Source organism: Phyllobates terribilis, unplaced genomic scaffold (assembly GCF_046119375.1).
Source record: "Phyllobates terribilis strain yellow unplaced genomic scaffold, ASM4611937v1 Scaffold_1__5_contigs__length_1240528914, whole genome shotgun sequence".
Classification (NCBI taxonomy): domain Eukaryota; kingdom Metazoa; phylum Chordata; class Amphibia; order Anura; family Dendrobatidae; genus Phyllobates; species Phyllobates terribilis.
This window is the reverse complement of record NW_027362761.1, coordinates 300,312,480-300,384,568: the sequence shown is the minus strand read 5'-3', so window position 1 is coordinate 300,384,568 and position 72,089 is coordinate 300,312,480.

Genomic DNA, 72,089 nt, shown 5'->3' with positions numbered 1-72,089 from the left:
TAGTTTAGTAATACTACTCTTCACAGAGACCTAGTGTGAATAGCTTGACCGACACACTGCAACAAAATGGAAAAGGAGGCCAATATTTTTTACGTTCAGTTCAAATTTCTGGATTTTTATCGCTGTAATATGGAAAAGATCTGGCTGTATTCTGCAGTGCTAACAAGCAAATGGAGCAGAAAAATTGTGTACTCTGGATTGCTTTTTAAGCAAATAACCAGGATTAAGATGAAAAAAATGTTCCCTGGCCCCTGATACCTGGGGCTATGTCTACAAATATCTGTAAGAACAGCAGCAGCAGACAGAACATTCAATGGACCCTCTTGTGCTGTATCATGCACTGCAGTCTGCCCCATACACTGCTTGCCTGCCTAACTCCTGCTATCCCCACTGAATATATGCAGCTGGATTAGTCCTCAGAAGGACTGTTATTCTAGATGGATAGAAATATAGATAGAGATATAGATATGTATATATATATGGTTTGGACACACCTTCTCATTTAAAGATTTTTCTTTATTTTCATAACTATGAAAATTGTACATTCACACTGAAGGCATCAAAACTATGAATTAACACATGTGGAATTATATACTTAACAAAAAAGTGTGAAACAACTGAAAATATGTCTTATATTCTAGGTTCTTCAAAGTAGCCACCTTTTGCTTTGATGACTGCCTTGCACACTCTTGGCATTCTCTTAATGAGCTTCAAGAGGTAGTCACCGGAAATGGTCTTTCAACAATCTTGAAGGAGTTCCCAGAGATGCTTAGCACTTGTTGGCCCTTTTGCCTTCACTGTAAATGAGTCTTCAGTAAAATGGCGCCGAATAGCGCTATGCGCATGCGCCAATCCGACGCCTCACTCCTGCTCCGGTCTCCGGCGAAGAGAGAGGTGCCATGGCAACGTTCCTCCCGGTCAGGTAAGTAGGTAAGTATGGCGCGGGAGATCGCGGTATGCGTTCAGTGGCTACGCATACCGCGATCTCTGGCGCCATACACTCCTCTTATCTGTAACAGTTGGATGCGGTCTTCTGTCTGGAGCCAGACTACGCATCATGCATGTGCAGTCTATAAAGGTGTCAGACAGAGACACGCTTAGCCTATTACTCCTCCCCCGGCCTCCGGCAGAACAGGACAAAGAAGCGCTGGAGCTCAGAGAAGAAAGGTGAGTATAACTGTTTATTTTTTTGTATGTGTGTACAGCGTGAAAGGGATGAGGGGTGAGGGGACCATGCATACCAGGATTGAGGGGTGAGGGGGCCACACATACCAGGATTGTGGAGTGAGGGGACCATGCATACCAGTATTGGGGGGTGAGGGGACCACATATACCAGGATTGGGGGGTGAGGGGACCACATATACCAGGATTGGGGGGTAAGGGGACCACGCATACCAGGATTGGGGGGTGAGGGGACCACGCATACCAGGATTGTGGGGTGAGGGGACCACGCATGCCAGGATTTTGGGGTGAGGGGACCATGCATACCAGGATTGGGGGGTGAGCGGACAATGCATACCAGGATTGGGGGGTGAGGGAACCATGCATGCCAGGATTGGGAGATGAGGGGACCATGCATACCAGGTTTGGGGGGTGAGGGGACCATGCATACCAGGATTGGGGGGGTGAGGGGACCATGCATACCAGGATTGGGGGGTGAGGGGACCACACATACCAGGATTGTGGGATGAGGGGATCATGCATACCAGGATTGGGGGGTGAGTGGTCCATGCATACCAGGATTTTGGGGTGAGGGGACCATGCATACCAGGATTGTGGGGTGAGGGGACCATGCATACCAGGATTGGGGATGAGGGAGCCATGCATACCAGGATTGGGGATGAGGGGTGCCATGCATGCCAGGATTGGGGATGTGGGGTGCCATGCATGCCAGGATTGGGGATGTGGGGAGACATGCATACTAGGATTGGGGATGAGGGGCGCCATGCATACTGGGATTGGGGATGAGGGGTGCCATGCATACCAGGATGGGGGTGAGGGGTGGCATGCATACCAGGATGTGGGTGAGGGGCCCATGCATACCAGGATGAGGGATGCCATGTATACCAGAATTGGGGATGAGGAGTGCCACACATACCAGGATTGGGGTGAGGGGTGCCATGCATACCAGGATTGGGGATGAGGGGTGCCATGCCTTCCAGAATTGGGGGTGAGGGGTGCCATGCCTTCCAGGATTGGGGTTGATGGGTGCCATGCATACCAGGATTGGGGGTGAGGGGTGCCATGCATACCAGGATGGGGAAGAGGGGTGCCATGCATACCAGGATAGTATGGTTGGGACAGGAGGGGGACAGCGCAAATACCAGAATGGGGGCAGCACATACCAGCATGGTAGACCATATATCAATAAAAATGCTCGCCACCCGGACGGGTTCAATAGCTGGTATCTATAATATAATCGTAGAAGCGTGTCTCTGTCCGAAGCCTCGATAGACTGCGCATGCGTGACGCACAGTCTGGCTCCAGACAGAAGCAGGCATCCAGCTGTTACAGGTAAGAGGAGGTGTATGACGCCGGAGATCGCGCGGTATGCGTAGAAACTGAACGCTTACCGCGGATCTCCGGCGCCATACTTACATACTTACCTGACCGGTAGGAGCGTTGCCGCAGCGCCTCTCTTCGCTGGAGACCGGGAGGCGGAGTGAGGGTGTCGGACCGGCGCGTGCGCATTGCGCTATCCGGCGCCATTTTACTGAAGACACATTTACAGTGCACCGCACTCCTCCCCCGGCCTCCGGCAGAAGAGGACGCAGCAGCACTGGAGTAAAGAGAAGAAAGGTGAGTTTAAATGTTTATTTTTTTTGTATGTGTGTACAGTGTGAAAGGGATGAGGGGGCCACACATACCAGGATTGGGGTGAGGGGTACCACACATAACAGGATTGTGGGGTGAGGGGTGCCACACATACCAGGATTGGGGGTGGGGGGTACCACGCATACCGGGATTGGGGGTGAGGGGTGCCACACATACCGGGATTGGGGATGAGGGGTGCCACGCATACCGGGATTGGGGATGAGGAGTGCCACACATACCGGGATTGGGGATGAGGGGTGCCACGCATACCGGGATTGGGGATGAGGGCGTGCCATGCATACCAGGATTGGGGGTGAAGGGTGCCACGCATACCGGGATTGGGGATGAGGGGTGCCACGCATACCGGGATTGGGGATGAGGGGTGCCACGCAAACCGGGATTGGGGATGAGGGGTGCCACGCATAAAAGGATTGGGGATGAGGGGTGCCACACATGTCGGGATTGGGGATGAGGGGTGCCACGCATACCGGGATTGGGGATGGAGTGCAATGCACACTGGGATGAGGGATGGGGTACCATGCATACCAGGATGAGGGATACCATACACATCAGGATAGGGATGAGGGGGCCACACATAACAGGATTGTGAGGTGAGGGGTACCACACATACCAGGATTGGGGGTGAGGGGTACCACACATACCAGGATTAGGAGTGAGGGGTACCACACATACCAGGATTGGGGGTGAGGGGTACCACGCATACCTGAATTGGGGGGTGAGGGGTGCCACACATACCAGGAAAAGGATGAGGGGTGCCACGCATACCGGGATTGGGGGTGAGGGGTGCCACGCATAATGGGATTGGGGGTGAGGGGTGCCACGCATACCGGAATTGGGGGTGAGGGGTGCCACGCTTACCGGGATTGGGGCTGAGGGGTGCCACGTTTACCGGGAATGGGGGGGAGGGGTGCCACGCCTACAAGGATTGGGGATGAGGGGTGCCACGCATACCGGGATTGGGGGGGTGAGGGGTGCCACGCATACCGGGATTGGGGGGATGAGAGGTGCCATGCATACCGGTATTGGGGGGATGAGTGTTGCCACGCATATCGGGATTGGGGGGGGGTGAGGGCTGGCATGCATACCGGGATTGGGGGGATAAGGGGTGCCATGCATACCGGGATTGGGGGGATGAGGGGTGCCATGCATACCGGGATTGGGCGGATGAGGGGTGCCACGCACACCGGGATTCAGATGAGGGGGGCCATGCACACCAGGATGAGGAATACCATGCATACCAGGATAGGGATGAGGTATGGGGTACCACACATACCAGGATTGGGGTGAGGGGTACCACGCATACCAGGATTGGGGTGAGGGGTACCACGCATACCAGGATTTGGGTGAGGGTTACCACACATACCAGGATTGGGGTGAGGGGTACCACACATACCAGGATTGGGGTGAGGGGTACCACACATACCAGGATTGGGGTGAGGGGTATCACACATACCAGGATTGGGGTGAGGGGTACCACACATACCAGGATTGGGGTGAGGGGTACCACGCATACCAGTATAGGATGGTGGGGACAGGATGGGGGCAGCACAAATACCAGGAGGGGGGCAGCACATACCAGCATGAGAGACCATATGCCAATAAAAATGCTCGCCACCCGGGCGTAGAAGGGGTGGTTCAATAGCTAGTATACATATATATATATATATGTATATATATATATATATATATATACAGTGCTGTGCAAATTAATTGGGACAAAGCAAAAAAAACACATATTTTTGAATATTTAATAATAAAATGTTATAATGCACTGTTACTTACTAATTTTAGTAAGAAATATGTCCTCCTTTAGCAGATATGAGATTTTAAATGCGTTTTGGCATTGATTCTACCAAGTTTTTGTATAAATTCTTCAATTCTTCATCATGGAACCACACTTGTATGGCACTGTTTATCATACGTTCTTTGGTTGTACAGTCCATTTTGCCAAGACGTCTCTTCACAATGCTCCACCAATTTTCTATAGGATTTAAGTCTGGTGAATTGCCAGGCCAGTCCAGCACTTTTACTTTATTTTCTTCCAGGAATTTCTTCACACACTTGGAATTGTGGCATAGAGCCAAATCTTGTTGGAATGTCCCTTCAAATTTGCGCATGAATGGCACAATAAAATGTTTAAAACGACTAAGTATTTGGATGAATTCATCATACCATCAACAGGAAATAAGCTCCCTGTACCATCAGTAGTAAAAAAGCCCTAAAACATCTGTTTTTGAGGGTGTTTTACAGTTTGTTGAATATGATCAGCTTGCAATAGTTCATTTTTGCATCTTCTAACAACACTTGCTCTGTACCCTTGAACAAAAAGATGGGTTTCATCACTGAAAATTACCTTTTTCCATTGGTTAGTTGTCCAAGATTTATATTTTTTTGCCCATGCGAGCTGTTTTGCCTTCATTGGAGATGTCAGAAGTTGTTTCTTTACTGGCTTTGTTGCCCTCCGACCAACTTCCAGAAGCCTGCGCCGTACAGTCGAATCGCTAATATCAATACCTGCAGTGAACAAGTCTCTTTGGAGGTCTTTACTTGTTTTTCTTGCATTCATTTTACTATTTCTGATAAGTGTTTTATCAGTTCTGGGTGTCATTTTCCTTTTTCTTCCACATTTCACTTTTCATTTTGGAGAAAACGATCCAGTTTCATTGTGTCTGTGAATTATTCTTGAAACGGTAGATTTTCCAATACCAACGGTGGAAGCGATTTCTCTTACAATCAGACTTGTATGTTCATTAAGAGTAATAATTCTAGACCTCTTCCGTGGAGTAACATCCATTTTTACAGGCACGAATCACACTGAGAGAAAGAGTACACTAAACCACTCCTCACAGAAACAAGCTCTCAACTGAAGCTAAGGGGTCAGCTAGCTGTTATTTCCTGACTAAAATCAATCAAACCACATTTTGTTACTCAAGGTTGTACACTCACACCTGTTCAAAGCAGTTAAAAATGGTTTTAATCACTAACTGGTAACCAACTTACGATTTTACGCTTTGTCCCAATTAATTTGCACAGCTCTGTATATATATGTTGTGGAATACCTATACTAACTATAAATAAGCAAATCTATCCCTGACTCAGCAGCAGCTTTCCCTACTCTGCCTGATTCCGGGGTAGACTGTGACGAGCACAGCGCCGCCTAGTCTTATATAGACCTGATGACGCTGTGCGGGCAGCCAATCACTGTAATGCCCACAACCAACATGGCTACAGCATTAAAGTGCATGGCAACCAATCCCTGCATGTTCATTGGCTCTCTAAAGAGCGCCAAACATGCAGGGTGGGGACCCGAGTTCCTGCTTTAGCAACCCGGAAATACTTGCCGAACGCCGCGCTTGTTGAGCACCGTGATGCTTGGGTGAGTACCGAGCAGTGGCGAGCATGTTCGCTCATCACTACAGGAGAGGTGTTGAACCAATGGATTGTGCTTTTATTGTAATAGCACGGTAGTCCTTATTCATTCTTGTCCCAAGAGGTCGGAAAACTCACAAGCCTTGGGTCTGTAGGAGAGGCTACCTTGGGCGCGAGTAATCCCTCTCCTCCTTTGACCTTGACCATATCGGTAACATGTGGAGTATCCTGGTTTGTTGAGATGGCTTACCTGGATTCCGATGCAGCAGGGAACTTCATGCAGCAAGCAGTGGTAGATCAGTACCATATGCTCGTTCGATATCTCTAGAGTCCTTTGATGGTGTCATCTGTAGAGATGAGCGTTGTTCTACTCGAACTGTTCGCCAATCTCAAATTCGAGCTGTTTTGGGCGGTGTTCCAGCCGTTCGGCGAACACGAACAATTTGAGAAAAATTCGGCTGTTCGAGGATATGTTCGATAACTGTTCGTGCACCAAAATCATAACTGGATTTTTTCTCAGTAATGATGAAAATTAATGTTAATACGCAGTTTGAGTGTACAGCGGGGTGGGGGGAGGGGCAGGGGATGGATCTCTGCAGGAACAATGAAGATCTCCATTTTTTTTTCTCTTTCCCGCATTTACAGTGGGGAGGTGCAATCTGTCAGCCTATCAGCAGCGCACACACGGAGCGAAGTGCTTTTTTTCACACAAGCAAGGGCATGTGTCATTGGCAGTGTATGTCACATGTCCTTGCCCTATAAGACCAAGCCATTTTCCCCGTCGCCACCATTTTCTCACTGCTGCAGCTGCGTGTTAGACGGCACCGCTGTTGCTGTGTGCGCTATACCTTGTTAATTTCAAGCCAATTTTCGCACAAATATACAGATAGCTTGGGAGTAGGGAATAGTTGTGATTGCAGTCCTTTTAAGGACTAGGTTACAGCATTTCCTACGACTTTTATCAGGCAGGTCTGTGCTCTTAAATAGATAGGTTGTGCGAGTGAAGACTAATTGTAATTGGAGTCCTTTTCAGGACTAGGTTACATCAGTTCCTATCAGTTTTTGCCAGGCAGGTCTGTGCCAGTGCTGTGCAAGTTTTTTTCACAGCATTTGGCTGAATCTAGCAAAGCTAATCCTTTTTGGCCTATTGCAGAGTGTGATAGTCAGTGGAGTAGCCTATCTGTGTTGCAAGATATACCACCTGTGTATAGAATACCAATTTTTTTACTGCACTTAGTGAAGTAAAATCTTTTGGGCATAGCATCATTCTATTAGTCCATCTATACTGACCTCCATCAGGTTGCAAACTGAATCTAATTTTTTTCTGCATCTTGCTCTGAAAAAATATTTGGCCTTCTAGCAGTGTGTCGGACTTTCTCTATTAGTCCATCTATACTGACCTCCATGAGGTTGCAAATTCAAAATAATTTTTATCTGCATCTACAGTACCTCTGAAAAAATATTTGGGCTTCTAGCTGTGTGTGGGACTTGTTGTATTAGTCCATCTATACTGACCTCCATCAGGTTGCAAACTGAATATATTTTTTTCTGCATCTACCTCTGAAAAAATATTGGGCTTCTAGCTGTGTGTGGGACTTGTTGTATTAGTCCATCTATACTGAACTCCATCAGGTTGCAAACTGAATATATTTTTTTCTGCATCTACCTCTGAAAAAATATTGGGCTTCTAGCTGTGTGTGGGACTTGTTGTATTAGTCCATCTATACTGACCTCCATCAGGTTGCAAACTGAATATAATTTTTTTCTGCATCTAGCTCTGAAAAAATATTTGGCCTTCTAGTAGTGTGTCGGACTTTCTCTATTAGTCCATCTATACTGACCTCCATCAGGTTGCAAATTAAAAATAATTTTTATCTGCATCTACAGTACCTCTGAAAAAATATTTGGCCTTCTAGCAGTGTGTCGGACTTTCTCTATTAGTCCATCTATACTGACCTCCATCAGGTTGCAAATTCAAAATAATTTTTATCTGCATCTACAGTACCTCTGAAAAAATATTTGGGCTTCTAGCTGTGTGTGGGACTTGTTGTATTAGTCCATCTATACTGACCTCCATCAGGTTGCAAACTGAATATATTTTTTTCTGCATCTACCTCTGAAAAAATATTGGGCTTCTAGCTGTGTGTGGGTCTTGTTCTATTAATCCATCTATACAGACCTCCATCAGGTTGCAAACTGAATATAATTTTTTTCTGCATCTAGCTCTGAAAAAATATTTGGACTTCTAGCAGTGTGTCGGACTTTCTCTATTAGTCCATCTATACTGACCTCCATCAGGTTGCAAATTCAAAATAATTTTTATCTGCATCTACAGTACCTCTGAAAAAATATTTGGGCTTCTAGCTGTGTGTGGGACTTGTTGTATTAGTCCATCTATACTGACCTCCATCAGGTTGCAAACTGAATATATTTTTTTCTGCATCTACCTCTGAAAAAATATTGGGCTTCTAGCTGTGTGTGGGACTTGTTGTATTAGTCCATCTATACTGACCTCCATCAGGTTGCAAACTGAATATATTTTTTTCTGCATCTACCTCTGAAAAAATATTGGGCTTCTAGCTGTGTGTGGGACTTGTTGTATTAGTCCATCTATACTGACCTCCATCAGGTTGCAAACTGAATATAATTTTTTTCTGCATCTAGCTCTGAAAAAATATTTGGCCTTCTAGTAGTGTGTCGGACTTTCTCTATTAGTCCATCTATACTGACCTCCATCACGTTGCAAATTCAAAATAATTTTTATCTGCATCTACAGTACCTCTGAAAAAATATTTGGGCTTCTAGCTGTGTGTGGGACTTGTTGTATTAGTCCATCTATACTGACCTCCATCAGGTTGCAAAACTGAATATATTTTTTTCTGCATCTACCTCTGAAAAAATATTGGGCTTTTAGCTGTGTGTGGGACTTGTTGTATTAGTCCATCTATACTGACCTCCATCAGGTTGCAAACTGAATATATTTTTTTCTGCATCTACCTCTGAAAAAATATTGGGCTTCTAGCTGTGTGTGGGACTTGTTGTAATAGTCCATCTATACTGACCTCCATCAGGTTGCAAACTGAATATAATTTTTTTCTGCATCTAGCTCTGAAAAAATATTTGGCCTTCTAGTAGTGTGTCGGACTTTCTCTATTAGTCCATCTATACTGACCTCCATCAGGTTGCAAATTCAAAATAATTTTTATCTGCATCTACAGTACCTCTGAAAAAATATTTGGGCTTCTAGCTGTGTGTGGGACTTGTTGTATTAGTCCATCTATACTGACCTCCATCAGGTTGCAAACTGAATATATTTTTTTCTGCATCTACCTCTGAAAAAATATTGGGCTTCTAGCTGTGTGTGGGACTTGTTGTATTAGTCCACCTATACTGACCTTCATCAGGTTGCAAACTGAATATATTTTTTTCTGCATCTACCTCTGAAAAAATATTGGGCTTCTAGCTGTGTGTGGGACTTGTTGTATTAGTCCATCTATACTGACCTCCATCAGGTTGCAAACTGAATATAATTTTTTTCTGCATCTAGCTCTGAAAAAATATTTGGCCTTCTAGTAGTGTGTCGGACTTTCTCTATTAGTCCATCTATACTGACCTCCATCAGGTTGCAAATTCAAAATAATTTTTATCTGCATCTACAGTACCTCTGAAAAAATATTTGGCCTTCTAGCAGTGTGTCGGACTTTCTCTATTAGTCCATCTATACTGACCTCCATCAGGTTGCAAATTCAAAATAATTTTTATCTGCATCTACAGTACCTCTGAAAAAATATTTGGGCTTCTAGCTGTGTGTGGGACTTGTTGTATTAGTCCATCTATACTGACCTCCATCAGGTTGCAAACTGAATATATTTTTTTCTGCATCTACCTCTGAAAAAATATTGGGCTTCTAGCTGTGTGTGGGTCTTGTTCTATTAATCCATCTATACAGACCTCCATCAGGTTGCAAACTGAATATAATTTTTTTCTGCATCTAGCTCTGAAAAAATATTTGGCCTTCTAGCAGTGTGTCGGACTTTCTCTATTAGTCCATCTATACTGACCTCCATCAGGTTGCAAATTCAAAATAATTTTTATCTGCATCTACAGTACCTCTGAAAAAATATTTGGGCTTCTAGCTGTGTGTGGGACTTGTTGTATTAGTCCATCTATACTGACCTCCATCAGGTTGCAAACTGAATATATTTTTTTCTGCATCTACCTCTGAAAAAATATTGGGCTTCTAGCTGTGTGTGGGACTTGTTGTATTAGTCCATCTATACTGACCTCCATCAGGTTGCAAACTGAATATATTTTTTTCTGCATCTACCTCTGAAAAAATATTGGGCTTCTAGCTGTGTGTGGGTCTTGTTCTATTAATCCATCTATACAGACCTCCATCAGGTTGCAAACTGAATATATTTTTTTCTGCATCTAGCTCTGAAAAAATATTTGGCCTTCTAGCAGTGTGTCGGACTTTCTCTATTAGTCCATCTATACTGACCTCCATCAGGTTGCAAATTAAAAATAATTTTTATCTGCATCTACAGTACCTCTGAAAAAATATTTGGGCTTCTAGCTGTGTGTGGGACTTGTTGTATTAGTCCATCTATACTGACCTCCATCAGGTTGCAAACTGAATATATTTTTTTCTGCATCTACCTCTGAAAAAATATTGGGCTTCTAGCTGTGTGTGGGACTTGTTGTATTAGTCCATCTATACTGACCTCCATCAGGTTGCAAATTGAATATAATTTTTTTCTGCATCTAACCCAGCCAATAGTTTTGGCCTAATACCACAGTTTGGCCACTCAGCTCTGCTCGGTTACCATCCATTGTGTTTTTGTGCAAACAACTCCAGAGTTGTGAATTAGTTAACCACCAAAATGAGTGGAAAAAGGCCTGCTGCTGGTGGAAAGGGGAATAGGCGTGTTGGGAAGGGGAAAAAAGGTTGTGTCCGTGGGGTAGGTGTTAAAGCAACAGTAACATCTGCAGAAGAAAGACCATCTTCCAGCCAAACTAAAATGTCTACTTCTTTTAGCGGACAATGTGATAAGATCCCTTTCTTACGGCCACGCCAATCGCTACAAATTCCAGATGAGGCACAAAAACAGCAGGTGCTTCAACGGATATCAAGTGCTCCTTTAAGTGGGCTCTCCTCCACATCAACTTCAACATCACAAATACTCCAGTCCTCAAAGGTGTCACCCAAATCGCACTTGCTTCCTCACAGCTCCCAAATCTCCAGCTGCCCGTCTGAGTATGAGGTAGAACAGATGGTTGAGTCTGCAGAGCTGTTTACTCATACTATAGCCTGGGAATCAGAGGTCGACTCCATCGCTTCTGTGAATCCAGAGTCGGATCCAGGACCAGACGCAGAAGGTTCTGACCATAATGTAGACCCTCATTCCCAAACTGTAACTCCTGTTGGTGGAGACAATGAGGAAGACGATGATAAGACTCAAATACCTGATTGGAGCGACAACTTTAGTTTTTTGTCAGGGCAGGAACAGGTTGGCTCTGAGGACGACGGGTGTGATAACGCACAGGGTGATGATGATGAGGTCGGAGATCCCACTTACTGTCAACCCACAGTCAGCCAAGAGATGAGGTCAGCAGAGGAGGTGGAGGAAGATGCTAGTGACGACGAGGTCAGGTTGCGCCTTCCTGGACAGAGACGTAGTACTGGAAGCACGTCAACAACTGCATCCTTAAACACAACTCTGCCTCTCACCACAAGTCGTGGTGGCTCTTCAGGTCGCATGGGTGCTAAGCCTTGCATAGCCTGGGCATTTTTTCAGATCGATAAAGATGACCCAACTCGTGTTATCTGTAACATTTGTCAGCAAAAGCTAAGTAGAGGCCAAAAAATACATAGTTTGAGTACTTCATGCATGAACCGGCACATGGACATGAAGCATAAGTTGCAGTGGGAAGCTCAGTGTGCTACAATGCGGCCTAGCCGGCCGGGCCAACCACCGTCTGCCATATATTGTGCATCCGCGGCCTCTTCATCCTCTGTGACTGGGGGGACAGCAGTCACACCTGTTTTGGGGCGCAGACCTGCCACCTCTTTACCCGCAACAGCCAGCGTGATTGGCAGGTCATCATTTTCTTTGGAGGTGGTAACACCAGCTGGTGTTGAGCGCTGTCCGACATCGATAGCACCACCTTTGGATCAAGGCAACCTAACATGTCCGCCTGCATCTACCTCACAGACCGGCAGTTTGCCGGGGACACCCTTATCAACCCCGTCTAAGCACAATAGCCAGCCCTCGGTCCCTCAGATGTGGACAAGTAAAAGACCATTTCCTCCTAGCCATGAGAAAGCTAAGAGGTTGAATTTCACCATCTGCAAGCTCTTGGCTACAGAAATGCTGCCTTTCCGCCTGGTGGACACAGAGGATTTTCGAGACCTTATGTCCGTCGCAGTGCCCCAGTACCAGATGCCCAGTCGGCACTACTTCTCAAAGAAAGGTGTGCCTGCGCTCCACCAGCATGTCGCACACAACATCACCGCTTCTTTGAGAAACTCTGTGTGTGACAGGGTGCATTTCACCACAGACACTTGGACGAGTAGGCATGGACAGGGGCGTTACATGTCGCTGACTGGGCACTGGGTAACTATGGTGACAGCAGGACAAGGGGCTGCTGTCCAAGTCTTGCCGTCCCCACGAGTTGTGCGTCAATCCTCTTTATGTCAAAGTTCCTCCACTGCTTCTGCCTCCTCAACCTCCTCTCGGTCTTCCACCTGCACCCAAAGCCTGTCTGGTCATGCCACAAGCTTTCTAACTGCGCAGAAGGGATCCTGCACACCTCCTTACTATGCTGGCAGTAGGGCTCAACGTCATCAGGCGGTTTTTACTTTGAAATGTCTGGGAAATGTGAGTCACACAGCTGAGGAGTTGTGGTCAGCTCTGGAGAACCAATTTCATGAATGGTTGTCTCCACTGGACCTGAAACCAGGGAAGGCCGTGTGCGACAATGCTGCAAACCTGGGTGCGGCCCTTCGCCGGGGCAATGTCACACACGTGCCTTGTATGGCTCACGTGTTGAACCTGGTTGTCCAGCAATTTTTAGCCCACTATCCCAGACTAGATGGCCTTCTGCAGAGGGCACGGTCGCTGTGTGCTCACTTCCGCCGTTCGCATCCCGCAGCTCAGCGACTTACATCTCTACAGAAGTCGTTGGGCCTGCCACTTCACCGGCTAAAATGCGATGTGCCTACCCGGTGGAATTCAACTCTGCACATGTTGCAGCGACTGTGGCAGCACCGACAAGCCCTGGTGCAATACGTTCTGACGTATAGCCTGGGCCAACGAGATTCAGAGGTGGGGCAAATCACGCTGGAGGAGTGGTCTCAGATCAGGGACCTATGCACCCTTCTGCACAGTTTTGAAATGGCGACGAAGATGTTTAGTGCTGACGATGCCATTATCAGCATGACTATTCCGGTGATTTACATGCTGGAGCACATGTTAAACAGAATTCGGAGTCAGGTGGTGGCACAAGAGGAGGTGGAGGAAGTAGAGGAGGAGGAGTTGTATGCGGAAGGGCTAACATCTGCAAGGTCCAGACGGTCGGCAGCACCAAGGCGGCAGGCATGTGAGGGTGGGGGAGATGGTTTTACCAGGGCGCATGGTAGCAGCCAAACTAGTGAGGAAGGTGCAGGAGCCCAGGAAGAAGTGGAGGACGAACTGATGGAAGACTCATCAGATGAGGGAGACCTTGATCACATTTCTGTTGTGCGAGGTTGGGGGGAGAGGACAGAGGAAGGAAGCATGATTGTTACCTCGCCACCAACACAACAGGGACTTGGTGCTCCTGGATGCACAACACACATGAGTGCCTTCTTGCTGCACTACCTGCAACATGACCCTCGAATTGTGAGAATTAGAAATAATCCTGACTACTAGGTTGCCACACTGTTAGATCCCCGGTACAAAAGTAAATTTGCCGAAATTATTCCTGCCATAGAAAGGGATGCACGCATGCAGGAGTATCAGCAGAGACTGTTGCAGAATCTTACATGTGCTTTTCCACAAAATACCAGTGGTGCACGTAGTGAATCTCACAGTTCCAACTTGCCAACCGTGGGACCGTCAAGTGTTCAGCACTCAAACCGTAACAGAACCACAGTATCTGCTGGTAACATCAATTTTGCGGAATCATTTCACCACTTTTTTAGCCCATCCTTTGCAAGGCCACAGGAGACAAGAAGTCTGACACATAGTCAACGCCTAGAGACGATGGTACAGGAGTATCTCCAAGTAAACATTGAAGCCACGACTGTGTCACTGGACCCTTGCTCTTTTTGGGCTTCCAATCTGGATAAATGGCCGGAGCTAGCCACTTACGCCTTGGAGATCTTGTCATGCCCCGCAGCCAGCGTTCTGTCTGAACGTGTGTTCAGCGCTCCTGGTGGTGTGCTGACAGATAAGCGCACGCGGCTCTCCACTGATAATGTAGACAGACTCACGTTCATAAAGATGAACAAATCATGGATCCGAAACGACTTTTCTACCCCTGTGTCATCCTGAGGAGAGTAAAAGCTTGATGATTGGTTAAAATCACCCTACCAACCGTTTTAAGCTTTCAAATTACTAATCATGTTTATCTGTATCTTGACTGGAAAATAATTTGGGCTTTGTAGCAGTGTGCAGCACTGATCCTATTAGGCCATCTATAATAAGCTCCACCAGATTTAAAATTAAAAATAATTTTTAGCTGCATCTAGCCCGGAAAATAATTTTGGGGCTCCGAGATGCGCAAGACACATAAGTGCCTTCTTGCTGCACTACCTGCAGCATGACCCTCATATTGTCAGAATTCGAAGTAATCATGACTACTGGGTTGCCACACTCTTAGATCCCCCAAACTTTTCGATCAACCTTTTCATTTTAATAAAGACCAAAAAAATGGTCATTTTTGAAATTATAAGCATTAGCAGGTTGTTAGAAACTGAAATCAAACAGTTTTCAACTCAAAACTTTATTGTAGGTGATGTTACATTTTCACATAGGACCCCTTGTTCGAAAGGAGCTTCTGAACTCTCTCGTCCATTGAATTTGTCAGGTTTTGGATGGTTTCTGCTTCAATTGTTTTGCATGAGGACAGAATACCCTCCCAGAGCTGTTGCTTTGATGTGAACTGCCTCCCGCCATCATAGACAGTCCTTTTAATGATGCTCCAAAGGTTCTGAATGGGGTAGAGGTCAGGGGAGCATGGGGGTCACACCATAAGTTTGTCCCCTTTTATGCCCATATCAGCCAGAGATGCAGATGTTTTATGTGCAGCATGAGATTGTGCATTATCATGCAGAAAAATGATCTTGCTGTGAAATACACGTTTCTTCTTCTTGAACCATGGCAGGAAGTGCTGTTTGAGAAAATCCACATACATTATGGAGTTCATCTTTAGCGCCTTCAGGGATCCTAAAGGGGCCGACAATCTCTCTCCCCATGATTCCAGCCCAAAACATTACTCCACCTCCTCCTTGTTGGCGCTGTAGCCGTGTTTGCGTGGGGTGTCCATCAACCAGCCATCCTCCACTCCATCCATCTGGACCATCGAGCGCTGCACGGCACTCATCCGTGAACAAAACAGTTTTGAAATCAGTCTTCATGTAATGTTTGGCCCACTGGAGCCGTTTCTGCTTGTGTGAAGTGGATAGAGGAGGTCGACAGGATGGGGTATGCACAGATGCAAACCTCTGAAGGACCCTGCATCTTGTTGTTCGGGGGACGTTGGAGGCACCAGCAGCTTCAAAAACTTGTCTGCTGTTATGACAAGGCTTTCTTGCCGCTGCTCTTTTAACCTGACGTAATTGCCTGTAGGAAAGAGTCCTCAATTTGCCCTTATCAGCACGCACACGTGTGTACTGTGAATCAGCTACATACTTCTTGATTGCCAAGACACTTCATCCTGATCATCGCACAATGTTGATTGTAGTCATGCCTTGACCTAAACACTCCACAATTTGTTGCTTCTCAGCAGCCGACACATCCTTTTTCTTTCCCATTTTGGCAGAAAATGTAGGCTGCTTAATAATGTGAGAGAGCCTTCTTAAGTAGTCTTGCCTTTCATTGGACACACCTGCCAAACTAATTAGCACAGGTGTCTGCAATTGCTTACAGTGATATAAAGAGCCCTGACACACATCACCATCAATGAGTTTAACTGACAAACAAACAAATTCTTCCCTTATCACTCCTAAACACTTTTTGCATAATAATTTGGAACGCAGTGTACATGTGCTTTTCCACAAAACACCAGTGGTTCACGTAGTGAATCTTACAGTTCTAACTTGCCAACCGTGGTCTGTATGGAATTGTTCAATAAAGGGCCCAAAATTAAGATAACATAGATGGGAGAGGTCTCTATGAATAGGAATTCCTAAGTATTTAATACCCTGTGAGGGCCAGGCAAAGGGAAAGTTGGACTGCATGGAATCCTATATGGATTTGGGGAGGGAGACATCGAGGGCCTCAGACTTCGCTGCATTGATTTTAAAATTTTACCATGTAACAAAGTGATCTATTTCAGCCATAACAGCAGGGATGGATATATGTGATTGAGTGATATATACTAGGACATCATCAGCAATTAGAGAGCACTTGTACTCGGTGCCTCCCACCTCAATCCACCTAATATTGGGGTTATGGCGAATTGATGAGATCAGGTGCTCCGTCACTAGGATGTATAAGAGAGGGGACAGAGGACATCCCTGCCTTGTCCCATTGGTGATTGTGAAAGGTGATGAAAATGTTCTGACGCACCTCCTGGGCCTTGGGACACCCGGAGCCGGACCCTTTTTGGTGGATGCTGGTGGTTGTAGTCTTCGTGGCGGCGACCCGGTTCCGTGGCTCAGGGCGGTCAAACCAGTGGCGGAACTATTTATGTGGTTTTGATGTTTAAATGTCCGACTACGCCACCCGTGGATTGCGGTCAGAGTGAACCGCCGCTACAGGGCAGACCGCTGAGGCTGGTGTTGTGGGTGCAGCAGAGCGTAGCATAACTCCCCACGGGAGGAGAATAGCCTCAGGGCAGTGTATGCGGAGGATGGGGGTGATGGTGCAGGGCAGCAGCAGTAACGACACGGAGTCAGTGATGCAGTCCAGGGCCTTTACTCACAGTTCTTATTATCCAGACCACGTCTGCAGGTAACGGCTGCCCACGTCGTACTGTGCTCACCAGGTGAGGGGCTCAGACAACTCCCAGATAACTTTGGAGCACTTCACAGGACCCCCTTTGTGTGTCCTTTGTCTGGCCTTTCTTACCAACACTTCTGTCCGGCTGCCTCGGGCCTCCTCTTGGTAAACTTGGCGCCAGTTTCCCTGACCCTATGTGGTGCCTTCCTAGCGGGTGTAGCGAGGGGCTGCGCCACATAAAATGTCAGAGCCTCCGGTTTCTAGCTGAGGGTCATTTCCTGCCTCCACTAGTTCGGGGACCGGTCTCCCCCTTTGGCCTGACCCCTCCACGCAGGTGGATTCGGGCGTGCGGTGGCGACTCGCCCGTCCGCACCCCTGGGATCCCTTCATTCCTCGTTCCTGGAGTCTTCTCCGCTCCTCTTCCTTCCTTCTCCCTCTTCCAGGCCTGGGCCTCTGTTACTAGGCCCGCCTCCGGAGCAGAGCTCATGCAGAGCCCCTGCTCCCTGCCACTTCTGCTCAGACTTCTCTGCACTGAACTAAGATGGTGCCCACCTTTTATACTCCCTTCTCAATGCACCCAGGAACTGCTTCCTCCCTGCTCCTGCACTACAGGGTTCCCCTTCCTCAGTGTTCCCTCCCCCCACTCCAGCCAGGGACAGGGACTGTCGTGCCCATCTCAGGGGCATATTTGTCGCCCTGCCCCACGGCAATGTGGTGTAATGCATGCAGGTGTCGGGTCCTGATCCACACTCCATCCTTACCTGAGAGTGAGATATCACACCTCTGGGTGAGGTGCAATACGTCTGTAGCAACCGAGCCCTCAGGGTGCTACAGTTCCATTTATCTTCAGCCTAGGTGACGTATTGCGATACAGGGCTGTGATTTTGGCTATAAAAGGGTCCCCTAGACCCCTACCCCAAGCTTTTTAAGAGAATCATATATGGCGTGCCAGTAGACTCTATGGAATGCTTTCTCAGCATCCAACGAGAGTATCTAATTACAAATTTTTAACTGCATCTAGCCCAGGAAATACTTTGTGCCTAGTAGCAGTGTCTGCTAGTCAGCGGATTATCCCGGCTGTTAAGCAAGCTACACCACCTGTAGTTTAGACACTTAATTTTTTCAAAGGAAATGCTTCGGGACCATGGGATACTCAGTGAAGAGCATCAGGAGGCACCCCAAGGCATAGGGGCTGGGACTGGCAGTAGGATGCCTTGCGGTGGACAGCCGAGCTCGATCCTTATAAAAGCTTTTTAACTGCAGCAGCTTTAGTGGACGCTACTGGAGCTGGAATTACCGCGGCTGCTGGCATGAGACTTGCCCTCCAATAGATCCTTGTAAATGGATTTAAAGTGTATTCATTCAAATTAGAGAGACAATTTAAATTAAAAAGCTTAGAGCTGCCTCCACCACAGGGGGGCTCGCTCGACCCACCAGCGGACAGGCACCAGTATTGGGAGAGGGGGGCTGGCCGTCAGGGTTCACCGCGGCTCTGGCACAAACCCGGCGACACGGAGGTGGCACGGGCAGGAGCGGACTGGCCGTGTCGGCTTCTCACTTTTTGGATTTTAGAAGAGCATGACATGCCTATATCTGTGTCTCCCCCTCCTTTTACTCCTCCACCTCTTTTATTTTCGCATGACTATATGTACTTGTCACTTTTCCATGTGTTAGTTATGTCTTCTGAGCAGTTTGTCAGCTTTTGGACACCTTTGAAGGTGTTTTCTATGTGTTTCTATGTGTTTTTGTTTGCCTGCCATTGGTTTTAACGGTGTTCGAAGGTGTTCGACGAACAGTTCGACGAACAGTTCGGCGAACACACGGGTGTTCGACGAACCGAACCGAACTCGAACACTACGGGGGTGGCTCAACACTAGTCATCTGTTGATGGAAGGGCCCTATCCGAAGCCGTTCATGTTGTCACGGGAGAACATTCATGCTCCCCTTCTTCTGAAAAAATTTCTTGCGGGCTTGAAGAAGAGGGGTTGTAAAGGGGGGGTTTTGTAGCGTCGACGTCTCTACCTCCAGCACGGCAGAGACGCCTTGTCCATCATCTTCCGCTCCTCCCTCCTGCTCCCACGCCACGACTGCCTGAGGTGCACGCATCGCACGCAAATTCCCCGGCACTATTCTTAGGGCACGCGCGGGCTCCTTGTTTCTTAAAGGGGCCGTGCGCACCGTCCTAAAATATCCCCGGCCAATGGCCGTAGGACATCTGCTATATAAGGCACCTCCTCCATAATGGAGGTGCCTGTGCAATGTTGTAGTTTGTTGTTCTAACACTCTCTCCAGCCCTCAGGTCCCAGTGCTTGCCCACCTGCCTGTCTTTCAGCCGTGCCCGCCAGCCTGTCTATCAGCCGTGCCCGCCTGCCTGTCTATCAGCCGAGCCTGTCCGTCTTCCTGCAATACCTGCCTGCCTACAAGCCATGCTCATCTGCCGGACTATCTGCTGTGCCTGTCCGCTTCGGCTGCCAAACCCGTGGGGGTCGACTACTCTCTCAAGGTCGGTCCCAGAGTGGCACCTGGTCCACCTTCCCGGTCCCTCCTTTGCTCACGGAGTCAACTAAGCCGCCGTGTAGCCAGGGTCGGTCTGAGTAGGCTCTAAGTTACGCCCCTCTGGTCCCTCCTTGAACCACGGCACAGTGGTTCTACCATCCAGATCCGTAACAATAGGAATGGTGTGAACAGAGAAGATCTCCTGTTACATCCACTTCTCCTGGGTCTTCCATAGCTATATGTTCATGAACCCATCCTTGACTGGAGATCCAGAGAGGTGCTACGTTGGAGACAGTCTTGTCATGAAATGTGTCTTGAACCTGTGAATCCAGTTAGACTGCTGGTAGCGCCATCTATAGTGATGAGCGAGTACCGTAATATTCATAATCACTTTACTCATAATGAGTACTTTGTAATAATCGCGTATTCGTTCCGAATAGCGTATACAATGTAAGTCAATGAGAAATGCGACTAATTTTCTGCTGGACCCTACAAAGGGGTCAGGGGGCCTGAGGAAAACGCTGAAATGGATGGGAAAGTGATGAAACAGAATGGGAAGAGCCTGAAGAATATGCCTGCCTGCACTTCTGAATCACATATGGTTTCTGGGAATAAGTTTGTCGCAGTATTACGCCACTTTTACAGACACACAAGAACAACTACCAAACCTAGCCTAAATTGCATTTAACAGACCAAAAAGGTTAAGAAACAGTTTTTCCTTCATAATCACTGGTATATAAGGCTAAATAAACCAGAGAAACCAAAAAAATATCCCCTTTAGCGTTTATTCACACATACTGTTGTGGCTTTTTTTTTTCGCCTTTTACAATTGGAAGGAACCTGACTCATACATTTTGTAGGTCCCTTTGTCATACATCATTTTTAGTTCGCTATTCCCCAGCACTTTACAAGCACAGCTAGAACGCACCAGTAGGTATGTTGATCTTTGACCTGAGAGGCCTCAGGTGGCTCTGTAACATACGTTTTGGAGGGACAGCTGTTATTTAGACATTTGGGCTGTCCCTCCATTTTTGACACTCAGATCCATATTCCATAACAGTTTACAATGTGCCCATTATAGCGTTGGGCTGGACCCTCCTCCTCCTCCTTCACCACCATGTGATACTGCGGCCCTAAATTGAAATGTTCAGAGGGCCTGCAGTAGGCAGGAAAGCTGAGTTTTGTGAGAGCCCACGTGTGGCCCTGTAACATACATTTTGAAGGGCCCACCTCTAGAAATTTTGGAGGTCCCTCTTGTGTAAATTTGAGAGTGCCCTCACTTATTCATATTGTAGGGCCCCCACTCTATTATTTATCTCATTTCAGGGCAGAGAATACAGAGAAAAAGGCCAAGAGACATGGAGTACTAGAAGGTAGCAGTGTGTGCGGCCTGCGATCCTCAGATAGGGCTGAACTCTATGAGCCGGAAAAATAAAGCTGCACTAGTCAACTGGATGATGAGCTCAAATATATCACTTGTGCTAGTCAATGGACAAAGGATATATGGTGCCCCCCTCCAGGATGGGTTGGAGAAGCTTCTCCAAATGGCTCATAGATTTTGATTATCAATATTCCCCAGATTATATAGAAAGAGAAGACTTCTTGATATTGTACTACTTGGTTCAGTGCAGAATGTGCATCGTATTTCCAAAAATGTGCATAGGGTTTGTAAAAATTAGCCCTATGGGCTGAATCATGGTTGATACAGGTAGCCACCATCCCAAGGGCCTCCAATCACAAATAGTAGTTAGGGTGGAGTAGGAATACTGTCCTGGTTTGTCCACTGCACAATGTGCATAGGGTTTGTAAAAATTATCCCTGTTGATAAGGGACGTGGACATGGTGTGGTCAGTGGTGCTCGAGAAGGCACTCAGTCTGTGTCAGGTCAGAAGAAGCTTGAGGCATGCACTATGTTCCTGGAAAAATTTCCCGGTCTGGAACATAATCGTGTGTGGAAGCCAGAAGAGCGAGAGCATATTCTGTTTTGGATAGCAGACAAGGCCTCTATGCATAATCTCAAAGAGGAAGCTTTGAGTGCCCAGCATGTGGGTATGGAGACAGATTTCGCAATGGGTGATACTACCCAGCCCAGCCAATATTCTGAGGCAACATTGGGTGATGAGAAGGGAGAGGACTTGTTTTTCTGTGCTACCGAGGGGACTCGTAATGCTACAGAGGGGACACCCAACCCAAGCTTCATGTCTGTCCAGTCTGGATGGGCTGGAGAGGAGGAGGTGGAGGAGTAGGAGGAGGCGGAGGAGGAGGTGAGTCAATGTGAGGAGAGGATGGGTACTGTTTCTACTGTTGGGGACACAGAAATTTTGCCTTTTTGCAGCTTGGCCCACATGACACAGTTTTTGTGTAAGTGGCAAGACCCTCACGTGATACACATTTTATCCAACAATAATAATAATAATTTTTATTTATATAGCGCCAACATATTCCGCAGCACTTTACAATTAAGCGGGGACATTTACATACAATAAATTCAATACAAGGTAAGACAGTTTAAACAGTTACATTAGGAGTGAGGTCCCTGCTTGCAAGCTTACATTCTACAAGGAAATGGGTGGACACAATAGGTGAAAAGTGCTTGTTATTTCAGGTGTGGCAATTATAATAAGTAGGGATTTTCATATAAAGCTGCATGATCCGGTCATCAGCCAGTATGCTTAAGTGCAATAATCAAGTATTGAGTGCTGATATCGTGTGCATGGAGGGTGTATAGACAGATGAATAGTAGGGTGCAGATTCTGAATAATATTTAGAAAGAGGGAACAGGGGAAAGTTAGCTTACTGAGTAGTTGAGGTGGTAGGTGTTATGTTCTGCTACCAGAGCTAAGGAAAGAGAGGAGATCTGTCCCTACAATAGAACTCAGCTTAATCCCTACGAAGTAACAGGGAACCTGATCCTGCGATCAGACCTGCTAAAGTCCTAAGCTAGTCTGTACGGAGACCTATAGATATGGGGAAGGAATCCCTACAAGTACTAAGGACTGGGAGGAAAATGGGACACCTCCTAACAGAAATAGTAGCAGACAGACGAATAAACAAAATATATAGAACATAGAGGTCCGTAGACCAAGCAAACTAACAGAGTTAGATACAGAGCACAGGCTAGCTAGAAAGTAGTTATACAATGAAGTCCAGCAAAGCCAGAAGGGCGGAGCAGGATTAAATAGGCCAACAAGGTCATGTGACCAGCAAAGGAAAAAACCTAAGAGCAAGGTTCTAACAGTACCCCCCCTTCTAAGAGGATCCTCCGGATCCCCTAGGACCAGGCTTATCAGGAAATCTCCTGTGAAACGCTCTGATAAGTCTGGACGCGGAAACATCATCCGACCTCACCCAAGAGTTATCCTCGGGTCCGAAACCTTTCCAGGCCACAAGATACTGCAAACTACCTCTATACCGTCTAGAGTTAAGGATGCGAGAAATTTCATATTCCCCGTCCTCCACCACCGGAGGAACAGAGGCAGAGGCGTCACAATCCGATACAACAGCTTTTTTCAACAGAGAGACATGAAATACCGGATTAATTCTCCAGGAGGTAGGAACCTCCAACCTAACAGCAGATTGGTTGACAACCTGAAGCACCTTAAAGGGCCCTACAAACTTGGGACCCAATTTCTTAGAAGGAATCCTCAACCGCAGATTCCTAGAGGACAACCAAACCATGTCAGCAACAGCGAACAAAACCTCCTGTCGTTTTCTATCAAAGTAGTCTTTAGATTTTCTGTTGGCTTCCTGAAGATTATCACGCACATCCGTCCAAACTCTCTCCAAATCACCGGAAAAATTCTCCTCCTCAGGCACGGCAGATCCCAACTTGGAGAACGACCCAAACGACGGATGTCTCCCAGAACAACAAAAAAAAGGCGAACAACCAGCAGAAGACGATGTATGATTGTTCAGAGCAAATTCAGCAAGTGGCAGAAACTCAGACCACCCCTCTTGATTGTCTGCCACAAAACAACGCAAGAACTGCTCAACATCCTGGTTTTTCCTTTCTGTCTGACCATTAGATTCAGGATGATATCCGGACGAGAACGACAAATGAACTCCCAACCTGTCACAAAAGGCTCTCCAAAAACGAGCCACGAACTGAGGACCCCTATCAGAAACAATGTCAGTAGGAACGCCATGAAGTCTGACAATTTCCTTGACAAAGGCCTTAGCGAGAGTTTTAGCGCAGGGCAGTTTGATGAAGGGAACCAAGTGACACATCTTGCTAAAACGGTCCACGACCACCCAGATGACAGTAAAACCCTCAGAGGGGGGAAGGTCAGTTATAAAGTCCATAGCCAAATGTGTCCAAGGAGCACTAGGAACCTCCAAAGGACAAAGCAACCCCGCAGCAGGAGTATGTGAGGACTTAGATCTAGCACATATAGTACATTGACGCACCCACTTAATGACTTCCTTCTGCCATCCAGGCCACCAAAAACTGCGACCCACCAGTCTCTTGGTCTCAGAGATTCCGGGATGACCTGCCAACCGAGATTCGTGACACTCAACAAACAAATCTCTCCTAAAGGTCCCAGGCACAAACAACCTCCCATGAGGAGTGTTAGATGGGGCATTCTCCTGTGCTTTAAGAATCTCATCTTCCAAAACGGAGTCCAAAGCAGCTATCACAACACCTTCTTGTAAAATGTTCTCCTCTTTCTCAGCACCGACTATGGGAGAAAAACTGCGAGACAAGGCATCCGCCTTAACATTCTTAGTACCAGGGATGTAAGTAACGGAGAAATTAAACCGCGAGAAAAACAGTGCCCACCTAGCCTGACGGGCATTCAGGCGCTTGGCAGCATCAAGATATATCAGATTTTTATGATCCGTAAGAACCTGAACGGGAAATTCCGCACCTTCCAAGAAGTGGCGCCAGTGTTCAAATGCGAGTTTAATAGCCAATAATTCCCGATTACCAATATCGTAATTCAGTTCAGTCTCCGAAAATTTTTTTTGAAAAAAAGGCACAGGGATGTAATCCATCCCCGTTATCCTGAGACAATACTGCGCCAACCCCCACAGAGGAAGCATCAACCTCAACCAAAAACGGCTTAGTCACATCAGGCTGCATAAGGATGGGAGCAGAGGTGAACCTCTCCTTGAGATACACAAAAGCTTCAATGGCCTCAGAAGACCACTGAACCGCATCAGCACCTTTCCTGGTGAGATCGGTCAGAGGTTTGACAATACTAGAAAATTTTTTTATGAATTTTCTGTAATAATTGGCGAAACCTAAAAATCTCTGTATCGATTTCAAACCAATAGGCCTAGGCCATTCCTGTACAGCTTGAACTTTAACCGGGTCCATCTCAAAACCTTCGCTGGAGATAATGTAACCCAAAAAACTAATTCTCTGTACAGCGAACTCACATTTCTCCAGCTTAGCAAAAAGCGAATTGTCCATTAATAACTGTAATACCTCACGTACTCTCCGCCAATGAGACTCCAGATCCGGCGAATAAATCAAAATGTCATCCAAATACACAACCACATTTTTGCCGATCAAAGGTCTAAGGATGTCATTAATAAGATTCTGAAAAAATGCAGGAGCATTGGTAAGACCAAAAGGCATAACCAGATTCTCAAAATGACCCACAGGAGTGTTAAAAGCAGTCTTCCATTCGTCACCCTCCTTCATGCGCAACAGATTGTATGCCCCCTTAAGGTCAATTTTAGAGAACCACTTGGCCCCCATTAACTGGTTAAACAGATCAGGAATCAATGGCGGTGGGTAAGGATTGCGTACAGTAATTTTGTTAATCTCACGAAAATCCAGACAAGGACGTAAACCGCCGTCCTTTTTTTTTACAAAAAAAAATCCAACCGCCACAGGAGACTTAGAGGGCCTAATGTGACCGGCGGCCAAACTTGTCTGTATGTATTCCTCCAAAGCCTTCCTCTCAGGAATAGTAAGGTTAAATAAACGACTTTTAGGAAGAGTCGCTCCAGGGACAAATTCAATAGAACAATCATAGTCTCTATGGGGAGGCAAAACCTGCGATTCCTTCTCAGAAAAAAATCTCCAAAAATCCTGAATAGGAACAGGCAATTCTCCCCTATCCAAAGCTGCAATACGCCCGTTACAACACTTGTCATAACATTTATGGCTCCAGGATTTAATTTCACTGGTAGACCAATCCAGTACAGGATTGTGAAATTTTAACCAGGGCAATCCCAATATTACTGGAGAAGGCAAGTTATTCAAAACTACCAAATCCAATTTCTCATGGTGAACACCATTAATAGTGAGAGGAAATTCACAGACCTTGAGAGTAATATTCTTCAAAGGGGAACCATCCACAGAAACCACAGCAATGGGGGATGATAAAGGTTCGGGTTTTAATTTGAGTCTTTCCAAGAATCCCCCATCAATTACATTCAGAGTAGACCCACAATCAACAAACACCCGAAATTCCATTAATTTTTCCTGAGCAATCGTGGAAGCAGCTAAAAATACACCCTTGGAATTTAAACAGGCAATACGGGCATGACTGACCATTTTTTTTTCTTTCTTGATACGAAGCTCACAGTCTTTAATTAAATGACCAGATTTTCCGCAATAGAAACACAAGCCTTCAGAAAATCTACAGTCTTTTTCTTGAGAGCGAGGTGCCACCGATCCAATCTCCATCGGTTCACCACTGTTAGTACACACATTCTCATAACCAGAAACTGACATAGCAGAGGATTTGCTCTCATTAACCCTTGCACGCAGTCTCCTATCCACCCGTATAGCTAATTGCATAGCCTGTTGCAAATCTTCAGGTGTAGGATAAGCAATTAGCAGGTCTTTAACCCTTTCATTGAGCCCAGCAAGAAGTAGACTTTTCAGAGCAGAATCGTTCCACCCTGTTTGAGTAGACCAACTACGGAAATGAGTACAATATTTTTCCACATTACCTGATCCCTGTTTCAAACGTCTCAACTCAGTCTCAGCAGATGAGACACGGTCAGGATCATCATATAATAGTCCCAAAGCAGAAAAAAAACTATCCACTGATCTGAAGCATGTATCACTAGGTTGCAAAGAAAAGGCCCACTCCTGAGGCTCTTTGCGCAAAAGTGACATTGTGAACCCTATGCGCTGGGATTCATCCCCAGAGGACTTGGGTCTCAAACGAAAATACAATAAGCAAGCATTTTTAAATGAAAAAAATTCTCGGTGTTCACCAAAAAATAAATCCGGCAAACATACCTTAGGCTCCAAGAAATGTGCTCCAGGACAGTTACTCACGTGCTGACGGAGCTCGGCCACCTCCAGAGAGAGTCCCTGCAGGCGTTTAGCCAAATCCAGAACCGACACCATGATGGAACAGAAAAATCTTTCCTTAGAGAATTTGCAGGCTGGACTTACTGTTATGTTCTGCTACCAGAGCTAAGGAAAGAGAGGAGATCTGTCCCTACAATAGAACTCAGCTTAATCCCTACGATGTAACAGGGAACCTGATTCTGCGATCAGACCTGCTAAAGTCCTAAGCTAGTCTGTACGGAGACCTATAGATATATGGGGAAGGAATCCCTACAAGTACTAAGGACTGGGAGGAAAATGGGACACCTCCTAACAGAAATAGTAGCAGACAGACGAACAAACAAAATATATAGAACATAGAGGTCCGTAGACCAAGCAAACTAACAGAGTTAGATACAGAGCACAGGCTAGCTAGAAAGTAGTTATACAATGAAGTCCAGCAAAGCCAGAAGGGCGGAGCAGGATTAAATAGGCCAACAAGGTCATGTGACCAGCAAAGGAAAAAACCTAAGAGCAAGGTTCTAACAGTAGGCTTGTTTAAAGAGATGGGTTTTTAAAGCGGGCTTGAAGACGTGGCGGCTAGGCATCAGTCGGATCGTCTGGGGTTCCAGAGAACTGGTGCAGCACGAGAGAAGTCTTGGAGACGGAGGTGCAAGGTTCGGATAATGGGGAATGTTAGTCTTAGGTCATTTGTAGAATGGAGGGCACGTGTAGGGCGATAGACAGAGATGAGAAAGGAGATATAAGATGACGCAGAACTGTGAAGAGCTCTGTGGGTGAGAGTGATGAGTTTATATTGGACCCTGTAGCGAATGTTCAACCAGTGTAATGACTGGCACAAGATGAAGGCATCGGTGAAGCGGCTGGACAGAAATACGACCCTGGCTACCGCATTCAGGATGGATTGGAGAGCAGAAAGTTTGGTAAGAGGGAGACCGATCAGAAGAGAGTTGCAGTAGTCCAGACGACAGTGAATAAGAGCGACAGTAAGAGTTTTAGCAGTTTCAAAGGTGAGAAAAGGTCAGATTCTGGAGATGTTTTTAAGGTGCAGGTGACAAGAGCGACCTATACTGGTTGGCCACCTTTCTAGATCCACGGTACAAGGAGAAATTTCCTTTTCTGCTTTTGGAGTCACCAAAGAGTTTTACAATGGAATTGTTCAAGAGGGCTGTTGTAGATTAGTTGCTGAAAACATCACCCTCAGACAATGCTGGTGGCAGAGGTACCGGCTCTTTTCAACACCAAGGAATAATGGGGAGAGACAAAACACCAGCTCCAACAGAGTTGGGGGGAAAATGAGCACAAATTGGGCAATTTTCAATAAACCAGCACAACAGCAAGGGCTATCTGTGCCTGTAACAATGCCAAGGAGGGATAAGTTGCAGAACATGGTCAATTGGTACTTAAGTGACCATACTTGCGTCCTTTCTGATGCTTCAGTTCCCTTCATTATTGGGTGTCTAAGTTGAACACTTGGCCTGACCTCTCCTTATATGCCTTGGAGGTGCTGGCCTGCCTGTTTGCTAGTGTAGTGTCAGAGCGTGTTTTCAGTTCCGCTGGGGCAATCATCACTGATAGGCGCACATGCCACTCCATGGAAAATGCAGACAGACTTACTCTGATTAAATTCAACAAGGACTGGATATCTCTACAGTTTTTAATCCCTCCAGATGACAGCAAGCCAACCTAAATTCACCAAAAATGCAGATTCATGCTACTGCTGTTAACATCACCCCTTCCCATGAAAACGCGTTTCCTTCCTTTGTCAACCATGACTCAGCCCATAGGGCTTATTTTTACAAACCCTATGCAGATTGTGCAGTGGACAAACCAGGACAGTATTCCTACTCCAGCCTAATTACTATTTATGATTGGAGGCCCTAGGGATGGTTGCTTCTTGCATCAACCATCACTCAGCCCATAGGGCTAATTTTTACAAACTCTACGCACATTGTGCAGTGGACAAACCAGGACAGTATTCCTACTCCAGCCTAACTACTATTTGTGATTGGAGGCCCTTGGGATGGTGGCTTCCTGCGTCAACCATGACTCAGCCCATAGGTCTAATTTTTACAAACGTTATGCACATTGTGCAGTGTACAAACCAGGAATGTGTTCCTACTCCAGCCTAACTACTATTTGTGATTGGTGAACCTTGGGATGGTGGCTTCCAAAATAGTGGGTAAAATGGCCTGGTGCGTGCTTGGTAGCAGGCAGTAGGAAATGTTTGGACTACTCCTTTGCATTGGGCAGTAACTGCGTTATTAAGTGGACTAATGTGGACAACAGAAGTTCTACACTGAACTAGTATACACTGCAGGTAGCCCTTTTGTTTTATCAAGAGGCCTAAACACTCTCCCTAGCAGCTCAGCGATCTTTCCCTATGCTTGTAGAACGCAGGCTCCGGACACAATGTGCACAAAATGGCGGCAGCAGGGCGTAAATAGACCCTGGGCGGCCAGCCAATCACAGTAATGCCACAACCAAGATTTCTGTGGCATTACTGTGATTGGTTAAGAAGCCTAGCATGTTTAGTGGCTGCAAAGGAGTCGTCAAAACTGCAGGGCGGGACTTCTGAATATAGCGAAGCGAGTACACAAATTCTCGCAATATAACGAGTAACCCGACTACCGTACTATCCGTGTGAATAGCGAATAGTAACGAATACACTCGCTCATCACTAGCCATCTACATTGCCGGGTCTACCATCCGCTTGCTGATCCTAATCTGACAACTTCAATAAAAACGAAGCAGAGACGTTACACATTGAGATCAGCAAACATTTCAATGTTCAGTTTGGAAATGTTCGCCGAATATTTAGACATTCGCCAATTTTATTCGTTGAACTTTACCAAACGGCATAGGGTTCAATGGGGGAACAAAAGAAAAGCATATACAACACCTTAAAATGGGCCCAAAAGCTGCCAAACACATTAAATTAGGGGTAGATACCAGAAAAGTGTCATGAATTGACCCAGAGTACAAGTACTATAATTATTATTACTGTGACATTTATTCCGTGGCGCATTACATGTGAAAAGGGGTCACCAACTGGTACAAGAGGACCCTGCCCACGAGGGCACACAACCAATGTACAAGGGATGGGTGAGGGTAGAGTAGGTAAAGATACAGCTAGTCGTGCAGCAGTAGGCTTGAGCGAGGCTTACCGCAGATTGAGTCTTCAGCTTCCTTTTCAAGGTTTCCATGGTAGACAACAGTCTGATATGTTGCGGTATAGCGTTACACAGTAGGTGACATGCATGGGCCAAATCTTGTATGCGATTGTGACAAGAAGAGATAAGAGGGAAGTATAAAAGGAGATCTTGGAAGAATGGGAGGTTGCGTGCAGGTAACTAGTACAGGGAGACTAGGTCAGACATGTATGGAGGAGACAGGTTTTCGATGGCTTGGTATGCCAAAGTTAGGCTTTTCAACTGGAGTCTCTGGGTAACAGGGAGCCAGCGCAGGGATTGAAAGAGGGGAGAAGCCTGGGAATAGCGGAATAACAGGTGGATTAATCAGCCAACACAGTTTAGGATAGATTTGAGGGGTGTGAGAGTGGTTGAAGGGAGGCCACAGAGCAGGAGCTTGTAGTAGTCGAGGTGGGAGATGATGAGGGCATGCACTGGTGTTTTTCTAGATTTATGATTGAAGAATGTGAGGATCCCCGAGATACTTTAGAGTTGGAGTCAGCAGCAAGTGGAAAGGGCTTGGATCTGATGTTTGAAGGACTGATCAGAGTTAAGCTTGCGGGACTGGGGGAAGTGGTAAGTCATTCACTTTGATGGATAGGTCAGTTGGAGGGGGTGAATGAGATTGTGGAAAGATCATGCATTCTGTTTTATCCATGTTAAGTTTTACAAATCTAGCAGAGAATGAAATACAGGACACACATTGTGGGATTCTGGTTAGTAAGAAGGTGATATCAGGTCCAGAGAGGTAGATCTGTGTGTCATCAGCATAGAGGTGATACTGAAAGCCGTGAGACTATGAGCTGTCTCAGGCCGATGGTGTAGATGGAGAAGAGCCTGGGTCCTAGAACTGAACCTTGGGGGACACCGACACATAGGGGGTGAGCTGAGGAGATGGTGTGTGAGTGGGAGACACTAAATGTCCTGTTGGTTAGGTATGAAAAGATCCAGGACAAGGCAAGTCTGTGATGCTGAGAGATGAGAGTCTGTAGTAAGAGGGTATAGTCTACTGTGTCAAAGGCAGATGACAGGTCTAGGAGGAGGAGGGCAGAGTAGTTTTGCTTGGATTTGGCAGTTAGTAGGTCGTTGGTGACTTTAGTCAGGGCAGTTTCCGTGGAATGGTGAGGTCGGAAGCCAAATTGTAAGCGGTCAAAGAGGGAGCAGTAGGAGAGGTGGGAGGACAGTTCAAAATAGACGTGTTGATCCTAAGCTACTAAACAGCTAGGGTTGGAGTACTAAACCACCAGACATCAAGGTGTCACTAGACAGGAACTGTTGGAATCCCCAAGGATTGTGGGACAAACCTCTGTATCTAACACTTCCTCCAGTACTTTTGCATCCTCCACCTCCTCTAGGGCCTCTACCTGCACCCTCACCTTCTGCCTTACTGAGACACACGTTCCAATAGTGCAGAGAGAATCCACCCCACCTCCGTACTGAACAGCCAGGGCTCACTGCAATCAGGCAATGTTAAAATTAATATGCCTTGCAGATCGCAGTCATACAGCTGAAGAGTTGTGGACAGCTCTCCAGGCCGAGTTTGAGCAATGGCTGTCTCCACTGAACCTGGAGCAAGGGAAGGCCGTGTGTGAAAATGGTGCAAATCCAGTGGCGGCCCTATACCAGTGCAACCTCACACACGTGACTTGCATGGCTCGCATCCTCAAACTGATGGTACAGCAATATCTCCCCCACTCTCCCGGCCTGGATGCGCTGCTGCAGAATCCACGGTCTTTGCGTGCTCACTTAAAAGTATAAAAATGAGTAGGATCTTTAGTATAAAAACCAGACTACTCGACAACGAGCAAACCCTTTCATGATGATAAAGGCCACTATCTCCTTAGCTTGCTTTTACTTTTCTGTGGGAATGAGCTTGTCTCCAACCAGCCAGGAATATCCAGAGAATGACACGCCACAGTTTGGTATTAGCACCCAGTACCAGAAGCAAAGCCATCCACAATTTCCATACCTCAGGAATTTTATTTGGTAGACTGGCTGAGCAAACATTAGTTTCTCACAAAGGAGCTGAAGACACTGAGGGGCAATAGTTGCAAGTTTCTCCAGCATGACCTGTTTGTTAATGTTAGATATCAGAGGGAGAACATAACTGGGCTTTGCCAAGGTGACATATTGCATCTTAAGTCTTATAGACCCTGCACTTGGGGCCTAAATTTCTACAGGATCGTGGGGAAGGAGACAGTAGGTTATGGAGTTGCATTAGCTCCGGTGGTGTTCAAGTGGCATCAAGGCAATGGCAGGCTGTAGGCTGTCTTGAAGAGATGGATTCTCAGGTTGTGCCTGAAGGATCTGAATGTGGTGGCTAATCGGATGTGTTGAGTAGTGTTGAGCCACCCCCATAGTGTTCGAGTTCGGTTCGGTTCGTCGAACACCCGTGTGTTCGCCGAACTGTTCGTCGAACTGTTCGTCGAACACCTTCGAACACCGTTAAAACCAATGGCAGGCAAACAAAAACACATAGAAACACATAGAAAACACCTTCAAAGGTGTCCAAAAGCTGACAAACTGCTCAGAAGACATAACTAACACATGGAAAAGTGACAAGTACATATAGTCATGCGAAAATAAAAGAGGTGGAGGAGTAAAAGGAGGGGGAGACACAGATATAGGCATGTCATGCCCTTCTAAAATCCAAAAAGTGAGAAGCCGACACGGCCAGTCCGCTCCTGCCCGTGCCACCTCCGTGTCGCCGGGTTTGTGCCAGAGCCGCGGTGAACCCTGACGGCCAGCCCCCCTCTCCCAATACTGGTGCCTGTCCGCTGGTGGGTCGAGCGAGCCCCCCTGTGGTGGAGGCAGCTCTAAGCTTTTTAATTTAAATTGTCTCTCTAATTTGAATGAATACACTTTAAATCCATTTACAAGGATCTATTGGAGGGCAAGTCTCATGCCAGCAGCCGCGGTAATTCCAGCTCCAGTAGCGTCCACTAAAGCTGCTGCAGTTAAAAAGCTTTTATAAGGATCGAGCTCGGCTGTCCACCGCAAGGCATCCTACTGCCAGTCCCAGCCCCTATGCCTTGGGGTGCCTCCTGATGCTCTTCACTAAGTATCCCATGGTCCCGAAGCATTTCCTTTGAAAAAATTAAGTGTCTAAACTACAGGTGGTGTAGCTTGCTTAACAGCCGGGATAATCCCTCGACTAGCAGACACTGCTACTAGGCACAAAGTATTTCCTGGGCTAGATGCAGTTAAAAATTTTTAATTAGATACTCTTGCTGGATGCTGAGAAAGCATTCCATAGAGTCTCCTGGCACGCCATATATGATTCTCTTAAAAAGCTTGGGGTAGGGGTCTAGGGGACCCTTTTATAGCCAAAATCACGGCCCTGTATCGCAATACGTCACCTAGGCTGAAGATAAATGGAACTGTAGCACCCTGAGGGCTCGGTTGCTACAGACGTATTGCACCTCACCCAGAGGTGTGATATCTCACTCTCAGGTAAGGATGGAGTGTGGATCAGGACCCGACACCTGCATGCATTACACCACATTGCCGTGGGGCAGGGCGACCAATATGCCCCTGAGATGGGCACGACAGTCCCTGTCCCTGGCTGGAGTGGGGGGAGGGAACACTGAGGAAGGGGAACCCTGTAGTGCAGGAGCAGGGAGGAAGCAGTTCCTGGGTGCATTGAGAAGGGAGTATAAAAGGTGGGCACCATCTTAGTTCAGTGCAGAGAAGTCTGAGCAGAAGTGGCAGGGAGCAGGGGCTCTGCATGAGCTCTGCTCTGGAGGCGGGCCTAGTAACAGAGGCCCAGGCCTGGAAGAGGGAGAAGGAAGGAAGAGGAGCGGAGAAGGCTCCAGGAACGAGGAATGAAGGGATCCCAGGGGTGCGGACGGGCGAGTCGCCACCGCACGCCCGAATCCACCTGCGTGGAGGGGTCAGGCCAAAGGGGGAGACCGGTCCCCGAACTAGTGGAGGCAGGAAACGACCCTCAGCTAGAAACCGGAGGCTCTGACATTTTATGTGGCGCAGCCCCTCGCTACACCCGCTATGAAGGCACCACATAGGGTCAGGGAAACTGGCGCCAAGTTTACCAAGAGGAGGCCCGAGGCAGCCGGACAGAAGTGTTGGTAAGAAAGGCCAGACAAAGGACACACAAAGGGTTTCCTGTGAAGTGCTCCAAAGTTATCTGGGAGTTGTCTGAGCCCCTCACCTGGTGAGCACAGTACGACGTGGGCAGCCGTTACCTGCAGACATGGTCTGGATAATAAGAACTGTGAGTAAAGGCCCTGGACTGCATCACTGACTCCGTGTCGTTACTGCTGCTGCCCTGCACCATCACCCCCATCCTCCGCATGCACTGCCCTGAGGCTATACTCCTCCCGTGGGGAGTTATGCTACGCTCTGCTGCACCCACAACACCAGCCTCAGCGGTCTGCCCTGTAGCGGCGGTTCACTCTGACCGCAATCCACGGGTGGCGTAGTCGGACATTTAAACATCAAAACCACATAAATAGTTCCGCCACTGGTTTGACCGCCCTGAGCCACGGAACCGGGTCGCCGCCACGAAGACTACAACCACCAGCATCCACCAAAAAGGGTCCGGCTCCGGGTGTCCCAAGGCCCAGGGGGTGCGTCAGAACATTTTCATCACCTTTCACAATCACCAATGGGACAAGGCAGGGATGTCCTCTGTCCCCTCTCTTATACATCCTAGTGACGGAGCACCTGCTCTCATCAATTCGCCATAACCCCAATATTAGGTGGATTGAGGTGGGAGGCACCGAGTACAAGTGCTCTCTATTTGCTGATGATGTCCTAGTATATATCACTCAATCACATATATCCATCCCTGCTGTTATGGCTGAAATAGATCACTTTGTTACATGGTAAAATTTTAAAATCAATGCAGCGAAGTCTGAGGCCCTCGATGTCTCCCTCCCCAAATCCATATAGGATTCCATCCAGTCCAACTTTCCCTTTGCCTGGCCCTCACAGGGTATCAAATACTTAGGAATTCCTATTCATAGAGACCTCTCCCATCTATGTTATCTTAATTTTGGGCCCTTTATTGAACAATTCCATACAGACCACGGTTGGCAAGTTAGAACTGTAAGATTCACTACGTGAACCACTGGTGTTTTGTGGAAAAGCACATGTACACTGCGTTCCAAATTATTATGCAAAAAGTGTTTAGGAGTGATAAGGGAAGAATTTGTTTGTTTGTCAGTTAAACTCATTGATGGTGATGTGTGTCAGGGCTCTTTATATCACTGTAAGCAATTGCAGACACCTGTGCTAATTAGTTTGGCAGGTGTGTCCAATGAAAGGCAAGACTACTTAAGAAGGCTCTCTCACATTATTAAGCAGCCTACATTTTCTGCCAAAATGGGAAAGAAAAAGGATGTGTCGGCTGCTGAGAAGCAACAAATTGTGGAGTGTTTAGGAGGATGAAGTGTCTTGGCAATCAAGAAGTATGTAGCTGATTCACAGTACACACGTGTGCGTGCTGATAAGGGCAAATTGAGGACTCTTTCCTACAGGCAATTACGTCAGGTTAAAAGAGCAGCGGCAAGAAAGCCTTGTCATAGCAGCAGACAAGTTTTTGAAGCTGCTGGTGCCTCCAACGTCCCCCGAACAACAAGATGCAGGGTCCTTCAGAGGTTTGCAGCTGTGCATACGCCATCCTGTCGACCTCCTCTATCCACTTCACACAAGCAGAAACGGCTCCAGTGGGCCAAACATTACATGAAGACTGATTTCAAAACTGTTTTGTTCACGGATGAGTGCCGTGCAGCGCTCGATGGTCCAGATGGATGGAGTGGAGGATGGCTGGTTGATGGACACCCCACGCAAACACGGCTACAGCGCCAACAAGGAGGAGGTGGAGTAATGTTTTGGGCTGGAATCATGGGGAGAGAGATTGTCGGCCCCTTTAGGATCCCTGAAGGCGCTAAAGATGAACTCCATAATGTATGTGGATTTTCTCAAACAGCACTTCCTGCCATGGTTCAAGAAGAAGAACCGTGTATTTCACAGCAAGATCATTTTTCTGCATGATAATGCACCATCTCATGCTGCACATAAAACATCTGCATCTCTGGCTGATATGGGCATAAAAGGGGACAAACTTATGGTGTGACCCCCATGCTCCCCTGACCTCTACCCCATTCAGAACCTTTGGAGCATCATTAAAAGGAGTGTCTATGATGGCGGGAGGCAGTTCACATCTAAGCAACAGCTCTGGGAGGGTATTCTGTCCTCATGCAAAACAATTGAAGCAGAAACCATCCAAAACCTGACAAATTCAATGGACGAGAGAGTTCAGAAGCTCCTTTCGAACAAGGGGTCCTATGTGAAAATGTAACATCACCTACAATAAAGTTTTGAGTTGAAAACTGTTTGATTTCAGTTTCTAACAACCTGCTAATGCTTATAATTTCAAAAATGACCATTTTTTTGGTCTTTATTAAAATGAAAAGGTTGATCGAAAAGTTTGGGGGATCTAAGAGTGTGGCAACCCAGTAGTCATGATTACTTCGAATTCTGACAATATGAGGGTCATGCTGCAGGTAGTGCAGCAAGAAGGCACTTATGTGTCTTGCGCATCTCGAAGCCCCAAAATTATTTTCCGGGCTAGATGCAGCTAAAAATTATTTTTAATTTTAAATCTGGTGGAGCTTATTATAGATGGCCTAATAGGATCAGTGCTGCACACTGCTACAAAGCCCAAATTATTTTCCAGTCAAGATACAGATAAACATGATTAGTAATTTGAAAGCTTAAAACGGTTGGTAGGGTGATTTTAACCAATCATCAAGCTTTTACTCTCCCCAGGATGACACAGGGGTAGAAAAGTCGTTTCGGATCCATGATTTGTTCATCTTTATGAACGTGAGTCTGTCTACATTATCAGTGGAGAGCCGCGTGAGCTTATCTGTCAGCACACCACCAGCAGCGCTGAACACACGTTCAGACAGAACGCTGGCTGCGGGGCATGACAAGATCTCCAAGGCGTAAGTGGCCAGCTCCGGCCATTTATCCAGATTGGAAGCCCAAAAAGAGCAAGGGTCCAGTGACACAGTCGTGGCTTCAATGTTTACTTGGAGATACTCCTGTACCATCGTCTCTAGGCGTTGACTATGTGTCAGACTTCTTGTCTCCTGTGGCCTTGCAAAGGATGGGCTAAAAAAGTGGTGAAATGATTCCGCAAAATTGATGTTACCAGCAGATACCGTGGTTCTGTTATGGTTTGAGTGCTGAACACTTGACGGTCCCACGGTTGGCAAGTTGGAACTGTGAGATTCACTACGTGCACCACTGGTATTTTGTGGAAAAGCACATGTAAGATTCTACAACAGTCTCTGCTGATACTCCTGCATGCGTGCATCCCTTTCTATGGCAGGAATAATTTCTGCAAATTTACTTTTGTACCGGGAATCTAACCGTGTGGCAACCCAGTAGTCAGGATTATTTCTAATTCTCACAATTCGAGGGTCATGTTGCAGGTAGTGCAGCAAGAAGGCACTCATGTGTGTTGCGCATCCAGGAGCACCAAGTCCCTGTTGTGTTGGTGGCGAGGTAACAATCATGCTTCCTTCCTCTGTCCTCTCCCCCCAACCTCGCACAACAGAAATGTGATCAAGGTCTCCCTCATCTGATGAGTCTTCCATCAGTTCGTCCTCCACTTCTTCCTGGGCTCCTGCACCTTCCTCACTAGTTTGGCTGCTACCATGCGCCCTGGTAAAACCATCTCCCCCACCCTCACATGCCTGCCGCCTTGGTGCTGCCGACCGTCTGGACCTTGCAGATGTTAGCCCTTCCGCATACAACTCCTCCTCCTCTACTTCCTCCACCTCCTCTTGTGCCACCACCTGACTCTGAATTCTGTTTAACATGTGCTCCAGCATGTAAATCACCGGAATAGTCATGCTGATAATGGCATCGTCAGCACTAAACATCTTCGTCGCCATTTCAAAACTGTGCAGAAGGGTGCATAGGTCCCTGATCTGAGACCACTCCTCCAGCGTGATTTGCCCCACCTCTGAATCTCGTTGGCCCAGGCTATACGTCAGAACGTATTGCACCAGGGCTTGTCGGTGCTGCCACAGTCGCTGCAACATGTGCAGAGTTGAATTCCACCGGGTAGGCACATCGCATTTTAGCCGGTGAAGTGGCAGGCCCAACGACTTCTGTAGAGATGTAAGTCGCTGAGCTGCGGGATGCGAACGGCGGAAGTGAGCACACAGCGACCGTGCCCTCTGCAGAAGGCCATCTAGTCTGGGATAGTGGGCTAAAAATTGCTGGACAACCAGGTTCAACACGTGAGCCATACAAGGCACGTGTGTGACATTGCCCCGGCGAAGGGCCGCACCCAGGTTTGCAGCATTGTCGCACACGGCCTTCCCTGGTTTCAGGTCCAGTGGAGACAACCATTCATGAAATTGGTTCTCCAGAGCTGACCACAACTCCTCAGCTGTGTGACTCACATTTCCCAGACATTTCAAAGTAAAAACCGCCTGATGACGTTGAGCCCTACTGCCAGCATAGTAAGGAGGTGTGCAGGATCCCTTCTGCGCAGTTAGAAAGCTTGTGGCATGACCAGACAGGCTTTGGGTGCAGGTGGAAGACCGAGAGGAGGTTGAGGAGGCAGAAGCAGTGGAGGAACTTTGACATAAAGAGGATTGACGCACAACTCGTGGGGATGGCAAGACTTGGACAGCAGCCCCTTGTCCTGCTGTCACCATAGCTACCCAGTGCCCAGTCAGCGTCATGTAACGCCCCTGTCCATGCCTACTCGTCCAAGTGTCTGTGGTGAAATGCACCCTGTCACACACAGAGTTTCTCAAAGAAGCGGTGATGTTGTGTGCGACATGCTGGTGGAGCGCAGGCACACCTTTCTTTGAGAAGTAGTGCCGACTGGGCATCTGGTACTGGGGCACTGCGACGGACATAAGGTCTCGAAAATCCTCTGTGTCCACCAGGCGGAAAGGCAGCATTTCTGTAGCCAAGAGCTTGCAGATGGTGAAATTCAACCTCTTAGCTTTCTCATGGCTAGGAGGAAATGGTCTTTTACTTCTCCACATCTGAGGGACCGAGGGCTGGCTATTGTGCTTAGACGGGGTTGATAAGGGTGTCCCCGGCAAACTGACGGTCTGTGAGGAAGATGCAGGCGGACATGTTAGGTTGCCTTGATCCAAAGGTGGTGCTATCGATGTCGGACAGCGCTCAACACCAGCTGGTGTTACCACCTCCAAAGAAAATGATGACCTGCCAATCACGCTGGCTGTTGCGGGTAAAGAGGTGGCAGGTCTGCGCCCCAAAACAGGTGTGACTGCTGTCCCCCCAGTCACAGAGGATGAAGAGGCCACGGATGCACAAGATATGGCAGACGGTGGTTGGCCCGGCCGGCTAGGCCGCATTGTAGCACACTGAGCTTCCCACTGCAACTTATGCTTCATGTCCATGTGCCGGTTCATGCATGAAGTACTCAAACTATGTATTTTTTGGCCTCTACTTAGCTTTTGCTGACAAATGTTACAGATAACACGAGTTGGGTCATCTTTATCGATCTGAAAAAATGCCCAGGCTATGCAAGGCTTAGCACCCATGCGACCTGAAGAGCCACCACGACTTGTGGTGAGAGGCAGAGTTGTGTTTGAGGATGCAGTTGTTGACGTGCTTCCAGTACTACGTCTCTGTCCAGGAAGGCGCAACCTGACCTCGTCGTCACTAGCATCTTCCTCCACCTCCTCTGCTGACCTCATCTCTTGGCTGACTGTGGGTTGACAGTAAGTGGGATCTCCAACCTCATCATCATCACCCTGTGTGTTATCACACCCGTCGTCCTCAGAGCCAACCTGTTCCTGCCCTGACAAAAAACTAAAGTTGTCGCTCCAATCAGGTATTTGAGTCTTATCATCGTCTTCCTCATTGTCTCCACCAACAGGACTTACAGTTTGGGAATGAGGATCTACATTATGGTCAGAACCTTCTGCGTCTGGTCCTGGATCCGACTCAAAAAGATTCTGGGCATCAGTGCAGATCATTTCCTCGTCTGGATTCACAGAAGCGCTGGAGTCGACCTCTGATTCCCAGGCTATAGTGTGAGTAAACAGCTCTGCAGACTCAACCATCTGTTCTACCTCATACTCAGACGGGCAGCTGGAGATTTGGGAGCTGTGAGGAAGCAAGTGCGATTTGGGTGACACCTTTGAGGACTGGAGTATTTGTGATGTTGAAGTTGATGTGGAGGAGAGCCCACTTAAAGGAGCACTTGATATCCGTTGAAGCACCTGCTGTTTTTGTGCCTCATCTGGAATTTGTAGCAATTGGTGTGGCCGTAAGAAAGGGATCTTATCACATTGTCCGCTAAAAGAAGTAGACATTTTAGTTTGGCTGGAAGATGGTCTTTCTTCTGCAGATGTTACTGTTGCTTTAACACCTACCCCACGGACACAACCTTTTTTCCCCTTCCCAACACGCCTATTCCCCTTTCCACCAGCAGCAGGCCTTTTTCCACTCATTTTGGTGGTTAACTAATTCACAACTCTGGAGTTGTTTGCACAAAAAAACAATGGATGGTAACCGAGCAGAGCTGAGTGGCCAAACTGTGGTATTAGGCCAAAACTATTGGCTGGGTTAGATGCAGAAAAAAATTATATTCAATTTGCAACCTGATGGAGGTCAGTATAGATGGACTAATACAACAAGTCCCACACACAGCTAGAAGCCCAATATATTTTCAGAGGTAGATGCAGAAAAAAATATATTCAGTTTGCAACCTGATGGAGGTCAGTATAGATGGACTAATACAACAAGTCCCACACACAGCTAGAAGCCCAAATATTTTTTCAGAGGTACTGTAGATGCAGATAAAAATTATTTTTAATTTGCAACCTGATGGAGGTCAGTATAGATGGACTAATAGAGAAAGTCCGACACACTGTTAGAAGGCCAAATATTTTTTCAGAGCTAGATGCAGAAAAAAATTAGATTCAGTTTGCAACCTGATGGAGGTCTGTATAGATGGATTAATAGAACAAGACCCACACACAGCTAGAAGCCCAATATTTTTTCAGAGGTAGATGCAGAAAAAAATATATTCAGTTTGCAACCTGATGGAGGTCAGTATAGATGGACTAATACAACAAGTCCCACACACAGCTAGAAGCCCAATATTTTTTCAGAGGTAGATGCAGAAAAAAATATATTCAGTTTGCAACCTGATGGAGGTCAGTATAGATGGACTAATACAACAAGTCCCACACACAGCTAGAAGCCCAATATTTTTTCAGAGGTAGATGCAGAAAATATATATTCAGTTTGCAACCTGATGGAGGTCAGTATAGATGGACTAATACAACAAGTCCCACACACAGCTAGAAGCCCAAATATTTTTTCAGAGGTACTGTAGATGCAGATAAAAATTATTTTGAATTTGCAACCTGATGGAGGTCAGTATAGATGGACTAATAGAGAAAGTCCGACACACTGCTAGAAGGCCAAATATTTTTTCAGAGCTAGATGCAGAAAAAAATTATATTCAGTTTGCAACCTGATGGAGGTCTGTATAGATGGATTAATAGAACAAGACCCACACACAGCTAGAAGCCCAATATTTTTTCAGAGGTAGATGCAGAAAAAAATATATTCAGTTTGCAACCTGATGGAGGTCAGTATAGATGGACTAATACAACAAGTCCCACACACAGCTAGAAGCCCAAATATTTTTTCAGAGGTACTGTAGATGCAGATAAAAATTATTTTGAATTTGCAACCTGATGGAGGTCAGTATAGATGGACTAATAGAGAAAGTCCGACACACTGCTAGAAGGCCAAATATTTTTTCAGAGGTACTGTAGATGCAGATAAAAATTATTTTTAATTTGCAACCTGATGGAGGTCAGTATAGATGGACTAATAGAGAAAGTCCGACACACTACTAGAAGGCCAAATATTTTTTCAGAGCTAGATGCAGAAAAAAATTATATTCAGTTTGCAACTTGATGGAGGTCAGTATAGATGGACTAATACAACAAGTCCCACACACAGCTAGAAGCTCAATATTTTTTCAGAGGTAGATGCAGAAAAAAATATATTCAGTTTGCAACCTGATGGAGGTCAGTATAGATGGACTAATACAACAAGTCCCACACACAGCTAGAAGCCCAATATTTTTTCAGAAGTAGATGCAGAAAAAAATATATTCAGTTTGCAACCTGATGGAGGTCAGTATAGATGGACTAATACAACAAGTCCCACACACAGCTAGAAGCCCAAATATTTTTTCAGAGGTACTGTAGATGCAGATAAAAATTATTTTGAATTTGCAACCTGATGGAGGTCAGTATAGATGGACTAATAGAGAAAGTCCGACACACTGCTAGAAGCCCAAATATTTTTTCAGAGCTAGATGCAGAAAAAAATTAGATTCAGTTTGCAACCTGATGGAGGTCTGTATAGATGGATTAATAGAACAAGACCCACACACAGCTAGAAGCCCAATATTTTTTCAGAGGTAGAAGCAGAAAAAAATATATTCAGTTTGCAACCTGATGGAGGTCAGTATAGATGGACTAATACAACAAGTCCCACACACAGCTAGAAGCCCAATATTTTTTCAGAGGTAGATGCAGAAAAAAATATATTCAGTTTGCAACCTGATGGAGGTCAGTATAGATGGACTAATACAACAAGTCCCACACGCAGCTAGAAGCCCAATATTTTTTCAGAGGTAGATGCAGAAAAAAATATATTCAGTTTGCAACCTGATGGAGGTCAGTATAGATGGACTAATACAACAAGTCCCACACACAGCTAGAAGCCCAAATATTTTTTCAGAGGTACTGTAGATGCAGATAAAAATTATTTTGAATTTGCAACCTGATGGAGGTCAGTATAGATGGACTAATAGAGAAAGTCCGACACACTGCTAGAAGGCCAAATATTTTTTCAGAGCTAGATGCAGAAAAAAATTATATTCAGTTTGCAACCTGATGGAGGTCTGTATAGATGGATTAATAGAACAAGACCCACACACAGCTAGAAGCCCAATATTTTTTCAGAGGTAGATGCAGAAAAAAATATATTCAGTTTGCAACCTGATGGAGGTCAGTATAGATGGACTAATACAACAAGTCCCACACACAGCTAGAAGCCCAATATTTTTTCAGAGGTAGATGCAGAAAAAAATATATTCAGTTTGCAACCTGATGGAGGTCAGAATAGATGGACTAATACAACAAGTCCCACACACAGCTAGAAGCCCAAATATTTTTTCAGAGGTACTGTAGATGCAGATAAAAATTATTTTGAATTTGCAACCTGATGGAGGTCAGTATAGATGGACTAATAGAGAAAGTCCGACACACTGCTAGAAGGCCAAATATTTTTTCAGAGCTAGATGCAGAAAAAAATATATTCAGTTTGCAACCTGATGGAGGTCTGTATAGATGGATTAATAGAACAAGACCCACACACAGCTAGAAGCCCAATATTTTTTCAGAGGTAGATGCAGAAAAAAATATATTCAGTTTGCAACCTGATGGAGGTCAGTATAGATGGACTAATACAACAAGTCCCACACACAGCTAGAAGCCCAAATATTTTTTCAGAGGTACTGTAGATGCAGATAAAAATTATTTTGAATTTGCAACCTGATGGAGGTCAGTATAGATGGACTAATAGAGAAAGTCTGACACACTGCTAGAAGGCCAAATATTTTTTCAGAGGTACTGTAGATGCAGATAAAAATTATTTTTAATTTGCAACCTGATGGAGGTCAGTATAGATGGACTAATAGAGAAAGTCCGACACACTACTAGAAGGCCAAATATTTTTTCAGAGCTAGATGCAGAAAAAAATTATATTCAGTTTGCAACCTGATGGAGGTCAGTATAGATGGACTAATACAACAAGTCCCACACACAGCTAGAAGCCCAATATTTTTTCAGAGGTAGATGCAGAAAAAAATATATTCAGTTTGCAACCTGATGGAGGTCAGTATAGATGGACTAATACAACAAGTCCCACACACAGCTAGAAGCCCAATATTTTTTCAGTGGTAGATGCAGAAAAAAATATATTCAGTTTGCAACCTGATGGAGGTCAGTATAGATGGACTAATACAACAAGTCCCACACACAGCTAGAAGCCCAAATATTTTTTCAGAGGTACTGTAGATGCAGATAAAAATTATTTTGAATTTGCAACCTGATGGAGGTCAGTATAGATGGACTAATAGAGAAAGTCCGACACACTGCTAGAAGGCCAAATATTTTTTCAGAGCTAGATGCAGAAAAAAATTAGATTCAGTTTGCATCCTGATGGAGGTCAGTATAGATGGACTAATAGAATGATGCTATGCCCAAAAGATTTTACTTCACTAGGTGCAGTAAAAAAATTGGTATTCTATACACAGGTGGTATATCTTGCAACACAGATAGGCTACTCCACTGACTAACACACTCTGCAATAGGCCAAAAAGGATTAGCTTTGCTAGATTCAGCCAAATGCTGTGAAAAAAACTTGCACAGCACTGGCACAGACCTGCCTGGCAAAAACTGATAGGAACTGATGTAACCTAGTCCTGAAAAGGACTCCAATTACAATTAGTCTTTACTCCCACAACCTATCTATTTAAGAGCACAGACCTGCCTGATAAAAGTCGTAGGAAATGCTGTAACCTAGTCCTTAAAACGACTGCAATCACAACTATTCCCTACTCCCAAGCTATCTGTATATTTGTGCGAAAATTGGCTTGAAATTAACAAGGTATAGCGCACACAGCAACAGCGGTGCCGTCTAACACGCAGCTGCAGCAGTGAGAAAATGGTGGCGACGGGGAAAATGGCTTGGTCTTATAGGGCAAGGACATGTGACATACACTGCCAATGACACATGCCCTTGCTTGTGTGAAAAAAAGCACTTCGCTCCGTGTGTGCGCTGCTGATAGGCTGACAGATTGCACCTCCCCACTGTAAATGCGGGAAAGAGAAAAAAAAATGGAGATCTTCATTGTTCCTGCAGAGATCCATCCCCTGCCCCTCCCCCCACCCCGCTGTACACTCAAACTGCGTATTAACATTAATTTTCATCATTACTGAGAAAAAATCCAGTTATGATTTTGGTGCACGAACAGTTATCGAACATAACCTCGAACAGCCGAATTTTTCTCAAATTGTTCGTGTTCGCCGAACGGCTCAAACACCGCCCAAAACAGCTCGAATTTGAGATTGGCGAACAGTTCGAGTAGAACAACGCTCATCTCTAGTGTTGAGGCACAGAATTCCAGAGAATGGGGGATATTTGGTAGAAGAATTGGAGGCGATTGGGTGAGGAACAAATAAGTGTGGCGAGAAGTAGGTCTTGGGAGGACCGGAGATTACTTAAGGGAATATATCGGGAGATTAGTTCAGAGATGTACGGAGAAGAAAGGTTGTGGATGGTTTTGTATGTCAGTGGTAGTAATTTTAACTGGATATGCTGGACAATTGGGAGCCAGTGAAGGGATCTTATAGATTGCAATCTTATGGATTTTTGAACCCATTCCATGGAAAAAAAGCAGCCATAGAGTGTCTGGGAACCTTCCCACAGACTTTTCTTTGCCAGGGCTGCTTCTCGGCAGGGTTGGACGGGCCCACTAGAGAACCAGAGAATCCTCCGGTGGGTCATGTCTTCTCCTTCAGGAGAGTTCATAGCGCAAACCTTGCAGGCTGTGATAAGGATGAGGCCATCCATCTCCTTTGTTTTCTGTTACTTGGAATGCAAGCACAAGTATTCAGCCAGCCAGCCACCCACAGGCCGCAATACTAAACTGCCACATTTCTGGACAGCTGCTTGCACTTGAAATGTTGCCTTTTATGCTCGTGGAGGTGGAAGATTTTCACAACCTCATGGCAATGGTGGCCTGGTCTCCATACTCAGTCTCCAGTCACCACTATTTCTCCTGGTGTTGTCTCCACCTTCCAAAAGCATGGGTCCCAGAATATTACTGCTGGTAGTTTTCTGTGGGAATCTGCTTGGCTCCTACCAGCCTGGAATATTTCCAGTGAACTATGGCACGACGCCATGGTATTAGCAGTGCCCCCAGTACCAGTAGCGAAGCCATCCCCAATTTCCTTCTCAGGAATTTTATTTGGTAGAGTGGCTGCCCAAATACATTAGTTTCTAACAAAGGAGCTGAAGATACAGAGCAGCAGTTGGTGAAAGTTTCTCCAGCATGTTAGATATCAGAGGGAGAACGGCAGCATAGTGGTTCAGTGGTTATTACTGTAGCTTTACAGCGCTGGGATCCTGGGTTCAGCTCCCAGCAAGTACAACATCTGCAAGGATTTTGTATGTTCTTCCCATGATTCTGTGGGTTTCCCCCACAGTAAAAAAAGCAGCCATAGAGTGTCCAGGAACCTTCACACAGACTTTTCTTAGCGAGGGCTGCTTCTCGACCGCATTGGACAGGCCCACCAAAGAACCGGAGAATCCTCCGGTGTGCCCTGGCTTTTCCATCAGGAGAGTTCATAGCGCAAACCTTGCAGCTGCTATGGGGGTCTTTAGCGGGGGGTGAAAGGTCGTCCCTAATAATCAAATCCTCTGCTGGGCCAAATGTTCTTCAGTCTGACACACTTCTCGTTGAGAGTAGTATTTCATCACAGCCATATTCTTTAGCTTGGTGAAAGGACTGGCATAAAGAGAAACTGTATCTATTCCGGCTGTCATTTCTCTCAGGAAGTCCTCTAATGCAGCTTGTTGCATAAGCAATGGCAGCCCGTCCAACATTAGATCAAACTTCCCTGTGTTGCTTAGTCACAGTAAAAGATCTTTCTTTACACCTTGAATTTAATCACTATAGAGTTGGACAATGGGCTGATCTGCAAAGCATTTTGAATAATAACGTGCATAAGCAAAGCCACGGTTTAGGCCACTGAAGGTCATTAAGCGAAACTCATACAGCTTTCCCACTGACTGAAAGAGGGGTATCAAGACTTCCAAGACAGCCAAGAGTTACCTGTCCTCACCAAGAGGACGACTGTCCATGTTCTTCTCCTCCTCCTTCTCCTCCTAATTATCACCCAATCTGCGTTGAGATGAGATGAGGCTGGATAGCATAGTTCCTTGCTCCGCCTGCAATGCCTCCTCTTTAACTGTGAGCACCGAGCATTTCAGTAGGCAGAGAACTGGGATAGTGACACTAATTATGGCATCATTGCCGCTCACCATCTTGGTGGAGTCCTCAACAAATGCCCTCTGCTGCTCCCAAATTCTTCCCAAAATCTGCAATGTTGATTTCCAACATGTGGTGACATCGCACAACAGTCGGTAAGCTAGATGCTGCAAACACTGCTGAAGCACTGCCAGGGTGGAGGAAGCTATAGCTGACTCTCTGAAATGGGCACATATGCGTTGTGCTTTCACAAGCAGCTCTGGCAGATCTTGGTAGGTTTTGAGAAACCGTTGAACCACTAAGTTGAGCACATTTTGCGCTCTCCCATTACTAATGTGTACCTCTGTATGGAGAACAATATCAGCACCGAAAAATTAAAAGATGAAATAAAGCCTGCTTTATATACCAGGGTACTAAGAAAATCAATTTTGATTATATCGTATGTACCCCTGTGACAAAAATATCTGCACCAAAGAATTAATTTCAGTAGAGTAAAACTAGTATAATGGTGACTGATAACTGTTCCACTACAGCCATCCCAGCAGATGGAGACCCAATAAGGATTCTCCACATTTCCAAAAATTAGTGGCAGAGACCAGAAATTGTAGAATTAGGAATGACACCTTTTTCGTACAGCCAATCCAGGAGATGGACACTTAACCTGGAGTGTTCATGTTTTCCTAAATTAGGGCCTAACATCAGCAAAGTGGCATCAATTTCAGTACAATAGAAATTGTAGAATTAGGAATGACACCTCTTCCCCAACAGCCAACCCGGTAGATGGAGACTAGTGATGAGTGAGCATGCTCGCTACTGCTCGGTGCTCACCCGAGCATCTCACTGCTCGAGATGCTCAGCGCTCGCTGAGTATTTCCGGGTTGCTCGGGCGGGAACTCGGGTCCCCTCCATGCATGATTGGCGCTCTTTAGAGAGCTAATGAACATGGAGGGATTGCCTGCCATGCAATGTAATGCTGGAGCCATGTTGGTTGTGGGCATTACAGTGATTGGCTGGCCGCACAGCGTCATCAGGTCTATATCAGACCTGGCACCGCCATGCTCGTCACAGTCACTCTGGATCAGACAGTGTAGGGAGAGCTGCTGCAGCATTAGGGAGAGATTTGATTGTGTATTAGGTAGTGTAGGGAGAAAAACCGACATATACATCTTAACAAACAGTACTTCTGAGGACTAATCAATCCATCTGCAGAGATATCAGGCAGGCAGGGTGTATAGGCAGGCAGTGTATATAGCAGACTGCAGTGCATATAGCACAAGAGGCTCCATTCCAATTCTGCCTTCTGCTGCTGTTAGATATTTCTATGCAAAGGCCCAGGTCTCAGGGGCCAGGAATACTTTTCTTTGGATCTTAATCCTCATTATTTGCTTAAAAAGCAATCCAGAGAACACCGTTTTTCTGCGCCATTTGCTTGTGTAGGGAGAGGTGTTGCTGCGTCAGGGATAGATTTGCTTGTGTATTAGGTAGTGTAGGAAGAAAAACCGTACAATACACATATACATCTTAGGATTAATCCATCTGCAGATACATCAGGCAGGCAGGGTGTTTAGGCAGGCAGTGTACTGTATATAGCAGACTACAGTGCATATAGCACAAGAGGCTCCACTCCAATTCTGCCTCCTGCTGCTGTTAGATATTTCTATACAAAGGCCCAGGTCTCAGGGGCCAGGAATACTTTTCTTTGGATCTTAATCCTCATTATTTGCTTAAAAGCAATCCAGAGAACACCATTTTTTCTGCGCCATTTGTTTGTTGGTACTGCAGAATACAGCCAGGTCCTTTCCATATTAGAGAGCTAGAAATGCAGCTTTTTAAAACTGTGTTTTCTCCGTCAAACGGATCACATATACGTTGTCAGAAAATACTGCCATTTCTAGCCTCCATTAAAAATTTCCTTTAGTGTGTCAGTGAAGCAATTCACACCAGTTTGCTGTTCAAACTACTTACCTACAGGCCAGGTATTTAAAACTCTGTTTTTTCCATCACACGGATCACATATACATTGTCAGAAAATACTGCCATTTCTGGCCTCCATTAAAAATTTTCTTTAGTGTATAAGTGAAGCAATTCACAGCAGTTTTCTGTTCATACTACTTACCAACAGGTCAGTATTTAAAACTCTGTTTTCTCCGTCTCACGGATCACATATACGTTGTCAGAAAATGCTGCCAATTCTGCCTCCATTAAAAATTTCCTTTAGTGTGTTAAGGCCCCGTCACACTTAGCGACACTGCAGCGATCCCGACAACGATACGACCTGTCAGGGATCGTTGCTGCGTCGCTATGTGGTCGCTGGTGAGCTGTCAAACAGGCAGGCTCACCAACGATCAGGGGAGCAGCGACATCGTGGAAAGAATCTTTCCACGATGTCCTGCTCCTGGTTACCCGCCTGCTGAAGCAGGAGCAGGCTGGTAACCATGATAAACAGCGGGTTACTAGGGGCACACGCGCACCTAGTAACCCGCTGTTTATCATGGTTACCACTCTGCTATGGTGAGCGGGAGGTTACCGCTCACCGTAGCAGAGTGGTAACCATGATAAACAGCGGGTTACTAAGTGCGCGTGCGCCCCTAGTAACCCGCTGTTTCTCATGGTTACCAGCCTGATCGCTGCTCCCGCTGGTCACACACAGCGATGTGTGCTGACCAGCGTGAGGGCAACGACCAAAAAAAGGTCCAGGACATTCTGCAGCGATCAGCGACCTCACAGCAGGGGCCTGATCGCTGCAAAGTGTCACACATAGCGACATCGTTGGTGAGGTCGCTGTTGCGTCACCGAAACCTTGACTCAGCAGCAATCTCGCTAGCGATCTCGCTATGTGAGACGGGGGTTTTAGTGAAGCAATTCACCGCAGTTTGTTGTTCAAACAACTTACCTACAGGCCAGGTATATAAAACTTTGTTTTCTCCAACACACGGATCACATATACGTTGTCAGAAAATACTGCCATTTCTGGCCTCCATTAAAAATTTCCTTTAGTGTGTCATTGAAGCAATTCACTAGAGTTTGCTGTTCAAACTACTTAACTACCGGCCAGCTATTTAAAACTGTGTTTTCTCCGCCAAACGGATCACATATACGTTGTCCGAAAATACTGCCATTTCTGGCCTCCATTAAAAATTTCCTTTAGTGTGTTAGTGAAGCAATTCCCACCTGTTTGCTGTACAAACTACTTACCTACAGGCCAGGTATTTAAAACTCTGTTTTCTCCATCACACGAATCATATATACTTTGTCAGAAAATACTGACATTTCTGGCCTCCACTAAAAATTTCCTTCAATGTGTCAGTGAAGCAATTCACACCAGTTTGATGTTCAAACTATTTACCTACAGGAAAAATGTAGGATTTGGACTACCAACCATATCAGTGTAAATCTAGCATGGTAGAAGGTATATTAAAATATAACTTTTAATGATTATATGATAAAAATGGCCCATGGCTCAATAAAAATAGACAATAGACACAATAAACCAACAAGCGACACACATAGACATTTAGTCACAAACCCACGGGGGCGAGGGTGGAATTACCCAATTTTAGAACCTCCCAGCAATAAGGCAGTGACATATAAATAAATGAGAAAGGAACAATCTCACCGATAGTTGGAGTATAGCCTTACTCAAAGCACAAGAGGATCCCCACTTGGCTGGTTGCTTCATCCAGAGAGGTACAATTCACAGAAGAGATACAAACAAATGGGGGGGGAGGACTACCCACACATTACCCATAAAGCGATATCTCATGTATAAATAGGTGAGCCGGGGATCTATTGCACATGTCCCAAAAAGTTTCCCATTCCCTACGCGTTTCGTTAGTCACTCATCAGGGGATAGTGAGGAAATAGGGGACCGCTGTATAAGCACAGCATGATAGGATTCCCAAAAACAAAATACAAAAGGGAACTACATGTGCTGCATGCTCAGATAATGGGTGGCGTTTTAAATATGCTCATTTTTAGCGCCAATTACAAAGGAACAAACATCACTTCCGGTGCGCTATGTGACGCACCACAGTGTTCATGTGACTAGACTGAAGGAGCAGGTAATGACAAGGTAAAGCGTTCCACGCTGGAACGCATCGCCGATCAAGGAGGATCCGGAAAGGGCGGGACAAACATGTAACATCCGGTCCACTGCGCTCCAGCGTGGAACGCATAGGTTAGGTATCGCGCGGCAGTGATACCTATGAATAATCATAAAAAAATCCTAAAATTGGCAGGCACACCGATGGACAACTGAATTGGAGAAAAAGAAAGAAAAAGAGGAAAGCCCTAATGTACCCTAGTTCAACTATTCTGGCAACCTACCTGACAGCGGAGGTTGGCACCCTAAGGGAAAACAAGAATGGCGCCCCCGCTCCACGACGGCTCTCCCTAAATATCCCTGATAGGCCGTAAGGTTAAGGGAGATAGATTTAAAGGAAACAACCAAAGGTTAAAGTCTCATTGAGGCCAAGTGGGGATTACTACCACGTTAAAAAATATTTTGTCCTCCCCCGGTTGTGTTATATCCTGGGTTGTAGGATTCCTTTTACTTAAATTATTAGGGTGTTTTTGTAATTATATAGCATTACTATTTCTACCCTTGGATTTCTATGAATTCTTGAGATGATTTGTCTTTGCATTTTTGATTAGGCATTATGGCATATTTTATAGATTGCTATAATAGCCATATTTATAGACATGAATTTATAACTCTACTGTATCTATGTGATGCTCTCTTTCTTCTTTCACCCCCTTATAGCGGTGGTTGTCATGGTAATGGCGCCTCATTTGAGTGTATACCTGGTTGGGTGATCTTTATGGAGCACAGGTATATGTTAGTTGCGCTTCCCCTCATCAATATGGTGGTGACATGTTGTGTGGGACTTTGCAGGTGCGTCCCCACACTGGAGCGCAGTGAGCCGGTTTTCATGGTTTGGCGATGCATTCCACCTTGGAACGCATCGCTTTGCTGGTGCCTTCGTGTACAGTCCGGCTATATAAGCACTGTGGCGCGCCATATAGCGCATCGGAAGAGACACAGTGCTGTCACTGCCGCGTGATACCCGACCTATGCGTTCCACACTGGAGCGCAGTGGACCAGATGTTACATGTTTGTCCCGCCCTTTCCGGTTCTGCCTTGATCGGCGATGCATTCCAGCGTGGAACGCTTTACCTTGTCATTACCTGCACCTTCAGTCTGGTCACATGAACACTGTGGTGCATCACATAGCACACCGGAAGTGATGTTTGTTCGTTTGTAATTAGCGCTAAAAGTGAGCATATTTAAAACGCCACCCATTATCTGAGCATGCAGCACATGTAATTCCCTTTTGTATTTTGTTTTTGGGAATCCTATCATGCTGTACTTATACAGCGGTCCCCTATTTCCTCACTATCCCCTGATGAGTGACTAACGAAACGCGTAGGGAATGGGAAACTTTTTGGGACATGTGCAATAGATCCCCGGCTCACCTATTTATACATGAGATATCGCTTTATGGGTAATGTGTGGGTAGTCCTTCCTCCCCCCCATTTGTTTGTATCAATTCTGTGGATTGTACCTCTCTGGATGAAGAAACCAGCCAAGTGGGGATCCTCTTGTGCTTTGAGTAAGGCTATACTCCAACTATCGGTGAGATTGTTCCTTTCTCATTTATTTATATGTCACTGCCTTATTGCTGGGGGAGTTCTAATATTGGGTAATTTTACCCTCGCCCCCGTGGGCTTGTGTCTAAATGTCTATGTGTGTCGTTTGTTGGTTTATTGTGTCTATTGTCTATTTTTATTGAGCCATTGGCAATTTTTATCATATAATCATTAAAAGTTATATTTACCTACAGGCCAGGTATTTTAAACTCTGTTTTCTCCATCACACAGATCACATATTTTTTTGTCAGAAAATACTGCCATTTCTGGCCTACATTAAAAATTTCCTTTAGTGTGTCAGTGAAGCAAATCACACCAGTTTGCTGTTCAAACTACTTACCTACAGGCCAGGTATTTAAAGCTCTGTTTTCTCCGTCACACGGATCACATATACGTTGTCAGGAAATACTGCCATTTCTGGCCTCCATTAAAAATTTCCTTCAGTGTGTCAGTGAAGCAATTCACACCAGTTTGCTGTTCAAACTACTTACCTTCAGGCCAGGTATTTAAAACTCTCTTTTCTCCGTCTCACGGATCACATATACGTTGTCAGAAAATACTGCCATTTCTGGCCTCCTTTAAAAATTTCCTTCAGTGTGTCAGTGAAGCAATTCACACCAGTTTGCTGTTCAATCTACTTACCTACAGGCCAGGTATTAAAAACTCAGTTTTCTCCGTCACATGGATCACATATACGTTGTCAGAAAATACTGTCATTTCTGGCCTCAATTAAAAATTTCCTTCAGTGTGTCAGTGAAGCAATTCACACCAGTTTGCTTTTCAAACTACTTACCTACAGGCAAGGTATTTAAAACTCTGTTTTCTCTGTCACACGGATGACATATAAGTTCACTCCAAACTCAGTCATTTGTAGTTAGCGTGGAAGATACTGTCCTCCATTTATAATGGGCAAGGTACGTGGCAAGGGACGGGGAGCTGGACGTGATGGTGATGGTGCATGCAGAGGCCGAGAACAAGGCCGTGGGCAAGCTGAAATTGTGCCACAACAAACACCCACATCTTCTCGCCCGACCTTCCTGTCCCAATTTCTAGGGGACCGCAGCACATCACTATTGAACCCAGAGCAGAGTCAAAAGGTTGTTGGTTGGATAGCTGGATAGCGGATAATTCTTCCAGTCACTTAGCCACCACCACCACCACCATCCTGTCTTCCACATGGTCAAGTCTCAGTAGCCGTGAGTCTGGACTGCATATTCCTCACCCTGATCCTCCTTCTTCCCACCATGCTGAGTGCCTGGAGACAACTGATCCCACCCTTGGACACTCTGAAGAGCTGTTCACTTTTCTATTTATAGATTCGGGCCTCTCGCCCGGTCCACTTGAAGCGGAGCATGTAGCGATGCCCAAATATTTGAGCAGCCACTGTCACACGAAGGTGACGGTGGGAAAGTGTAACAAGAGGAGGACGATGAAGAGGAGAACCAGGGTGCGGAAGTGGAAGACGAAGTGGTGGATGATATAGTAACTGACCCAACCTGGCAGGAGGACATGCAGAGCGAGGACAGCAGCACACAGGTGGAGGGAGGCAGAGCACCCCAACAGGCAGGACGAAGCAGTGTGGTGGCCGCAGACAGAAGGCAGGCAACCGTTCCCCATAACACCAACACGAAGGAAGTTGTCAGTACAACTGTTAGGTGTTCCCGAGTCTGGTTGTTTTTAAAGACTCTGCCGATAACCCCAAAAAGGCCATTTGCACCACCTGCCAGGCCAGCATCAGCAGGGGTGGCAAAACGACCAGCCTGACCACCACCAGCATGATCAGGCACATGGCAGCAAAGCACCCGGCTATGTGGGCCGATCCCCAGGGTTCAGGAACAGTGTCTGCGGGTGGCACCATTGCTTCTTCCGCTGTTGTACACTCTCAAGTATCAGCATCAGGAAGCACGTCCAGGTTTTTGTCCCAGCGCAGCGTTCAGTTGTCCATACCACAGTCCTTGGAATGCAAGCACAAATATGCGGCCAATGCCCCACAGGCCACACTACTAAATTCTCACATTTCACGTCTGCTTGCGCTCGAAATGTTGCCTTTTAGGTTCGTGGAGACGGAAGCATTCCGCAACCCAATGGCTGCAGCCATCCCTCGGTACTCAGTCCCCAGCAGCCACTATTTCTCTCGTTGTGCCGTCCCCGCATTACACAAGCACGTGTCTCAAAACATTAGCCGTGTCCTCAACAATGCAGTTACCGGGAAAGTCCACCTAACTACGGACACGTGGACAAGTGCTTGTGGGCAGGGATGGTACATCTCGCTAACGGCACACTGGGTTAAAATAGTGGAAGCCGGGACCCAGTCGGACATTGGGACAGAACACGTCCTCCCGACGCCAAGGAATGCGGGCCCTAGATCAATCAGGGTTGCCCCCACGGTCTACAGCTCCTGCACTTCATCCTCCTCAGCCTCCTCGTCCTCTTCATCCTCCAACTCCGAAATGACCACATCGGTCACAAGCTGGAAGCACTGCAGCACTGCCTCGGCCAAGTGGCAACAGGCTGTGCTGAAGCTAATATGCTTAGGTGACAAACCTCACAATGCTGAAGAGTTGTGGTCAGCTTTGAAAGAGCAGGCAGATCTGTGACTCACACCGCTGAACCTACAGCCAGGCATGGTCGTGTGTGACAATGGCCGGTACCTGGTGGCGGCTCTGAGGCGAGGCGTGCTCACACACATACCATGCCTGGCCCATGTGCTTCACCTTGTGGTTCAGCGGTTTCTCAAATCCTACCCGGAGCTGCCGGATCTGCTTGTTAAAGTACGCCACGTGTGTGCCCATTTTAGAAAGTCAGCTACAGCTTCTGCCACCCTTGCCGTGTTTCAGCAGCGTTTCCAGCTTCCGGCTCACAGACTGGTGTGTGATGTTCCCACGCGTTGGAAATCTTCGCTGCAGATGTTGGGAAGGATTTGTGAGCAGAAGAGGGCAGTTGTTGAGTACCAGCATCAACAAGGCCGTCAGTATTCAGTTCAGACTCCACACAAAAGACCTCAGAAATGGACATGGATGTCAGATATATGTACCATCCTCCAAAACTTTGAGGACTCCACCAAGATGGTGAGCAGCGATGACGTCATTATTAGCGTTACCATCTCGCTTCTTTGTCTTCTGAAACGCTCTCTGCTCACAATCAAAGAGGATGCATTGCAGGCGGAGCATGATGAGATGGAGCAAGGAACCATACAGGGTGATTACACACTGCCCAGCCTCATCTCATCCCAACGTGGATTGGGTGACAATGAGGAAGAGGAGGAGGAGGAAGGACAGAAGCTAGTTTCATGCACTATAGACGGTACTACCTGCACAGCTGTCATACCGTCTGTTCAGCGTGGATGGCAAGAGGACAGAGAGGAGGAGGAGGTAGAGGAGAGCATGGTCAGTCATCCACTTGTTGAGGACACAGTCTTGCCTGTTAGTAGTCTGGCATACATGACTGAGTTTATGTTACGCTGCCTTTCCCATGACCCTCGGGTCCTCCAGCACCATATCACCAGAGTGACCGTGGTCCGTGAAGCAACACCCACATACATTTTTTTAAAGGGTGTTTATGATGCCCGTAAAAAAAAATATTTATACAGTATGTTCATGTATACCTCCCAGGGGTAAATGTTTGTCAGCTCATACACTTAGTGCATGGGCATTACAAGTATAGGAGGCCCGCTCCTTTCTAATGGGAACATTTTTTATGAGGCCCTCCTCCACCTCTCTTCGAAGGGGCATTGAAGTGCCTCCAAATTTTGGCAGCCCTTGCATTCACTGCATAGGCCAACACTATGGGAGACTCTCTCCTTTCTAATGGGAATTTGTCATTACTGTGGCCCTGCTCTATGTCTCTTTAAATTGTTAGTGGGGTTTTTCCTAAATTTGGTCAGCCATTAGACTCACTGCATACCCTATAACTGTATAGCAGACTCTCTCCTTTCTAATGGGAAATTGTCATTACTGTGGCCCTGCTCTATGTCTCTTTAACTCTAGAACGCATACCTGGGGCCTCGCAGGCCCGTCCTGTTAATTGTTTTCTATTTTCTGCAAGATTACTTTAGTTAGAATTTTGAAACTCTAGGTATTCCTCAGGTATATAGTTGTTTATCATTTTTGTTTGAGTTACTCCATGTTATTTGCACACGGGCCTAAAAGGCCCCAGGTATGTGAAAAAGTAGATTTTTGTGGTCATGCGTTCTAGGGTTAAATTGTTAGTGGGGTTTTTCCTAAATTTGGTCAGCCGTTGGACTCACTGCATAGCCTATAACTGTATAGCAGACCCTCTCCTTTCTAATGGTAACATGTCGTACTTGTTACTGTGGCCCTGCTCTATGTATCTTTAAATTCTTAGTGGGGTTTTTCCTAAATTTGGTCAGCCGTTGGACTCACTGCATACCCTATAACTGTATAGCAGACTCTCTCCTTTCTAATGGGAACATGTCGTACTTGATACTGTGGCCCTGCTATATGTGTCTTTAAATTCTTAAATTCTTAGTGGAGTTTTTCCTAAATTTGGTCAGCCGTTAGACTCACTGCATACCCTATAACTGTATAGCAGACTCTCTCCTTTCTAACGGGAACATGTCGTACTCGTTACAGTGGCCCTGCTCTGTGTCTTTCAGAGTCCCTCCATCATTAATGAAGCAGGATGTGTCTGATGATGTGTCACACACCACATTGCCAGATAAAGTTGTAAAATGTTAAAATGACATTTACGGGTGAATGCATTTGCCTTAAAAAATAACGTAAAAAAAAAACCAGTAGGATCTATCTTTAGTATAAAAACAAAGTCGCCAATGTAACTGTAGCACCCTGAGGATTCGGCTGCTACACGTGTATTACACCTCAAGCCAGAGGTGTGGTATTCCACTCCCGGGTAAGGATGGAGTGTGGAACTGAGCTCAGTAGGCTGCATGCACTACACACATCCCATTTCCGAGGGACAGACCAATGGTACTCCCACTAGAGAAATGTGCAGGTACGACAGTGTCTGTCCCTGGCTGGAGTGGGAGGGGGGTGGAACATCCCAGTAGTGTAGGGGCAGATAGGGGGAGCAGTCTGGGTAATGCTAGGAGCTCATTGGGTGCTGGTCACCTGAGCTCACACATAGAGGGAGTATATAAGGTGGGAACCATCTTAGAACAGGGTCTTTTGTAGAGGTTTGGTCAGTCTGTCAGAGTTGAGTCAGAGAAGCAGAGCAGCTCAGCCAGCTCCAAGGCCAAGAGAGAGAGAGAGAGGAGAAAGAAGGACCCAGAGGGGGAGAAGAGGGAACTCCAAGAACCCAAAATTAGACCAGAGGGTGAAGAGTTGGCACAAGGGTACCGGATCTCAAGCTGGTGGAGGGCCCTAATCCTTAGCCAGAGACCGGAGGTCGTGGGCAGGATCTGCCACGACCACCCACTAAACCCACCCGAAAGGCACACCAAGAATAGGGTCAGGGAACCCAGAGACAAGGGTTTACCAACAAGAGGCCCGAGGGAGCCGGACTTAGGTGGATCCCTGGTGGGGAAGGCCAGAGAGAAGGACAAGTCAGAAAGGGAGCTCAGGACCACGCTCCAGAATCACCTGGGGGTTGGCCGAGTCCAGGACCTGGTGGACGCAGCACGGCTCGGGCGGTCACTCAAGGCCGGAGTGACCAACACAAAAGCAGTAAGTAAAACCCTGAACTGCACAGCCCGACTCGGAGTCTTATTACTACTCTCACTGCACCACCACAACCACCACCCTCTACAACTGACCCCCTGAGGCTATACCCCTCCCGTTGGGGGTTATACTACCTGAGCTGCACACACACCACCAGCCTCAGCGGACCCTGCTGCAGCGGCGGCCGTACTGACCGCAAATCAACGGGTGGCGTAGTCGACACTAAAGAACATCCAGCAACATCTGTAGGACTGCCACACACTGAGCTTGACACCCTGGGCTCGGACCGGGTCACCGCCACTCGGAGACTACAACCCCCATCTGATCCGGATCCGGGTATTCCCCAAACAACACTGGCCCAGGGGGCGCGTCATAACCTCAATGTAATCACATTGTTCAGCTCCTGCACCTCCTCCTCCATCTCCGAAGTGACCACATCAGTCACAAGCTGAAAGAACTGAAGCACTGCCTTGACCAAGCGGCAACAGACTGTGCTGAAGATAACATGCTTAATGCTTAAGTGACAAACCGCCCAGCGTTGCTGAGCTGTTGAAAGATGTAACGCAGCAGCATGATCTGTGGTTCTCACCGCTGAACATACAGCCAGGCATTGTGTGTGACAATGGGCGGCACCTGGAGATGGAGAAATGACAGACGGAGTAGATACGGTTTCTCTCTATGCCAGTCCTTTCACCGAGCTAAAGAATATGGCTGTGATGAAATACAACTCCCACTGAGAAGCTGTTTCAGTGTTTCAGATTGAAAAACATTGTACCCACCAGAGGATTTTATTCTGAGGGCTCACCTTTCTCACCCGCTCAAGAGCCCCATAGCAGCTACAAAGTTAGCACTTTCATGAACTCTCCTGTCCACATTGTTGACAGCAGTGATCTGGGAGTCAGAGATGCTTCCAGGGGTCTTTCCCATGCTGTTCCCTTGTCATTTGGTCACTGTTCCCATTGATTTGGGCAATTTTTTGCCCATCTGCAGATTGCCAGGGGGGAGCCGCCTGAATAATGCTCGAGTTTCCCATAGACTTACATTGGGCACGTTGCTCGGGTTAAGCACCCGAGTATTCTAATGTGCTCGACCCGAGCAACGAGTACCCGAGCATTTTAGTGCTCTCTCATAACTAATAATCACCCTTCCTCCTTCCGGCAGGAACAACAATGTGGTCACCGCCATGGCCACGCTGTTGCAGTCCCTGCCACAACTTCTGCTTTCCGGAATCTGTGCACAGTGCGCAGATCGCCCAGGAGTGCGTTTAGGGCGCGCATGCTCACTGTTTCCTAAAGGGGCAGTGGGTGCACTTTAGAAAATGTCCCCAGGCATTAACTTGGAGATATTGAGTACTTAAGGCATCCCTCTGTAGGAAGGTACCTGAGCAATATTAATGTTTATTGAGTACACTTCCTACTTAGTTGTAAGGTCCCTGTATCCATCCTACCTAATCCTGCACGTAATCAGCCTTGCCCTCATCTGTACCTCATTCCTCTTCTGTCCAGTCTGAACTAGCACCTCAGATCCTGTACCTGAGTCCGTTCTGTGTTCCTGACATTGCCCTGCCTGTACCAGTTCCATTTATCCATCCTGTCAACCAGCCGTACCGCATCCATCCATTCTGTGAACCAGTTCCTGGCCTGCCTGACTCTCTCAGTTCATCTCTACTTCCCTGCCCCTTTGAGGTCAGCTGCTGCGGCTCCAGGGTCTGTCCTGGTGTGGTACCTGGTTTCCACCTGAGGCTCACGTTTAACCACACCATTAGGGTCTCCAGCGGAGAACCAGGTGGTCGCTTAGTTATGCCCTTCCAGGCTCTCCCTGGTCTGTGGCACAGTGGTTCCACAACCATCAGTGTGACACTTTCTATTTCTAAAGCTTAACCTCTTTTGAAATTTGCTTTATTTTAAAATACCGTACTAAACTCCCTAAATGTGCTTTTTTTTACTTTTCTTTCTGTGCAATTTCGTTTGAGGGGAGTCTCAAACAAGACGTCATCAGGACTGTGGCCCTGCGGACACTTCTCCCTTCTCCTGCCCCACCTGGAACAGGACATAACTTACCACAACTTTTTTCATTGCTGCCCTCTGATGACATCTGGAATCAATTGTGTTGATAGAAGCTGAGGGAGAGGTGACCACAATGTCTACACACTTCTGTCACCACCCACAACTTGTTTCTCTGAAACAGGACACCATTAGGTTGCGGAGATAGAAGCAGTATGAGTAATACTGGCCTACTAAAGCAGTGGCTACAGAGAGTAAATTAAGCTTTTTTCTCCCTGCTGCCACCCACTTCGAGTCATCAGGAGCAAAGATGATAATTATTAAAGTTGACTCTCACTTGGGAGGTGCTGTAATCATTCCCAATGCTCATTGATTGCAGCCTGCCCTGCACGCACACACTGCAGAGCAGGCTGTCAATCAATGCACCAAGGAGTGATTATATGCTGCAACCAGTTCACAGTATAGTAGTGACTGTAAAAGCTTTCTTCATCAACTGGAATCTAGAGGCAGGAAGAATAAATCTTCATTTTATCCCTGTAATCAGCCAAGTATGATTTAAATGCAATTTACCTGAAAATTACCACTGTTATATGCAGGTAAATAGAGTTTTGGGAAGTGACAAATTCCCTCTAGTGCTTGTTCAGGCAAGCGGATCAATGTAGGAAAAAGCTGTGGAGCAAAAAGCGCAATAAGGTCTTATCCCATAATAAAGGACAATAAGGTGCAGGTAATTGCTCACATGGTAAAGGTGTGTATCCCACAACAAAAATCAAGCTTACATTTGTAAGCTGATGCAGTCCCAGGGATTAAAAAACTGTTGAAATAGCATAAGAGAAACAATAGGTGGGTCGTCTGCGCTACTGAAGGATGTCCAAAAGAATGATCCAGGATACAAAGTATACTTGATGTGGTTTTATTATCAACACATTTTGAAATCTTCAGACTTCTTCATCAAGATTTAACCACATGCCTTCCTCAGGATATGTGGTATGTGGTTACATCCTGATGAAGAAGTCTGAAGACTTCAAAAACGCATTGATAATAAAGCTGCATCAAGTCTACTTTTTATTCTGGATCATTCTTTCAGATCTCCCTCAGCAACGCAGGCTACCCACCTATTGTTTCTCTTCTGGTAAATCAGATCAAAGTAATTTAATAGAGCCATTCAGATGACAGTTTTTTCACATGGACCATCTATGTACGTTTGAAAAAAAATCACAGTATACATTATTCTCTTCCATATCTCAGAGGAAACTCAATTTTTACAGATACATTCCTATTATTAAACTGGGGAACTATATTTGATCATGTACACTTTAAGTTGTTTATTTATAAATACAAATATCATATTTATGTTACATAGACATAGAAAACGTACACACAGATGGCAGGCAGATAAGAATACAAATAAAAATCGTTCGATTTTTCTGAATGATAATTGGATGATTTTTTGGATGCTGGTCTAACTATAGCTCTAAAGAGAACCTGTCACATGAAAAAATGCTACTAACCTGCGGATATGGGGTTAATCTGCAGGGTAATAGCATTCTGCCGCTGCCCGGTACCTACACAGAAAGCCCCGCTGCTGGGAGGAAATTAACTTTATTCCTATACTAGTATATAGTGAGCAGCAGATGTAACCACTCCCCAGTACTGACTGACAGACAACTCAGTTTAAGGCCATGGCCCCACTATCAGTATTCGGTCAGTATTCTGTCAGTATTTTTTCTCAGGAGTGAGAGCCAAAACCAGGAGTGGGTGATAAATGCAGATTTGGTGACTTGCTTCTATTATACCTTTTCTCTGATTATTCCTCATCTGGTTTTGGCTCCCACTCCTGAGAAAAAATACTGACTCAATACAGACCGAATACTGATGTACAAAATATTATATATAAAAATGTGTTGAACATTCTTTCTGCATCTTTATTGCAAATTAATTCTTGAACCCTTCCTTTTCTCTTCAAAGCTTCTCTTAATACCTTTTATATTATAGAAGGCCTACGGATCTTCTCTGTGAAGCATCCAGCAGTAGTCCCTCATCATGTTCACATTCCATCTACCTTGGTATCGTCGTTCAATCTCTTTGATATCCTGATGAAATCTTTCTCCTTGCTCTTCAATAACAGCATCAAGGTTTTCAGGAAAGTAGTCCAAATGGGAATATAAAAATGTAACTTAAAATTCATCAGACAAGCCAAGGCTTTGAAACATTTCAGCATGCTCTACACAGTGGACTTAAATTTTGGTTCTTTGTTGTTACCTAGAAATTTCTTCATGACATCTTTAAAAGAATCCCAAGCCCTTTTCTCAACAGCTTTCATTTTTGTTTTGAAAACGTCATCCTTAGTGATGAGCGTGCATGCTCGCCACTGCTCGGTACTTCGCCCCAGCATCTCAGTACTCGAGATGCTCGGAGCTCGCCGAGTACTTTCGACATGCTCGGACGGGAGCTTGGGTCCCCGTCCTGCATGTCTGGCGCTATTTAGAGCACCAATTATGCAGGGATTGTCTGCCACTCACTGTAATGCCGCAGCCATGGTGGTTGTGGCATTACAGTGATTGCCCAGAACGATGGGAACAGTGCTCACAGTGAAACATGAAAAGCCAGCAATTCATCAGCGGCATACACCAGTACCCGACAATTTAGAACAGTAAGAATAGAGCATCACATATAGATTAGATAGATAGAAACATGTCAGTCACATATATAATAAGTACAGTGACAGTGTGTGTTACTGTATTTGTCATTTAGTGTTAAAATAAAGGATTTATTAAAAAAAAATAATAGTGTTTTCATGAACCCGTCTCTTTAAAAAAGCCGGCCGGCAATTCATCATCGGTACCCGACAATTTAGAACAGAAAGAATAGAGCATCACACATAGATTAGATAGATAGAAACATGTCAGTCACATATATAATAAGTACAGTGACTGTGTTGGTTACTGTACTTGTCATTTAGTGTTAAAATAAAGGATTTATTAAAAAAAAAATTGGCGTAGGGTTCCCCGTAATTTTAGCCTCCAGCGGAGCTTAAGCAGACGGCTGGGACAGATGTTTGAAGCCTGGGAAGGGGGTAATACCACGGAGCTTCCCAGGCTACTAATATCAGCCCCCAGCCGAATACCTAGCCTTTACTAGCTATTAAAATGGGGGACCCCAAAAAAATGATGTGGGGTCCCCCCTATTTTAATAGCTAGCAAAGGCTAGGCAGACAGCTGGGGGCTGATATTAATAGCCCAGGAAGGGTGCCATGAATATTGGCCCCCTCCCAGGCTAGAAACACCAGCCGTCAGCCGCCCCAGAAATGGCGCATCCATAGGATGTGCCAATTCTGGCACTTAGCCTCGCTCTTCCCACTGCCCTGTAGCGGTGGCAGTGGGGTAATAGGGTTGGGGTTGATGTCAGCTTATAATGCCAGCTGACATCAAGCCCAGGTTAGTAATGGAGAGGCGTCTATAAGACACCCCCATTACTAACCCCATAGTAAAAGTTAAAAAAAATACAAACACCCAGAATAAAGTCCTCAGGCGTTTTTCTGCCAAGGAGATGCAGAAATGCTCAGGAAAATTTCTGTTTCATTTCTGCATCGTGGGCACTCAGCCTTAGGGGTATGACCACTTAAAGTGCCTAGGGCAGCATGAATGCCAAATACAGCCCTGATCTATGCACCAGGCATTGAGCATGGCCATTACTGATGACACTAGGGATCTGACCCATGCAGTCTGTGCACTGCAAGAATAAACAAAATCTTGTCCTTAATGCATCTGATCAAATAGTGATAATGTGGCCAACCCTGTTAACTGATTCAGCAACAAGCAATAGACGATATAAGGTCTCTCTCACCACCGTATAAATCGGACTAGTGCTAGACGATGTTTTATGGGATAGCACTCAGACAAATATTATTCAATGGGGCAGTCTTGATGACGTTTTTTTTCACTGACAGAATCTGACTGAAAAAAATTGCAGCATGCTGTGATTTCACTCCGAAATCAAATGGGTGCGAGAAAAAAATCTGATGCCATACGGAGCCACAGTATAGTATCTAATTTTTAAGGATACATTCCACTTCTGTAGCATAGGAAAACGTAAATGGTCCTGTGAATGATTATTAACTGCTGAGTAAAAAACAGATTGTACACGGACAGCACACGGATGACAAGTGAGAAAAAAAATCATCCCACTTTTGTGCATGAAAATAGTACTGATTTTTTTTATACTGTTGTGTGACCCCAGCCTCATACAGAGACTACACTGTGTGCAGAATTATTAGGCAAGTTGTATTTTAGAGGATTATTTTTATTATTGATCAACAACTATGTTCTCAATCAACCCAAAAGACACATAAATATCCAAGCTTAATATTTTTGTAAGTTGAAGTGGGTTTTTTTTAGATTTGGCCATCTTAGGAGGATATCTGTTTGTGCAGGTAACTATTACTGTGCCGAATTATTAAGCAACTTAACAAAAATCAAATATAATCCCATCTCACTTGTTTATTTTCACCAGGTAAACCAATATCAGTGCACACAATTTAGAAATAAACATTTCCGACATGCAAAAACAAAAACCAAAAAAATTAGTGATCAATATAGCCACCTTTCTTTATGATGACACTCAACAGCCTTCCATCCATAGATTCTGTCAGTTGCTTGATCTGTTTTCGATCAACATTGCGTGCAGCAGCCACCACAGCCTCCCAGACACTGTTCCGAGACGTGTACTGTTTTCCCTTCCTGTAGATCTCACATTTTATGATGGACCACAGGTTCTCTATGAGGTTCAGATCAGGTGAACAAGGAGGCCATGTCATTATTTTTTCTTCTTTTAGACCTTTACTGGCCAGCCACGCTGTGGAGTAGTTGGATGCATGTGATGGAGCATTGTCCTGCATGAAAATCATGTTTTTTTGAATGATACCAACTTCTTCCTGTACCACTGCTTGAAGAAGTTGTCTTCCAGAAACTGGCAGTGGGTCTGGGAGTTGAGCTTCACTCCATCCTCAACCCAAAAAGGTCCCACAAGTTGATCTTTGATGATACCAGCACATACCAGTACCCCACCTCCACCTTCCTGGCGTCTGAGTCGGAGTGGAGCTCTCTGCCCTTTACTGATCCAGCCTCTGGCCCATCCATCTGGCCCATAAAGAGTCACTCTCATTTCAGTCCATAAAACCTTTGAAAAATCAGTCTTAAGATATTTCTTGGCCCATTCTTGATATTTTATCTTATGTTTCTTTTTCAAAGGTGGTCGTTTTTCAGCCTTCCTTACCTTGGCCATATCCCTGAGTATCGCACACCTTGTGATTTTTGATACTCCAGTAATGTTGCAGCTCTGAAATATGGCAAAACTGGTGGCGAATGGCATCTTGGCAGCTTCACGCTTGATTTTCCTCAATTCATGGGCAGTTATTTTGCGCCTTTTTTGGCCAACACGCTTCTTGCGACCCTGTTGGCTATTTGCCATGAAACGCTTGATTGTTTGGTGATCACGCTTCAAAAGTTGGAAATTTCAAGACCGCTGCATCCCTCTGCAAGACATCTCACAATTTTGGACTTTTCAGAGCCCGTCAAATCTCTCTTCTGACCCATTTTGCCAAAGGAAAGGAAGTTGCCTAATAATCAAGCACACCTTATATAGGGTGTTGATGTCATTAGTCAACACCCCTCCTCATTACAGAGATGCACATCACCAGATTTACTTAATTGGTAGTTGGCTCTCAAGCCTATTCAGCTTGGAGTAGGACAACATGTATAAAAAGTATCATGTGATCAAAGTACTCATTTGCCTAATAATTCCGCACACAGTGTATAGAAGACAAAATGTAAAAAAAAAAATTGCAAAAATAATTTTTATCTCTTATTGCATGCATTTAAGTAGGAAAAATAACTGTTTTTCTAAATGTATTTATCTCTTGATGGTTTGGTCGTCCTGTTTTCACTTTTCACGAAATATTTGCTATGTCTTTTACCAAGGACAATTCATATATGGTTCAGTTACTAGATTTAATTGTCAGTACGGAAAGTCTGTTACTTTCAGGTAATTACCAAACAAATTAAAATGAAGTAGACCCCGAACAGAACCCTAAGGTACTTACGAAATTACTCCAATTGAAGGATTTTTCATTAAAAGGAACTGATTGCATGCTATGCTTCAGCCAGTTTCCAGCTTTTAGTGCATAGTAATGTCATAATGGAAATTCTAAAAAAGAAGCCATGAATTTCTATTTTTGTTTTCGAGGACCAATAGAAATTAAGTTAAATGATTCATGCTCTTTTGTTATGGCCATAGTTATATCCAACCAGCTGGAGAGCAAAGCGGAAATCCAATGAAACAATGTTGCTTTTTACAGAGATTATCTAATCAACTATCCTTGTGTTATAAAATTATACATCACAGAATGAATTGGTGAAAAGGTTTCACTGTTGTTCAAACATCAAATTAGTATTAGATGACTTTGGCTATAGAATGATTATTTATTTCAACAGGTGTGATTGAAATATTTCAGTAAGGATATTTAAAGAAAAGGTGTTTGACATAATTAAAGATAAGAACAACAAAAAAAAATATAGTCAAATTTGAAAAACTTGGCATAATTAATTTTATCTCTGTCTTAGCAAACCTCCAAGCTGAGTGTGCCAGCTGTCTGTTATTAAAGTTTATCTCCTTGTATTTTTTTACTCTTTATAATAAAGAAAGGTTGCAATTAGAATAGGTTTCGTCAGAATAAAAGTTGCTGCTATTAACACCCGATTTCATTAAACAGTTAATGAATTTTGATTAAATGATAAGTTTTTAATATATTTTATTCACTTATGATAAAATATTCATTTGTTTAGAAAGTATAATTGATTACATTTGCTTTGGGGATTCTGGCATGGTGTTTCCACCTTCTGGAAGGAACCTGAACTACAGAAAATAGTATTATATCTATTAAAGGATTCAATTATTAGGTCAAGCAAGGTTATAATTCCTTAGGCCCCCATCACACGTTAGTGTCTCCAGAACATGTATGAAAGTTTTCATACGTACCAGCGACACACACGTAGACCCATTAAAATCTATAATGCTGCGCACATGTCCGTGTGTTCACATGGACCATGTGACCCACACGTAGACAAGTCAGTTTTTGGTCGGCAGCACGGATCACACAGACCCATACAAGTCAATGGGTCCATGTAATCATGTACTGCACACGGATGACATACGTAGGGTATATACGGACACAGGGATTTCACACGTATGTCACACAGACTGTACACACGGATATGGATAGCCCCGGTACTGTTTTTCCAAGTATCAGAAATATTAGGATGTGTGAAGGGGACCTTATAGCAAATGAGAGGTAGCTAATTTTTTAAGACAAGAGGAAATGTCATCAAGTTATGTCATTTGTCCATATTTGATGCAAGCATGGCACTATACTTTGCATGCCTGTCGCCTCCAGAACTGCAATTTACCTGCACATGTAGAGATAATTTGCAAGTAAATAATTAAACCATGCCTGGTAGACTTACTGGAGCAGTGGCTACTGTAAGAAAATTAAGTTACATTTTCCCTTTAGCTGCTTGTTTCTTGTCATTGGTGCAGTGCAGGGAGCTCTTACAGTCACCGCTCACAACACCATAAGCTGTAATACCTCCCGGAACATTGATTCACAGCCTGCTCTGCACACACGCTAGACACATATGATGAAGAGCAGGGGGTAAATCAATGTGCGGGAGTATAGATTACGTATAGTGAGTAGTGACTGTAATCGCGTCCTGCACTTTCCCAATGACTGGAGGAAAGCAGCCCGCGGAGAGTAGAACTTCATTTTCTCTCTGCACCCGCTGCTCCAGTAAAGAGTAAATAACTTTTTATCTGCATGTAAATAGGGTTTCTGGAGGTGACATGTTCTCTTTAATTTTTGCATGATGCTATGTGAATACAACACTGTATAATAATGTGGTACATATGAGTCAGGCTGATATATGAAGCATGATTATTCATTTTTATAATTGTATTGTCACCTAGTATTAATGTAGAAAAAAAGTTATAGTAAAAAATGCTTGATCTACACGGCACAATTATTAGACAAGTGACCATATCCTTATTTTTTGCATATTTTCCAACTCTAAACTGTATAACCTTGAATGCTTATTAGATGAAGCAGATCAGGTGATGTGTATTTGTGTAATGAGGGAAGGTGTGGCCTAAGGATATCAAAGCCCTTTATCAAGGTGTGCAGAATTATTATGCAGCTTATTTTTCTCAGGCAAAATGGGCCAAAATAGAAATTTAACTGACTTTGAAAAGTCAAATATTGTTAAAAGTCTTACAAAGGAATAAAGCACTCTTGAAATTGCTAAGATATCAGGATTAGTGTTGAGCCACCCTAGTAGTGTTCGAGTTCGGTTCGGTTCGTCGAACACCCGTGTGTTCGCCGAACTGTTCGTCGAACACCTTCGAACACCGTTAAAACCAATGGCAGGCAAACAAAAACACATAGAAACACATAGAAAACACCTTCAAAGGTGTCCAAAAGCTGACAAACTGCTCAGAAGACACAACTAACACATGGAAAAGTGACAAGTACATATAGTCATGCGAAAAGAAAGAGGTGGAGGAGTAAAAGGAGGGGGAGACACAGATATAGGCATGTCATGCCCTTCTAAAATCCAAAAAGTGAGAAGCCGACACGGTCAGTCCGCTCCTGCCCGTGCCACCTCCGTGTCGCCGGGTTTGTGCCAGAGCCGCGGTGAACCCTGACGGCCAGCCCCCCTCTCCCAATACTGGTGCCTGTCCGCTGGTGGGTCGAGCGAGCCCCCCTGTGGTGGAGGCAGCTCTAAGCTTTTTAATTTAAATTGTCTCTCTAATTTGAATGAATACACTTTAAATCCATTTACAAGGATCTATTGGAGGGCAAGTCTCATGCCAGCAGCCACGTAATTCCAGCTCCAGTAGCGTCCACTAAAGCTGCTGCAGTTAAAAAGCTTTTATAAGGATCGAGCTCGGCTGTCCACCGCAAGGCATCCTACTGCCAGTCCCAGTCCCTATGCCTTGGGGTGCCTCCTGATGCTCTTCACTGAGTATCCCATGGTCCCGAAGCATTTCCTTTGAAAAAATTAAGTGTCCAAACTACAGGTGGTGTAGCTTGCTTAACAGCCGGGATAATCCGCTGACTAGCAGACACTGCTACTAGGCACAAAGTATTTCCTGGGCTAGATGCAGTTAAAAATTTGTAATTGGATACTCTCGTTGGATGCTGAGAAAGCATTCCATAGAGTCTCCTGGCACGCCATATATGATTCTCTTAAAAAGCTTGGGGTAGGGGTCTAGGGGACCCTTTTATAGCCAAAATCACGGCCCTGTATCGCAATACGTCACCTAGGCTGAAGATAAATGGAATTGTAGCACCCTGAGGGCTCGGTTGCTACAGAGGTATTGCACCTCACCCAGAGGTGTGATATCTCACTCTCAGGTAAGGATGGAGTGTGGATCAGGACCCGACACCTGCATGCATTACACCACATTGCCGTGGGGCAGGGCGACCAATATGCCCCTGAGATGGGCACGACAGTCCCTGTCCCTGGCTGGAGTGGGGGGAGGGAACACTGAGGAAGGGGAACCCTGTAGTGCAGGAGCAGGGAGGAAGCAGTTCCTGGGTGCATTGAGAAGGGAGTATAAAAGGTGGGCACCATCTTAGTTCAGTGCAGAGAAGTCTGAGCAGAAGTGACAGGGAGCAAGGGCTCTGCATGAGCTCTGCTCCGGAGGCGGGCCTAGTAACAGAGGCCCAGGCCTGGAAGAGGGAGAAGGAAGGAAGAGGAGCGGAGAAGGCTCCAGGAATGAGGAACGAAGGGATCCCAGGGGTGCGGACGGGCGAGTCCCCACCGCACGCCCGAATCCACCTGCTTGGAGGGGTCAGGCCAAAGGGGTAGACCGGTCCCCGAAACTAGTGGAGGCAGGAAACGACCCTCAGCTAGAAACCGGAGGCTGTGACATTTTATGTGGCGCAGCCCCTCGCTACACCCGCTAGGAAGGCACCACATAGGGTCAGGGAAACTGGCGCCAAGTTTACCAAGAGGAGGCCCGAGGCAGCCGGACAGAAGGGTTGGTAAGAAAGGCCAGACAAAGGACACACAAAGGGGGTCCTGTGAAGCACTCCAAAGATATCTGGGAGTTGTCTGAGCCCCTCACCTGGTGAGCACAGTACGACGTGGGCAGCCGTTACCTGCAGACATGGTCTGGATAATAAGAACTGTGAGTAAAGGCCCTGGACTGCATCACTGACTTCGTGTCGTTACTGCTGCTGCCCTGCACCATCACTCCCATCCTCCGCATACACTGCCCTGAGGCTATACTCCTCCCGTGGGGAGTTATGCTACGCTCTGCTGCACCCACAACACCAGCCTCAGCGGTCTGCCCTGCAGCGGCGGTTCACTCTGACCGCAAACCACGGGTGGCGTAGTCGGACATTTAAACATCAAAACCACATAAATAGTTCCGCCACTGGTTTGACCGCCCTGAGCCACGGAACCGGGTCGCCGCCACGGAGACTACAACCACCAGCATCCACCAAAAAGGGTCCGGCTCCGGGTGTCCCAAGGCCCAGGGGGTGCATCAGAACATTTTCATCACCTTTCACAATCACCAATGGGACAAGGCAGGGATGTCCTCTGTCCCCTCTCTTATACATCCTAGTGACGGAGCACCTGCTCTCATCAATTCGCCATAACCCCAATATTAGGTGGATTGAGGTGGGAGGCACCGAGTACAAGTGCTCTCTATTTGCTGATGATGTCCTAGTATATATCACTCAATCACATATATCCATCCCTGCTGTTATGGCTGAAATAGATCACTTTGTTACATGGTCAAATTTTAAAATCAATGCAGCGAAGTCTGAGGCCCTCGATGTCTCCCACCCCAAATCCATACAGGATTCCATCCAGTCCAACTTTACTTTTGCCTGGCCCTCACAGGGTATCAAATACTTAGGAATTCCTATTCATAGAGACCTCTCCCATCTATGTTATCTTAATTTTGGGCCCTTTATTGAACAACTCCATACAGACCACGGTTGGCAAGTAAGAACTGTAAGATTTACTACTTGAACCACTGGTGTTTTGTGGAAAAGCACATGTACACTGTGTTCCAAATTATTATGCAAAAAGTGTTTAGGAGTGATAAGGGAAGAATTTGTTTGTTTGTCAGTTAAACTCATTGATGGTGATGTGTGTCAGGGCTCTTTATATCACTGTAAGCAATTGCAGACACCTGTGCTAATTAGTTTGGCAGGTGTGTCCAATGAAAGGCAAGACTACTTAAGAAGGCTGTCCCACATTATTAAGCAGCCTACATTTTCTGCCAAAATGGGAAAGAAAAAGGATGTGTCGGCTG